At 40.0% G+C, this 67,010-nt stretch overlaps 1 long non-coding RNA gene across 1 annotated transcript; it reads left to right on the top strand.

Annotated features, from left to right (window-relative positions):
• The first annotated feature begins 8,573 nt into the window (after window positions 1-8,573).
• Window positions 8,574-39,528, top strand: LOC123464663. Its single transcript, XR_006639678.1, has 2 exons — window positions 8,574-9,619; window positions 39,396-39,528. It is a non-coding gene; the product is annotated as an uncharacterized LOC123464663 (long non-coding RNA).
• Window positions 39,529-67,010: the final 27,482 nt, after the last annotated feature.

Raw genomic sequence — 67,010 nt, 5'->3', positions numbered from 1 at the left:
CCTCCTGGCATACTGAAAATTTTCAGAAAAACACTAAATCCGAAGACAAATTTAAGTGAGTGCTTACATTTTAGCTTGTTTCTAGATTTTCAGATTACAAAATTCTGTAACATTCATTACAGCTGGACCCTTTGTCATTACTCAGGTGTCCTTGATATGCTGGTTCCTTAAGCACATGCTTACTTTGCCAACTGAATAATCCATAATACTCTACATTTTTTATCATGATCTAGAAACATGGGTTAACTAAATACCTGTACTATAACCATATTTTGGCTACCAATTTTTAAAGAGTTATAATCAAAAACAAATATGACTAACCCTGTTCCTTCAGATTTCATTGGTGGAATGGTTATATTATTGACTATCAGGGAAATAGATAATGAGGCTTAATAATATTAAACTATGATAAGTTCCTGTTTTTATTCCTGTTAAGATAATTTACATAAAGTAGTCAACTTGGCCAGACGTTGGGGTAAGCAAAGGAAGTATAGATTTAATAAAATGTTAAACTTGCCAGAGAAATTTCCAGATGATGGGTAATATAGTAGAGTTATCAAGATCTAAGTGGCATTTGCTCAGATACTTTGGTTAATGTCCATGAACAGAAGTACTTTTTCATTGTCTCCATGAGGAGGTATTGACTATACCATCTCTTTCCAGTGTGTTTAACTTTGGCCGTGGGCTTTGAAATCAGAAAAGCTTAGTTCATAAATTTTGGCTGTGAATCCCGGGTCTGTCCTTTATCAGTTGTCAAACCTTGAGTAAAGTGTGCAGCGACTTTAACTTCATCCATATGATATCGCCTTCCTCTTAGTGTTGTTCTATAATTAAATGAGCTCACGTGCATAAAAGTGCCTGGTTATAAGCACAGTGACTGGCCCATAGCCCTAAAATAGCAATGGCTAAATTGTCTTATTCAGTTCAGTTGCTCAGTCGTGTCTGACTCTTTGTGACCCCATGAATCGCAGCACGCCAGGCCTCCCTGTCCATTACCAACTCCCGGAGTTCACTCAGACTCACGTCCATCAAGTCAGTGATGCAATCCAGCTATCTCATCCTCTGTCGTCCCCTTCTCCTCCTGCTCCCAATCCCTCCCAGCATCAGAGTCTTTTCCAATGAGTCAACTCTTCCCATGAGGTGGCCAAAGTACTGGAGTTTCAACTTTAGCATCAGTCCTTGCAAAGAAATCTCAGGGCTGATCCCCTTCAGAATGGACTGGTTGGATCTCCTTGCAGTCCAAGGGACTCTCAAGAGTCTTCTCCAACACCACAGTTCAAAAGCATCAATTCTTCAGCACTCAGCCTTCTTCACAGTCCAACTCTCACATCCATACATGACCACTGGAAAAACCATAGCCTTGACTAGACGGACCTTTGTTGGCAAAGTAATGTCTCTGCTTTTGAATATGCTGTCTAGGTTGGTCATAACTTTTCTTCCAAGGAGTAAGCGTCTTTTAATTTCATGGCTGCAGTCACCATCTGCAGTGATTTTGGAGCCCCCCCAAATAAAGTCTGACACTGTTTCCACTGTTTCCCCATCTATTTCCCATGAAGTGATGGGACCAGATGCCATGATCTTAGTTTTCTGAATGTTGAGCTTTAGGCCAACTTTTTCACTCTCCACTTTCACTTTCATCAAAAGGCTCTTTAGTTCCTCTTCACTTTCTGCCATAAGGAAGGTGTTATCTGCATATCTGAGGTTATTGATATTTCTCCCGGAAATCTTGATTCCAGCTTGTGCTTCTTCCAGCCCAGCTTTTCTCATGATGTACACTGCATAGAAATTAAATAAGCAGGGTGACAATATACAGCCTTGATGTACCCCTTTTCCTATTTGGAGCCAGTCTGTTGTTCCATGTCCAGTTCTAATTGTTGCTTCCTGACCTGCATACAAATTTCTCAAGAGGCAGATCAGGTGTTCTGGTATTTCCATCTCTTTCAGAATTTTCCACAGTTTATTGTGATCTACACAGTCAAAGGCTTTGGCATAGTCAATAAAGCAGAAATAGATGTTTTTCTGGAACTCTCTTGCTTTTTCCATGATCCAGTGGATGTTGGCAATTTGATCTCTGTTCCTCTGACTTTTCTAAAACCAGCTTGAACATCTGGAAGTTCACGGTTCATGTATTGCGGAAGCCTGGCTTGCAGAATTTTGAGCATTACTTTACTAGCGTGTGAGATGAGTGCAATTGTGCAGTAGTTTGAGCATTTTTTTGCATTGCCTTTCTTTGGGATTGGAATGAAAACTGACCTTTTCGAGTCCTGTGGCCACTGCTGAGTTTTCCAGATTTGCTGACATATTGAGTGCAGCACTTTCACAGCATCATTTCAGTATTTGAAATAGCTCAACTGGAATTCCATCACCTCCACTAGCTTTGTTCATAGTGATGCTTCCTAAGGCCTATTTGACTTCACATTCCAGGATGTCTGGCTCTAGGTCAGTGATCACACCATCGTGATTATATGGGTCATGAAGCTCTTTTTTGTACAGTTCTTCTGTGTATTCTTGCCATCTCTTCTTAATATCTTCTGCTTCTGTTAGGTCCATACCATTTCTGTCCTTTATCGAGCCCATCTTTGCATGAAATGTTCCCTTGGTATCTCTAATTTTCTTGAAGAGATTTCTAGTCTTTCCCATTCTGTTGTTTTCCTCTATTTCTTTGCATTGATCGCTGAGGAAGGCTTTCTTATCTATCCTTGCTATTCTTTGGAACTCTGCATGCAGATGCTTATATCTTTCCTTTTCTCCTTTGCTTTTCACTTCTCTTCTTTTCACAGCTGTTTGTAAGGCCTCCCCAGACAGCCATTTTGCTTTTTTGCATTTCTTTTCCATCGGATGGTCTTGATCCCTGTCTCCTGTACAATGTCACAAACCTCCATCCATAGTTCATCAGGCACTCGATCAGATCTAGTGCCTTAAATCTATTTCTCACTTCCACCGTATAATCATAAGGGATTTGATTTAGGTCATACCTGAATGGTCTAGTGGTTTTCCCCACTTTCTTCAATTTAAGTCTGAATTTGGCAATAAGGAGTTTATGACCTGAGCCACATTCAGCTACCAGTCTTGTTTTTGCTGACTGTATAGAGCTTCTCCATCTTTGGCTGCAAAGAATATAATCAATCTGATTTCAGTGTTGACCATCTGGTGATGTCCATGTGTAGAGTCTTCTCTTGTGTTGCTGGAAGAGAGTGTTTGCTATGACCAGTGTGTTCTCTTGGCAAAACTCTTTGCCCTGCTTCATTCCATATTCCAAGGCCAAATGTGCCTGTTACTCCAGGTGTTTCTTGACTTCCTACTTTTGCATTCCAATCACCTATAGTGAAAAGGACATCTTTTTTGGGTGTTAGTTCTAAAAGGTCTTGTAGGTCTTCATAGAACCGTTCAAGTTCAGCTTCTTCAGCATTACTGGTTGGGGCATAGACTTGGATTACTGTGATATTGAATGGTTTGCCTTGGAAACCAACAAAGATCATTCTGTCGTTTTTTAGATTGCATCCAAGTGCTGCATTTTGGACTCTTTTGTTGACCATGATGGCTACTCCATTTCTTCTAAGGGATTCCTGCCCACAGTAGTAGATATAATGGTCATCTGAGTTAAATTCACCCATTCCAGTCCATTTTAGTTTGCTGATTCCTAGAATGTTGACATTCACTTTTGCTATCTCCTGTTTGACCACTTCCAATTTGCCTTGACTCATGGACCTGACATTCCAGGTTCCTATGCAATATTGCTCTTTACAGCATGGGACCTTGCTTCTATCACCAGTCACATACACAACTGGGTATTGTTTTTGCCTTGGCTCCATCCCTTCATTCTCTTTGGAGTTATTTCTCCACTGATCTCCAGTAGCATATTGGTCATTTACTGACCTGGGGAGTTCCCCTTTCAGTATCCTATCATTTTGCATTTTCATACTGTTCATAGGGTTCTCAAGGCAAGAATATTGAAGTGGTTTGCCATTCCCTTCTCCAATGGACCACATTCTGTCAGACCTCTGCACCATGACCCTCCCATCTTGCGTGGCCCCAGAGGGCTTGGCTTAGTTTCATTGAGTTAGACAAGGCTGTGGTCCATGTGATCAGATTGGCTAGTTTTCTGTGATTATGGTTTCAGTGTGTCTGCCCTCTGATGCCCTCTCACAACACCTACCATCTTACTTGGGTTTCTCTTACCTTGGACATGTGGTATCTCTTGATGGCTGCTCCAGCAAAGCGCAGCCACTGCTCCTTACCTTGGACGAGGGGTATCTCCTCCTGCCGCCCCTCCTGACCTTGAACATGGAGTAGCTCCTCTCGGCCCTCCTGCGCCCGCGCAGCCACCACTCTTTGGACATGGGGTTGTTCTTCTCAGCTGCCGCCCCTGACCTCGGGCATGTGGTAGCTCCTCTCGGCCGCTGCCCCTGACCTCTGGTGTGGGTTAGCTCGTCTCAGCCACTGCCCCTGACCTCAGATGCGGAGTAGCTTGTCTCGGCCACCACCCCTGACCTCGGATGTGGGGTAGCTCATCTCAGCTTAATGTATTCATTAGGCATTATTAAATGATTACTATGTCTTAAATTGAGAGCATTAAGAAGTTTATAATTTACTAAGGGTTGCTCAACAAGCTGTCAAACAAAATAGTGCAAACCAAGTTCTTTGAGAGTTCAGAAGAAATTACTTAAGGTTTAATAGAGGAGCTGATGTATTAGGTAAACCCTTGAAAAAATTGATAGGCAAAGGTCAGAGCTAAATGCCATTCAAAAAAAAAAAAAAAAAAAAGTATTGAACTAGGAGCCAGTAGGGTCAAAACAATAATTTGGATGGGTCACAGATTGTATAAATTATACTATTGGAAGACATGGCTCTGAAGGTTTGTGGAATTTGTCAATGAGGGGAAGAGAGAGATGGGAGAATGTCTTGAGTACTTCTCAAGGTCAAGGGCTAGTGATTTTAAGAGGACACAGGAAGAGAAAGGCAATGCTGATACTCTCTCAAAGAAGATATAAGATTTTTGGAGTGATCAAGTTTCCAGATAGAAGTGCTGCTGTGAACAGAGAGGGGGTGAATTGTTCTTCTGATATATCAATAAAGGAGGAAATGGAATCAGGGACATATTGCCGTGAACTGACAGAAGTTGTGACAGGTATAGTCAAAGCCTCAGTAATTCTGGGTAAACTGAAGGCAAAGTTCTGTGCCTAATAATGAGGCTGTGAGCACAAGGCAGAAGTCTGTTGGCAGTCTGTTCAGAAGGCAGCCAATGAAAAGTGTTAGGAAGAGGTTGGCTGACTTCATCTGGCATCAATAGTAATACTTTATATTTTTGCAACATTTCTTTTTATTTCATGGCTTAAAACCCAGTCTTGCAGTTCCAAATTTAGAGCTCTTTCACTTACATAATGGTAGCTCTAAAGAAATAATTCAATGTCAACTTTTTTTTTTTTTTTTCCCAGAGCATTTGGAGCTTAGGAAGAGGTAATAAGATGTTGTATTGTCTACTTAGAGTGCCATAACAAAATGTCATAGGCTAGGTGGCTTAACAACAGAAGTTTATTTCCCACAGTTCTACAGACTGAAGTCCCAGATCAAAATCCAGTAGGGTTTGTTTTCTGGTGAGGGCTGTCTTCCTGACTTACAGATGGCCACCTCCTCATTCTGTCCCCGTATGACTATTCTTCTGAGCATGTGCAAGAAAGAGAGAAGAGATCTCTTCTTTTTTATCATGCCCCTCCTACCATCTGGTTGTGGCTTCTCCTTTGGACGTGGAGTATCTTTTTTGTGTGTGGGTTTCCAGTGTCCTGTCAATGATTGTTAAATAGCTAGCTGCAATTTTGGTGCTCTCACAGGAGGAGATGAGTTCATGTCCTTCTACTCTGCCAACCTGAACCAATCTCTCTTCCTCTTTGTATAAGGCCACAGTCTTATCAGATCATGTTCCCACCTTTAGAACCTCATTTCAATTTAGTTCCTAAAGATCTTGCCTTTGTATATGGTAACACTAGGTGTTAGGGCTTCAACGTATTAATTTGAGGGGTGGCAGACACAATTAAGTCCACCATAGATACGCATGGTGTTGGGAATTGGTAAAGTGAACATTTTCAAGGCTCTAAGGAGTCCACGAATTCAAAATCAATTCTAGCCTTGTTGATGTGAATGCATGTGCTAGATAGAACAGGAAATAAATCCAAGAGAAAGTAAACCACAGAGCAGAATAGGATTGTAAGAGGAATGGGGATTAGGATTTGAAAGCAGGGTTAAGGTTGTATGAGAGGCCCTAAAAGACAGGAACAGCTAAAGGGAAGCCAGACCAAACTTTGGAGTTGTATTAAATGAATGGCGTGACTGTCAAGAGGCTATGAACTTTTCTAGTGGTTAGGTACCTGGGTTCTAGAGTCAGAATCCATGGTGTGTATTTTGGTGCTGTGATTTTGGATAATTACTTAGTGTACCTAAGGCTCAGCTTTCATTCCTATAAAAGGAAATTATAATATTACCTACTGTATAGGTTTGTCAGGAAAGATTAAATAAAATAACCCATGGAAAAATGCTTCGCCTATACCTGACACATCATAAACCTTAATAGAAGTTGATCATTATTATAATTTGGCCTTGTTACCTGACTCAGGCAGGATCAAAGTTAGTTGCTACTTGCATGGCCAACCAGTACCAGAAATTGCATAAATATTTAGGATGGCTAACCAGTACCAGAAATTGCATAAATATTTAGGACAGGCAATCACTCTATTTCCTGAATTCTTTCCTTTGCTAAGAAAATATAAAATTCAATTGCCTGGTCATCGGCAAAGCTTTCCCTTTACTACCACTAAAGTTCTCTGCTTAAAAGATCCAGCTTGGATTACACCCAGAGAGGCTCACATCCTAAGATTTTCACTCCTCTCCTGGGTTTCTGGTCCTTGGGTTTCCTGTGACAGCTGGTCAGTTAAACACAGCAAGAGGCCTTCAGAGAAACCTTCACCCCTTTAGTGATATGCATTATTTTGTATTTTTAATATTTTATTTTGGTAGGAACGCTTAACATGAGATTTACTCTCTTTAAATTATTAGTCGACAAGCATAAGATTTTGGTTAAGATGAATATGTTCTAGAGATCTGTTCTACAACATTGTACCTACAGTCAACAATACTGTGTGTCCACTTAAAAGCTCATGATCATTCTGAAATTCTAAATTTGTTCAGTTAATCACCTTGAACTGAATTTGAATCTTTCTATACATGCACATAAAGCATAAGATCAAAAATTAGAGTAAAATTAATTTTTTCGAATAAAGAAATTTGAACCTTTTTCCTAACTTTAAGCCAGTAGATCAATTTATTAATTGCATTCCAATGGATCAATGAATAGTGGTAAACGTAGTAACTAACTGGACCTGGTTCATCAGCAAAATGAAAACCTAGATCTTCATCTCCAATGCAGAGAGGACCACAGTCCCTCCTTTCATGCCATGGATCTCTGTGTATTTTGGTTTTGTTTTTAATTTGATTTTTTACTCTGAACGTTTCCAAATATTTTCAAAAATAAAGTGAATAGTATAACAGCCCCCATTTATTCATTATCTGATTTGAAGAATTACTAATATTTTGCTATTCTTGTTTTATCTATGCCCACATCTTCATGAAAGAATATCTTTTAATACCACACAATGTTAAGAAGCACAAAAGAAGCTTTAAAAGAATATTTATTGCTGGATCTCTTGACCTGAGTCTTTTTCTTGTTCAATGTGTTTCAGAGTAACTAAACCTAACATTCTTTCCAATGGACAAATTAATGGCATGATTCCAGTTCTTTATTCAATGACAACATGAAAGACAAGATTAACTTAAGTAGACTCTTCACCATTTAATGAGATTGCTTGAAAACTGAAAGGATTTTTTCAGCTTGTATGTATTGTATTTCAATTCAACTGTGCTCAATCACTTTTTGAAATGAATAAAACAGTCTATAGATTATATACAGCTGCTTAATCTTTTGTAAAATGTGACATATTGGAATAGAATCCATGTTCTCTTTCAAGGGAATGAGTAAAGGAGAATACTACTCATTTGCACCTGTGGAAGCTAAGAAATTCTGTTTTACCTCTAGAAATGTGATCACAAAGCTACTAGCATTTTTCCCTAGGGTTATACTCGTGTATTTGCAATAGCTATAGCTACACTGATTTTGCATGAGTCTACATAGAAGAGATAGTTCATTAAGTATATTCTCAAGTTATAATGTTCTCACTGTTCCACTGTTGAAAATTGTGATTTTTCTCTTCTCTGCTCTCACTCACCTGCAAGTTTTGGCCTAGAATTTTCATCATAAAACTATTACGAGAGAAAGAGAAAGTTATTCATAGACCATTTAATAGTATCTTCTTTTCCATCACCAATTCAAAATAAGTGTTAGGAAACATGGCTAGAACCACCATAAACTGTTGCTTCTTGGTTTCATGGAGTACAGTAGGTTTCAACCGTAAATAGTAGGTTTCAACAAGTAAACCATTTTCCTGTTTTTACTCTGTACTTAGCAGTTTGCCCATTTTATTTGTTTATTTATTTTTAATTTTAATTTTTTGTGAGGGTCAGGGGAATCTAGCAGACAATACATAAGTGTTCTTTTTAAAACAAACAAAAAAGGTGGTTTAGGTTTGCAAGGAAAGACAATTAGGCAGGGTGAGGAGTGGAGTACAAGGTAGCTTCAATTAAGGGTGTCATTAAAACTTAAAAAACTAACAATTATTTAGTATTGTGGTGTACTTTTTGATGTTAATGCATCACCTAGGATAATGTGCTTATGTGCATGCATCGGGGTTGTTTGGAGTTTTTTTGTTTGTTTGTTTTTTTCTCTTTTTTTAATGCAAAAAGCTTTATTGTTTCCATTTGGCCCAAGGCTGAGGAGAAGGCTCTAGAGTGATTAAAAAGCTGCCAAGGACTGCAGAGAGGAGCTTCGGGGAGAAGCTCTGACACCACAGGGGCTCCTCAAAGGCCACTGGGCTTCTGCCTCTACTTGTGCTTGTTGTTTAGTCACTAAGCCGTGTCTGACTCTTTTGCAAGCCCATAGATCATAGCCTGCCTGGGCCATCTGACCATGGCATTCTCCAGGCAAGAAGACTAGAGTGGTTGTCATTTCCTTCTCCAGGGGATCTTCTCCACCCAGAAATCGAACCCTTATCTCTTGCACTGCAGGCTGATTCTTGACCACTGAGCCACCTGGGAAGCCCAGTTGTGTTTGAGGTTGAGCCTTTCGAAGAGGTACCCGCCCAACCCCACCTGGTCAGGTTTTCAGGTGGTCACCATCTCCTTGATGAATTTCAGCTGCTCCTCCTGGGGGCGGCTCTCCCGGAAGCCACGGAAGTGCATCTCCGCACACAGAACCCCGGCCGGCAATGCAGGCCCACATGGCCCTGGTTCAGGTTTTTCTCCGTGAAAATGAAGGCTTTCCCAGCATCCTGGGTTTTATCCTGCTCATGTTGAGACAACCTTCTGCTTGTCCTGGAAGAGAGTGAGGTCACCTCGCTGGTTTTGCACTTTTCAAGAAATGCTCTTGGAGCCCTCGTGCTTCTCCTCGGCCAGTTAGCTGAAAAAATGGCCTACATGCTCGTGAACCATCGAAGTGGAAATAGAAGCGTGGAGAGAGGTAGGTGTGAGATGCTGCCGATGCGTGTTGACTAGGGGATGGGCAGCACGCTGTGCAGCTCTGTTGTGATGTCCAATTTGAAATGGGAAAACTAGAATAGTCATTTAGTAGAAACCAAACAAGGAGGGAAATGTGGGCAAGAGGAGAGCAGAAGCAGAAGAGATGCTTCTAAATCCCTGCAGTTTGTAATTGCTCAGAAGATAGGTCCAAATTTGAGCCTCTCAAATAATTTTCTCCATCCTCTCTTTCCCTGTCCCCCAACCACCCCACCTTTCCATTCCAGAAATAGTGTCGGATGTTAATAAACACACACACACACTTTTCCATAGTGGCTGCACCAATTTCCATTCCTACCAACACAAAGGTTCCCATTTTTTCACATTCTCACCAGCACATTCTCCACATTCTCTTATCTTTCTGATAATTGCCATTCTAACAGGTATAAAGTGATATCTCCTGGTGCTTTTGATTTGCATTTCCCTAATAATTAATGATATTGAGTGCCTTTTCAGGTACTTATTTGTATGTCTTCTTTGGGAAAATGTCTATTCATGTTCTTTGCTCATTTTTAATCATATTTGTTTTCTTGTATTGACTTGTAAGAATTAAGAATTGCTTATGTATTTTGGATATTAGCTCCTTAAAAGACATATAGTTTGCAAATATTTTCTCCCATTCAGTAGGCTGGCTTTTCATTTTGTTGATTTTTTCTTTTGCTGGGAAGAAGTTTTTTAGCTTGAGTAGTTCTTCTTCATTACTTTTGTTTTTGTTGCTTATGCTTGAAGTGTTATAGCCGAAAAACATCCCCGGAACCATTGTCAAAAAAAGAGCTTGGTATTGGGGAGGTTTTTGGCTATGAAATCCATTTGAAGTTAATTTTTTTTGTGGTATAAATTAGGGGTCCAAATCCATTGTCTTGCATTCGAATATCCATTTTTCCTCAAACCATTTGTTGAAGAGACTGTCCTTTCTCCACTGTGTATTCTTAACTCCTTTGTCAAATACTAGTTGAAGGTATACATATGGGTTTATTTCTGAGCTCTCAATTCTGTCCTATTGGTATATGGGTCTGTTTTTATGCCAGTGCCATACTGTATTGATTATTATAATTTTGTATTCCATAACCTTATATTGCAATGTAATATAGTTTGAAGTATGATGCCTCCAGTTTTTTTCATTTTTGTTTTTGTTTTACAAGATTGCTTTATTCAAGGTCTTTGTAGTTCCATATGAATTTTAGGATCGTTTTCTCTATTTTCATGAAAAATAACATAGGAATGTTGATAGGGATTATATTGAATCTATACATGGCTTTTGGTAGTAAAGACATTTTAACAAAATTAAACTGTCCGATTCATGAACATGGGATAACTTTCCATTTATCTGTGTCTTTTTAAATTTATTTCATCAATATCTTCTGATTTTCAGTGTAAAGGTCTTTCCCTATCTTGGTTAAATGTATTTTTAAGTATATTATTGTTTTGGATGCTATTAAAAATGGGATTATTTTATGTATTTCTTTTACAGATAGTTTATTTGTAATGTGTAGAAAGAGAACTGACTTTTGCATGTTGATTTTATATCCTGAAACATTAAGAATTGGAAGGTTCTTAGCCATCATTTCTTTAATTAAGTTGCCTGCCCCTTTCTCTGCCTCTCTATTCTCTTTCTGAGACTCTAGTAGTGTGTAGATTTTTCTTTCAATGGTAATAATATCTTATAATTCACACAAGATTTCATTCTTTTTTTTTTCCTGTTATCAATAAATAGCTTCACCTAATCTGTCTTCAGGCTCAGACATTCTTTCTTCTGCTTGGCCAAGTTTAATTCTTCAGTCACTGTACCTAGGATTTCATTTTCTTTTAATTTTTATGCTTCCTGTTTCTCTGTTGAACTCTCATTTTGTTCATGCAGTGCTTTCCTAATTTTATCTCATTGTCTGTCTGTGTTTTAATTTACTGAATTACTTTAGGAGGATTATTCTAAATTATTTGTCAGACAGGTCATAGATCTCCATTACTTTAGGGTCTGTTAAGTGCAAGTCATTCAGTCATGTCTGACTCTTTGCAACCCAATGGACTATATAGTCCATGGAATTTTCCAGGCCAGAATACTGGAGTGGGTAGCCTTTCCCTTCTCCAGGGTATCTTCCCAACCCAGGAATCGAATGGGGGTCTCCTGCATTGCAGGCAGATTCTCTACCAACTGAGCTATCAGGGAAGCCCTTAGGGTCTATTATTAGAGCTCTATTAGTTTCCTTGGTGATATCATGTGTACCTGATTCTTCATGATCATCTTTACTTGCATTACTATTTGCATATTTAAAGAAGTACTCCCTTCTTCCTTCCAACCTGATTCAGCCAGTGGTGGAATTGCTGACTTGTTCCCTACCCTGGTGGGACACAGGATATACTTTAGAGCTGCTTGATTTCCCTGGCCAGGCTTCCTGGTTGGAAAGGGCTGGAGCATATCTTTAGCAGTTTGGCAGGGCCAAAGACTTGCTTCCTGTCTAAGTTCAGCCTGTAGAGGTGCTGTGATGTTGCCTGGAATCTCTGGCCAGACTTCCCAGTTTGCCAGGGCTAAAGGCTATGCTTAATAGTTGGCCTGGGCCATTGTCTTGCTTTCTTGTCCATGTGGGTCTCTAGACTGTGCTTTCTGAATAAAACAAGCTGTCAACTGTGGATCCAAACAAGGCTGATCTGGCCTTTCTGGCCAGATGGGGCCACCAGTTTAGTTCTGCAGAAGAGCAGACACACCGGTTGGAATTTGCAGTTGGGCACTACAGCAGCGGGAATGTGGTCTTCCAAGATCCATAAGCACATTACTGTGAGACCCATCCCGTTTCTTCTCTACCTGATTTCCCACTGATAAATGTAAGGCAGTATATAAGTGTGTCTCCCTGAAAGCACCCCAGAATGCTGGAGAAACTGCATGTCTACCTTGAGCTCTTCTCTTCCCAGTGGATGAACTGTATATCCAGAGGGATCCCCTTCAGGGTGGTGCTGCACCAACCTGGGGGAAGGGTCTTGCAATCAGAGTGAAACCACTTCTTTTACCTTCTAACATGTTTTTTCTTTTCCTCTCTCTCTCTTTTTTTTTTTTTTTTTGTGTGGTCCAATGGAGTGTTTTAACCTCACCCCTGGGTTTTGAGATCTTCACAAAGGTGTTTTATTTATGAATAGTTGCTAGCTGCTCTTTCTGTGAGGGTGGATTAAGTTGAGAATCACCTCTTTTGCCTCTTACTAACATCACTCTGGGCACTAGCTTTTATAATTAGACAGGTTGATGTTATGTTGCAATAGCTGGCAAGTGTGTGTTATGAGGAATACTGGGTATAGAGAAGTTGGTGGGCTATTGAGGGAAAAAAGGAGAAACAAGAAGTTGAATCACTCTTTAGTCATAGTTAACATTGAAAAATAATTCTTGTCTTTTTAAATTCAAGGATTTTATAGGTCAGCATTGACTTGTGACTTTGATATTTCCATCACATAAGTCTACTGAGATGAGACTGTTGACTTACTGAAGTCAACTTTGTTAACCTCTGAAAATGAGATTCCAGAAAGTCCTACCCTTACCAAAAAGCCCTCTGCATGTACACAAACAAGGGAAATTTTCCACAGCTCAAGTCAGTCAAACATGCTCAGATGAAAGAGTGGATTTAAGGGCCTCAGTTAACAAGGCCTCCAGTTCCCCGGCCAGTGGGCATTCGGGTGTTGGCTTTGGCAGGCGGGTGCTGGGTGACACATAGAAGGAGCCTTAAGAGGCTGTTTCCCCTTACACCACTTCAAAGAAGTTTGGATTTTCAATTTATTTTTTAAAAGCAGATACACAGTAAACATTGGAATGTGAGTTTTATGCTAAATACATTTTGGTTTCAAAACAGTTATCTCTTGCTGCCAGAATAGCCCTAAGGATTAAGATGGTTTACTGGGATCAAATGCCTAGGAGATTTATTATAGTGCAGGCTGTTTACTTATTCCCATTAAAATGCCAATTATGCTTATTTCTTTGCCTCTCTCTCTTCCACCTCCTGTCTTCCCTCCTCTATAGCCCATATTCTATTATTTTACTCTCCTGCTTTAAAATGAATCTACTTGGATTTTAATCCTTTATTAAAATTGAGGCCTTGAAAACTTTTATCCGGGCCAGGGAGTGGCAATGGTGTATTAGGTGGCTCTCTAAAGTCTTGAGAACACTGAGTCCCTGGTTAGCTACCCAGAGCAATAAAAAAAAAACAAACAAACTGTATTTTCAGGGACTCTCTCTGATGACTGGAGATAAGGGTGTACATTTGGAATAATATGTTGTGAAGGATAACAAACACCCCAGCTATAATCATCTACAGTTTAAAAACATGTAAGGGCAAAAATAATTTGCTGTTAGGTATTTGCTTTGCTTGGATAAAAAGGAAAATTACTTATTTTATAACCAAATTCTGTGTAGAACATTCAATAAGACAAGTGAGTTTATATACAATATATCAGCTCTCAAGAATAGACATGAGACATCAGAAACCATTATGATTTAAATAAGAAAGCTACAGCCCAGGAAATAATTCTAGAGGGCCTGATAATGCATCCACATTTACAAGAAAGCAATTAGTGAGTCCAATAGGCTCTGTTTGATGTATCTTGGCAAATGTTTGCTATACCCTGATAAAACATCTTGAATACTCAGTGACTGTTACAGTGCCTGGCATGAAGGAGATCTGCAGTGAGCTTTCGTGGAAGGAACAGATGAATATAGCTGACCTGCTACTCATGACATGTGCAAATGCATTGCTATCATTTTGTATTTTTTTTTTTTTTCTGGTATTATGCTTGGAAAGATCTAGACCAGCTGGTGTCAAATTCAGTATGTATGAGAATCACCTGGAGGGCTCTTTACAACACAGATTGCAGAGCCCCAGAAGAATCAGACTTTCTGATTCAAGAGGTCTAGGATACGCCTGAGAAGTTGTATTTCTGACATGCAAACGTGATGGTGTGCTGTTGGTGCGTTTGAGAGCCACGTAGCCCATTAAGTAATGAAAGAGCATGTATACACTTAAGGGCAAAGAAGCACTCAACTCTGCTAATTTAAAAAAGTGTGACTTGCATCTAATGGGCAGACAGAACAGCTACTGTCTACTGCTAAGATTTCCATTATAGATGCAGAGAAAAAGGTGCATGCTTATTTTCTGTCTGTCTGATTGACGCAGCCAAGATGCAACAGGAGGACATAAAAGAAAAACATGATGCAATAGTGAAAAATATGAAGAGAATTTTTACATCACAGAAATAACCTCATAAGCAGTAAAGACCCATTTTATTCCAAAGAATCTAAAATTTGGCTTTTCCTGAGAAGGGTTGGAATGTCATTTCTCTACACTCTCTCTTCTCTCTTCCTTTTTGAGCCTAGTTTTTTAAGCTTAAAGTTAAAAACTAAGTAAATTAAAAGACCCAAAAAAAGCATGACTTGAAGTCTTTAGTTGCCTGATAGCTCAGGTACCTTTTAACTTGAAAATTCTTAGAGTTTCTGGTAAATTATTTGAATCCCTAGTGATACGACAGAGAAGGAAACTGATCTATGATAAGCAAAAGATAACATAAAAAATAAAATGAATACTGCACATTGAGGCTTTGTCAGACTATCTACTGAATTTTGCATGTATTATCTCATTCATTCCTGATAACAATCCTTTGAGATCAGCACCGTTTCTCTCCCTGTGTCCCATACGAGAAAAATGAGGTTAAGAGAATTTAAGTGAATTTACCCAAGGTCACACTTCCAGTAGGTTTGGGGATCAAAACTTAATTCTTTCCTAATACCTAAGAATTTAAAATATGTAAGTCAAGTTCCAAACAGGCATGATAGAAGAACCAGCACTAACAGCAATATGAAAAGTGCCAACTGTTATCATAGCAAGTAGAGTATTGATACTAAAAAGCACTATGATATAGGTATTACTATCCTAGTTTTGTGTTTGAGAAAACTCAAGAAGGTAAACAATCTTCCTGAGGTTGTATAGCTTGGCAAGATATGAACTAAAGACAAATAATTCTAAGGCATACCCTGTTTATATACCACCACCAAACCCTAATGTCAAGCAGTACCCTTCCTAGACTCTTTAATGGCAATCCACATATTAAATGCAGACTATTGCATTAATGTGGCTAGAAGGTTCCACACACAAAAAATTCACGGATTCTGCATTGGCAGCAGAAGAATGCTGTGATAAACCATGCATGTGTTCTCAGTCACTCAGTCATGTCCAACTGTTTGCAGCCCCATAGACTGTAGCCCATCAGACTCCTCTGTCCATGGAATTTTCCAGACAAGAATATTGGAGTGGGTTGACATTTCCTACTCCAGGGAATCTTCCCGACCCAGGGATTGAACACATGTCTTTTGTGTCTCTTGCATTGGCAAGCGGATTCTTTACCACTGTGCCACCACCTTATACATATTGTCAAATTTTATGTCCATATCCAAAAGTTTACTGGGTGCAAGGGTATATTAATTTAGATTCTTATTTGTATCAGAGCGGTACAGAATCCTATTATCTGTATTATCAGAGCTAATAGGATAGTAGCTTTATAACAAATATCATCCCCTGCTCCCATTTTCCTCCCCTCTACCCTCATCCTGCTTGCCAAAGGCAGCCAGTTCTATGCTTTGCTATTCCATCTGGTATTTACCTCCATATTTCTATAGCATGTAGCTAGCTATCTTTCGATTCACTAATTTAAAACATCATTCACTGACTTCCTAATGTAGAACATTAGAATTTTTCTAATATACACCCGCTTACTCTACTTCATTCTTTCAAGCTAGTTATACATTTTTATTGTTATTTGTTCCTTTCTTGATTACAATTATATAAAAACAGTTCTCTGTTGAGTAGTGTATTACAATTACTTTTGTTTTCCTATATAAACTTTTCATACAATGTCTGTCTTCTTCCAGAATTGATCTTCTGGTTTTTTTTTTTTTTTTCCCATTTACTTGGATTCATTTGGACAAACCTTCATATGGCCAAACCTTCTTAGTTCCATTAATGGCTTTGGAAAATGATTACCAGGATAAGACTTTACATCACCAAATCTGTCCAATCATCTAGCCATTGCGTTTTGTCACTCATGGAGCTATCCCTCCTAGAGTTCTCCGTGTTGTTACTCCAACATGAACTGGTAGTTCTTTCAGTCACCTCCGTCATGGTTATTATCCTTTGTCATCAACTTGCTATTTTCTCACTCTCTCCTATGGTAGATTTCCTGTTTCCTGGATTCTATCTCTTTCTTCTCCTAATTGTATTCCCTTGTTAAATAAGGCACATTCTCTAGGAAATTCCTGCGAAAAGATGCATGGTGTATAAATTTTGAGATTTTGCATCTTTGGAAATTTCTTTATTCAAAGTATTAATAGTTCTGTTTCAGTACCAGAACTATAGGGGGAACTCTTTTTCCCTAAGAATTTTATTCCCCCGTGGTTTTCTGTGTGATTATGTTGCTATTGAGTAGACCAGTGCCATTTTGGTTCTGTGTCCTCTGTGCGTGACCTTGTTTTTTCAGAATCTTCTCTTTATTCTTGGTATTTGAAATGCCATGATGACATGCTTTCGTGTCTGCTACAGGGTCATCTATTTATGAACCTGACAATTTTGTCAGAGAAAGGAATAAAGATTGTATTCTCTAGAATTTATCAAAAGAAATCCTTTCTCCCTGTTTTGACCTGCATTCCTATAATGCACATGCTCGTGGGAGAGAGAAAGAGATGCTACCTGTCCAAATAGTCTGAAAGGGAAAGTGATAATTTATTTGATGTGTCCAGCTCTTTGAGACCCCATGGCCTGTAGCTGGCCAGGCTCCTCTGTCCATGGAATTCTCCAGGCAAGAAAGCTGGTAGCCATTCCTTTCTCCAGAGGATCTTCCCCACCCAGGGATCAAACCTGGGTCTCCTGCAAATGGTTTACCTGTATTTAAGAAGAAGCTAGTGCACAAAGACAACTTGAGTAAATATGATGTGATTTTTCTTTGTAAGGCTTAATTTCTCCTACTCAGAGTCCTTATAATTTACTATGGAATATGTAAGCTGAAACTCCAATACTTTGGCCACCTCATGTGAAGAGTTGACTCATTGGAAAAGACTCTGATGCTGGGAGGGATCGGGGGCAGGAGGAGAAGGGGACAACAGAGGATGAGATGGCTGGATGGCAACACCGATTCGATGGACATGAGTTTGAGTAAACTCCGGGAATTGGTGATGGACAGGAAGGCCTGGCATGCTGTGATTCATGGGGTCGCAAAGTGTTGGACACGACTGAGCAACTGAACTGAACTGATGTGATTAGATCCTAAACTGTAATAGAAGAGAGAATTCATTTTGACCTAATAGGAAAAGTCTGACAGTACTTCATGGGAAGATGAGGTAGTTTCATATAGGGAGGTGGGAAATATGCTAAGAATGAGGAGGTGTTTGGTGAGTCAAGCTGGATTCAAGATTGCCCAGAGAAATATCAATAACCTCAGATATGCAGATGACACCACCCTTATGGCAGAAAGTGAAGAGGAACTAAAAAGCCTCTTGATGAAAGTGACAGAGGAGAGTGAAAAAGTTGGCTTAAAGCTCAACATTCAGAAAATGAAGATCATGGCATCCGGTCCCATCACTTCATGGAAAATAGATGGGGAAACAGTGTCAGACTTTATTTTTTGGGGCTCCAAAATCACTGCAGATGGTGCCTGCAGCCATGAAATTAAAAGACGCTTACTCCTTGGAAGGAAAGTTATGTCCAACCTAGATAGCATATTCAAAAGCAGAGACATTACTTTGCCAACAAAGGTCCGTCTAGTCAAAGCTATGGTTTTTCCTGTGGTCATGTATGGAGGTGAGAGTTGGACTGTGAAGAAGGCTGAGCACCGAAGAATTGATGCTTTTGAACTGTGGTGTTGGAGAAGACTCGTGAGAGTCCCTTGGACTGCAAGCAGATCCAACCAGTCCATTGTGAAGGAGATCAGCCCTGGGATTTCTTTGGAAGGAATGATGCTAAAGCTGAAACTCCAGTACTTTGGCCACCTCATGTGAAGAGTTGACTCATTGGAAAAGACTCGGATGCTTGGAGGGATTGGGGGCAGAAGGAGAAGGGGACGACAGAGGATGAGATGGCTGGATGGCATCACTGACTCGATGGACATGAGTCTGAGTGAACTCTGGGAGTTGGTGATGGACAGGGAGGCCTGGTGTGCTGCGATTCATGGGGTCGCAAAGAGTTGGACACGACTGCGCGACTGAACTGAACTGAACTTGGTGAGTCAGAAATGTGAGGAGTGTAATAAAAGTAGTGAAGGAGATCAGCATTTAAGGGGCTTTGACCCCGTGTCCAAGGTCAGGGGCAGCGGCCGGGAGGAGCTACCCCACACCCCCACGCCAGAGGCCAGGGACAGTGGTCGGAAAGAGAAACCCCAGGCCCGAGGCCAGGGGCCGCAGCCGGGAGGACCAACCCCACGTCCAAGGAGCCATGGCTGCATGGGCGCAGAAGGGCCTAGAGGAGCTATCCCACGTTGAAGGTCAGGAAGGGTGGAGGTGAGAAGATACCCCTCATCCAAGGTAAGGAGCAGTGGCTGTGCTTTGCTGGAGCAGCCGTGAAGAGATACCCCATGCCCAAGGTAAGAGAAACCCAAGTAAGATGGTAGGAGTTGCAAGAGGGCATCAGAGGGCAGACACACTGAAACCATACTCACAGAAAACTAGTCAATCTAATCACACTAGGATCACAGCATTGTCTAACTCAATGAAACTAAGCCATGCCCATGGGGCAACCCAAGATGGGTGGGTCATGGTGGAGAGATCTGACAGAATGTGGTCCACTGGAGAAGGGAATGGCAAACCACTTCAGTATTCTTGCCCTGAGAACCCCATGAACAGTATGAAAAGGCAAAATGATAGGATACTGAAAGAGGAACTCCCCAGGTCAGTAGATGCCCAATATGCTTCTGGAGATCAGTGGAGAAATAACTCCAGAAAGAATGAAGGGATGGAGCCAAGGCAAAAACAATACCCAGTTGTGGATGTGACTGGTGATAGAAGCAGGGTCCAATGCGGTAAAGAGCAATACTGCATAGGAACCTGGAATGTCAGGTCCATGAATCAAGGCAAATTGGAAGTGGTCAAACAGGAGACAGCAAGAGTGAATGTCGACATTCTAGGAATCAGCAAACTAAAATGGACTGGAATGGGTGAATTTAACTCAGATGACCATTATATCTACTACTGTGGGCAGGAATCCCTCAGAAGAAATGGAGTAGCCATCATGGTCAACAAAGGAGTCCGAAATGCAGTACTTGGATGCAATCTAAAAAACGACAGAATGATCTCTGTTGGTTTCCAAGGCAAACCATTCAATATCACAGTAATCCAAGTCTATGCCCCAACCAGTAATGCTGAAGAAGCTGAAGTTGAATGGTTCTATGAAGATCTATAAGACCTTTTAGAACTAACACCCAAAAAAAGATGTCCTTTTCATTATAGGGGGCTGGAATGAAAAAGTAGGAAGTCAAGAAACACCTGGAGTAACAGGCAAATTTGGCCTTGGAATACAAAATGAAGCAGGGCAAAGACTAATAGAGTTTTGCCAAAAAAGTGCACTGGTCATAACAAACACCCTCTTCCAACAACACAAGAGAAGACTCTACACTTGGACATCACCAGATGGTCAACACCAAAATCAGATTGATTATATTCTTTGCAGCCAAAGATGGAGAAGTTCTATACAGTCAACAAAAACAAGACCAGGAGCTGACTGTGGCTCAGATCATGAGCTCCTTACTGCCAAATTCAGACTTAAATTGAAAAAAGTAGGGAAAACCACTAGACCATTCAGGTATGACCTAAATCAAATCCCTTATGATTATATGGTGGAAGTGAGAAATAGATTTAAGGGCCTAGATCTGATAGATAGAGTGCCTGATGAACTATGGAATGAGGTCATGACATTGTAAAGGAGACAGGGATCAAGACCATCCCCAGGGAAAAGAAATGCAAAAAAGCAAAATGGCTGTCTGGGGAGGCCTTACAAATAGCTGTGAAAAGAAAAGAAGCGAAAAGCAAAGGAGAAAAGGAAAGATATAAGCATCTGAATGCAGAGTTCCAAAGAATAGCAAGAAGAGATAAGAAAGCATTCCTCTGCAATCAATGCAAAGAAATAGAGGAAAACAACAGAATGGGAAAGACTAGAAATCTCTTCAAGAAAATTAGAGATACCAAGGGAACATTTCATGCAAAGATGGGCTCGATAAAGGACAGAAATGGTATGGACCTAACAGAAGCAGAAGATATTAGGAAGAGGTGGCAAGAATACACAGAAGAACTGTACAAAAAAGATCTTCACGAACCAGATAATCATGATGGTGTGATCACTGACCTAGAGCCAGACATCCTGGAATGTAAAGTTAAGTGGGCCTTAGAAAGCATCATTATGAACAAAGCTAGTGGAGGTGATGGAATTCCAGTTGAGCTATTTCAAGTCCTGAAAGATGATGCTGTGAAAGTGCTGCACTCAGTATGCCAGCAAATCTGGAAAACTCAGCGGTGGCCACAGGACTGGAAAAGTTCAGTTTTCATTCCAATCCCAAAGAAAGGCAATGCCAAAGAATGCTCAAACTACCACACAGTTGCACTCATCTCACACTCTAGTAAAGTAATGCTCAAAATTCTCCAAGCCAGGCTTCCGCGATACGTGAACTGTGAACTTCCAGATGTTCAAGCTGGTTTTAGAAAAGGCAGAGGAACCAGAGATCAAATTGCCAACATCTGCTGAATCATGGAAAAAGCAAGAGAGTTCCAGAAAAATATCTATTTTTGCTTTATTGACTATGCCAAAGCCTTTGACTGTGTGGATCACAATAAACCGTGGAAAATTCTGAAAGAGATGGGAATACCAGACCACCTGACCTGCCTCTTGAGAAATCTGTATGCAGGTCAGGAAGCAACAGTTAGAACTGGACATGGAACAGCAGACTGGTTCCAAATAGGAAAAGGAGTACGTCAAGGCTGTATATTGTCACCCTGCTTATTTAATTTCTATGCAGAGTACATCATGAGAAACGCTGGACTGGAAGAAACACAAGCTGGAATCAAGATTGCTGGGAGAAATATCAATAACCTCAGATATGCAGATAACACCTCCTTTATGGCAGAAAGTGAAGAGGAACTAAAAAGCCTTTTGATGAAAGTGAAAGTGGAGAGTGAAAAAGTTGGCTTAAAGCTCAACATTCAGAAAACGAAGATCATGGCATCCGGTCCCATCACTTCATGGAAAATAGATGGGGAAACAGTGTAAGACTTTATTTTTGGGGGGCTCCAAAAATCACTGCAGATGGTGACTGCAGCCATGAAATTAAAAGACGCTTACTCCTTGGAAGGAAAGTTATGTCCAACCTAGATAGCATATTCAAAAGCAGAGACGTTACTTTGCCAACAAAGGTCCGTCTAGTCAAGGCTATGGTTTTTCCTGTGGTCATGTATGGAGGTGAGAGTTGGACTGTGAAGAAGGCTGAGCACCGAAGAATTGATGCTTTTGAACTGTGGTGTTGGAGAAGACTCGTGAGAGTCCCTTGGACTGCAAGCAGATCCAACCAGTCCATTGTGAAGGAGATCAGCCCTGGGATTTCTTTGGAAGGAATGATGCTAAAGCTGAAACTCCAGTACTTTGGCCACCTCATGTGAAGAGTTGACTCATTGGAAAAGACTCTGATGCTGGGAGGGATTGGGGGCAGGAGGAGAAGGGGACGACAGAGGATGAGATGGCTGGATGGCATCACTGACTCGATGGATGTGAGTCTGAGTGAACTCTGGGAGTTGATGATGGACAGGGAGGCCTGGTGTGCTGCAATTCATGGGGTCACAAAGAGTTGGACACAACTGAGCGACTGAACTGGACTGAACTGAACTGAGGCGTAAATGGTTAGTAGCAATAGGAGAAGTATAAGATGCATTCACTTATAGGCAACAATATGTAAAAGGCATAAAGATGGGGAAATTGAAAGACACATCTGAGACCAACACATTGGCTGGATCCTAGTTGATACATGGAGAAATGGGACATACATAAGTGAAAATTTGGGATCAAAGCATGTCAAGCCTTGGATGCAAAATCATTTGGTGAGCTGTGCTTATTTGCTCAGTTGTGTCCAACTTTGTGATCTCATGGACCACAGCCTGTCAGGCTCCTCTGTCCATGGAATTTATTTCATTCACTTCTTCCCATTTACTAATTCATATTCACTGATGAACTACTGTGAACCAGCCCTTGTGCTGGGCTCTAGAGAGAGATCTGAAAGAGACATGGTTCCGGCTCATAGGCAATTAACGACCACATGTGAAGGCAACTAACCTTATCCTGGTGTTTGTACTTAAGGTGTGCAAACGAAGTGTGAATGAAATGTATCAGGATGACAGAGAATGGAGCATCTAGATTGCCTGGCGTGTACTGAAAAGGCCAAAAAGAGACAGTGGCATCAAGAAGGAATCAAATGAACTGTACGAATTACTGAAGGTATGGACAGAGCTTTCCAGACAAGAAAAGTATACAGTCAAAGGCACAGAGATGAGAGAGAACATGGCACATGTATTCATTTATTCACTCATAGTACAGCTTTTTATTGAGCACTTACTGTGTACCAGCCACAGTATTAGCTGCTCTGGGGGAACTACTGATCTTTCAATACAGAGCATGATGTCCCTTCAGATTTAGCTTCATGAGAACAAGAATTATGTCTGTCTTATTTGTTGTTGTGTGCAATATTTAATATTTGTTAAATACATGTAGAAGCATGGTAATGGATATCCATAGAAAAGAGGATAAATACAAGATGATCAACAAGTTCATGGGAGAGCTGTATCAAGAATTATTGATATATTATATTTAATCAAAACTGGGGATGTGGACAAAATTGTTCAAACTTCACTGGAGGTATATATAAAAGAGTAGAGGGTAGGGACTTCCCTGGTGGCTCAATGGTTAAGACTCCACACTTCCAATGCAGGGGGTGGAGGTTCAATCCCTGGCCAGGAACTAAGATCCTGCAGGTCACACAGTGTGGCCAAAACACAGAATAAAATAAAAGTGAAAATGATTTTAAAATTTTAATAAAAGTGTAGCGAGTAAATAATGGAATACATGGAAATTCTAACCTTTCTGCAGAGAAGAAGCAGCACTCATTAAAAAAGAACACTCATTTAAATTTAAATTTCAGAAATTCAAAACATTTTTAAAGAGTAGGTGTTTACCATACCAGAGACAAGTTTTATTTATTTGTGATAAATTATAAATTCATGTATAGATGTACCCCATCTATGCTCTGACCGATAACACTGAACCACTTGGATTTGGAGAATTTTAAAAGTTTCTCCTTCTGAAAACCACCATGGTCCTTTCCCGTAGTCCATGCACATCTGATTCTATAAAGTCAACATCAAACCCACCTCTGATATTGGTATTTCCACTTTGCCTTTCTTGAGTCAAAAAATCTTAGCTTTATCCAGATTTGAACTCGGTTCATTCCTTCTCCTAGAAACTGATTTTAATGCTCCTTCTTGGTCGAAAATACACTTAGTCTCAACCGCTTGAGGAGCACTGCAAAGACAGCCTTACTCATTAGGGCGTTATGACACTAGGAAGGCATGGCTACGTAAAAAACAAGTAAACCACATTAGAACATAACTACCAAGGCTTCCCTGGTGGCTCCGACGGTAAAGCGTCTTCCCGCAAAGCGGGAAACCTGGGTTCAATTCCTGGGTCGGGAAGATCTGGAGAAGGAAATGGCAACCCACTCCAACAGAGAAACCTGGTAGGCTACAGTCCATGGGGTCTCAAAGAGTAGAACATGACTGAGCAACTTCACTTTCACTCCACTTTTCACCCATGCTTTAGGGAAGGGAGGAGCTTCAAAGAGGGAGAAATTTCTTCCATCAAATACAGCACAGCAGTTCAGATAAGATCTGAAAAGTATTGTGAAATTCTAGGCAAAAAGCAAAAGCAAAGTTCTTACCCTCAAGAGACTTGCAGCCTTGTAAGGAAAACCACTCTCAACAGAGACTTACTCAGAGTTCCCTCAACATGCCTGGCTCGTGGTGCATGGTGGATACCCAGTATGCATTTGTAAAATAAATAAGGATAAATGCACACGCCATGCATTCTCTCATTTCTGTTTCTTTGACTTGGGTTTGAAGGTCACTGATAGCCTAGGTAAGGAGAGTTCCCTGTGGTAATTGAGGCAGAACTCCAATATCAGGAATTGAGGACTTACCAAAAGGTGAGGAAGTAAAGACAATAAGCCAAGACAATTTACACTGTTGTGGAAAGATCATATTTTTTAGAGAGAGATGATGGATTTTCCTGATGGAAGCTTCTTGAAAATTAAAATCAGATGGCCCAGTGATTTTGCAATGAGGGAAAATTCTCCATATTTCTTCTACCCGAAAGAATATAAAAGATAAGTAGTCTGTTTGCTGGAACTCAGTAGTCTGAAATTCCTCAAGGATCAGGTTTTAATTATCATTGTATTCCCTGCAGTTCTTAGCTCAGAGCTTAGTGAATACTAGGTGCTCAGTTAAAGTTCATTGGATAAATTAACATATAAAAACACATAAATAATGTGATGGCTAATTCTTCTTATCCAGAGGATAACCAAAGGGAGAGGAGTAAGGAGGAAAATAACAGTAAAAGATGGAAATTAGAGAAAATATATCGATTTGCTACATTTCATACTTAACCCTTTATGAAGATACATAAATTGTTGGTGATAAGTGACTGAATCAATGAGCAAATGAATTAAGCATTAGGCAGAAAAGAAAATATTCAGCATGCCTACAACCATCTGAATTACCGGGCTATTTTAATGATCAAGGGGTCTTTCTGGTGGCGGTATGCTTGTTTAGCAGAAGTGTTAGTCGTTCAGTTGTGTCCCACTCTTTGTGACTCCATGGACTGTGGCCCACCAGGCTCCTCTATCCACGGAATTCTCCAGGCAAGAATACTGGAGTGGGTTGCCCTTCTTTAGGAGATCTTCCTGACCCAGGGATCAAATCCAAGTCTCCTGCATTGCAGGCAGATTCTTTACCGTCTGAGCTACAGTCTACGTATATTTATCAGCATGTGGCTGATACCCATTTGCGAAGCATTTCAGAGGAAATTTAGCAGAACTGACTCTAAGCCATCTTTGAAGATAAAACCCACAAATACACCCAGAAGGAGAAGAAACAGGTCACTTTTCCTACCTTCCCTTCCCCTCCCCAAAGGAAATTGACTGCCAAAGAGTGTCATCTCTCTAATTTTCATTATTCAGAAAAGAGTGGGGAATCTGGTATCTTCCCCTTGTCACCACTCGACAGATATGATCAGTAACTGCAGCAATTGCTCTGTGGAGGCAGGAACAGATTGCCATGATTCCTTAACTTGGGTGGAAAGCAGGGCATGCATCGTGTCATTTGCCTTGCAGGTTGTTAAAGTGATTGACATTGTGGGTCACATCATTTTATTTTCCCTTTTTGTGGGTAAGAGTGCATAATTCTAGATCTTTTTGTTTGCAGCTTCCAAGAGTGGGGTACTATTACTCACCTAGAATTCTTCTCTGAGCTCCTCCTCCTTAAAAAAATGACACCACCAGTCTCCCATGCTACATCACCATTTTTGCTTTGCAGAAGAGAATGTACTGAAATAAGTAGCAAAAGAAGGGGATTCACCTTTTTTTTTCTTTAAGGCAAAATCTGTCATATAGACTATAGCAAGTGATAGAAACTTCTTCTTTACTGTATCTTTTATTCACCATAGCAGCCAACACTCTACCCTGGGACCAGAACACAAGCAGCAAGCATCTAACTCTGTAAAGAATCCAAATCATCTGTGGAGTAGCAAGTATCTTTTTTCCTATACAAAGACCCATTTTATGGTCTAAAGTGCCTCTAAAGTTTTAGGTTGGTGTACGTGGCACTAATGGTAAAGAACCTGCCTACCAATGCAGGAGACGTAAGAGATGCAGGTTCAGTCCCTGGGTTGGGAAGATCCCCTGGAGGAGGGCATGGCAACCCACTCCGGTGTTTTGCCTGGAGAACCCCATGGACAGAGGAGACTGGAGAGCTACAGTGCATAGGGGCGCAAAGAGTAGGACACAGCTGAAGCAACTTAGCACATTCAGAAGGTCAGGCTATCCATTCTTAATTGAAATTAACTGTTAATTGGTAACTGGCCCACCTTTGCTTAGCTGAAGCATAGATCTACATTCAGTGGTAATAATATCTAAGTTTGTGGCCCCCTCTTATTGATGTTCACTCTGCACCTTGTGCAGCCTGGGTGGAAAATGGATAAATCTAGACATTTGTATCCGTAACAGGCTACTTTCCCAAAGAGGCGGGATAGCTATTAATCCTACCTGAAATGTTTCCTGTCAGATTAAAATATCCAATTCTAGCTATCCCTGTCGATAGAGAAAGTCTAGGAAATAACTCTTTGCAAAACAGGTTTAGTTATTCTATCCATAGCTTGGCAAGGGCAGAGTAACTGATTATTAAGAGAGAGTCGTCTGGAGTAATGACCAGAGAATCCAAGTTGGGACACCAGATCACTTTATTTTAGGGTGCCAGAGAAAGGGAAATGTAGAACAAAAATAAATGTCTGTAAGGATACTTTAGTAACTGGAAACAGAAAGGACAGCTCTTTGTATCCAGAGTAGTTTCCATCGAACTCTTGGACATTTCCAGGGGATTTTAAAAACAAAACCTACTTGAAGAAAATTATAGCACATAATTTTATTCTCCCTGTATTTGTATACAAATCTATTTTATGTTTTGTTTTTTATTATTCAGTATATACTTTCAGGAAAATGGGATATTATTTTCCCATAAATATTTACCCGTTTCTATTTTCACACGTAATTATTTCCTCCAATATCTAAATCTGGTCACCATGCGGATGAGGGCAAGGGAGGAGGACAGAAGTATTAACAGGAAATTTTGATTTTCTGAGAGTCGAGCGTCATGCATTCTGGCTGTCTTTCAAGTTGAGCAGACGATATCTTACCTGAGATGAGGCAGAAGGCCAAGTACATGCTTACATTCTTTCTCTCATATTGTAGGAATATTGCTTATTTTTAAGGTAGCTTGGGTGTAGAATGCTCCCATAGGAATTTTAGTGCTTTTTACAATTTAAGTTCAACCTACTTTGTGGATTAAAAGTGGATTCCCTAAATGTTCCCGAAGGACAAGGACCACTACTGTTTCTTTGATTTTCACTGTTTCCAGTCTTCCTCCTCTGAAATAGTCTTAATGAGTTCTCATGCTTTCTCCGGGTGAACTTTTCCTCTTACCTCCTGTTTGCCTTCTCCAATCCAACTTCTTTAAAAAATAAATGTGCTGTCAGAAACTATAGCTTTGCATCACTGGGGCCTCATTGCATTCCAGAGGCAATGACTGATTGCTACACTCTAATCCCAATTTGGGGCAACTCATTCTACAGTTTTATGACTTGGCGACAGTATCTCATGAATAACAATGAAAGAATAACCTATCACTGCAGACTCCCTCACAAAGTGGTGATATGTAAATGCAAAGATAATTGCCATTTAAAAATAAAAGCTTTTTTTTTTTAAACCCCAATCAGTTGACAATAAAAACTAGTCAAAACATATGCATTCTTCTGCTGGCATTTTAAAAAGTTGGCTTCAGTTTTATTCATGCAAATAGGATTTGACCCTAGCATACTATTACTTAGAGAGTTTCATTGATCCATAGAGGAAAATAAAAGTTACAGGATTCCTACTTAAACATGGACCATATGCATTAAATGTAAAAAGATATCTAATAAAGGAGATGGGTACATACACAGTTAGAGATTCAAGGATCAATTGTGCTTTTAATTACTCAGCAAATCAGGAACCTGATCTCAATTATCCAAACCGTGTAGGCAGGTCTTAATTCTTATGGCGAAAATGTTCTGGGTAGTTGGAATAATTAGGAATCACAGATAATCCCTAGCCCTTATGGCAACAATTCATTAGCATCTCCTTCCTTAGAGAAATGGTTTTATAAGAGCCACAAATCATTACTAAACTGTCTGGCTTATGTTTCCTCTCCTTTGATTATGCCGCCACAGTCTCCGGGGAGGATCACGCAAAGCAGGGAAAAAAGCCCACAGCGAGGAAAGGAGAAAGGGACCGAACCTCAAGGAGAGGTCACAGGTATCTCAGCAGACGCCATTTACAGCACAGGGCTAGCAGTGCTGAACCCGTCTGGCAGAAGAGCTGAACATAGGACTTTTATCATTCTGTTTCAAAGAGCATTGAGCAGTTAACCTACAGAAAAAGGTGTGTGCAGAGCCAGGTGACAAGGGCCCAGACTACGAACATGAATAATTTCTAGTTTAGTAACCGTAAAGAGGCAGTATGTTTCAGGAGTTCTTTTTTCCTTATTTTCTGCCTTCCATCAATTAGCCTCAGTAATACCAGCATGTAAGATTCTCAGTTATACTCAAGCTGGGGAAAATTGCAGCACTCGTTCACTTTACCTTTCTCCTCATTGTTCTTTTTTTTTTTTTTTACCAGTATTTTGTGCTAAGTTGCCTCAGTCATGTCCAACTCTTTGAGACCCCATGGACGGTAGCCTGCCAGGCTCCTCTGTCCATGGTGTTCTCCAGGCAAGAATACTGGAGTGGGTTGCCACTGCATGTCTCCAGGGGATCTTCCCAACTCAGGGATCGAACCTGCATCTCTTAAGTCTCCTACATTGGCGGGCAGCTTCCTTCTCACTAGTGCCAGCTGGGAAGCCTGATGCCTTATCAGTCACAACCTGAGCTGAGCTATAATCTGTCACAGACCAGGTTCCCAACTTGAGTCACTTCTGACTTCAGATTCACTGGGTTTCTTGAATCATCCTTCCTTTTATCTTCAAAATTTCATTTGTACAACATCAAGATAAATGTCTTCCAGTTCCTGTCTTCATGTTCTCCATTTCAGTAAGAATCTGGAAGACTCAAAGCCGTCTTCATCATTCTCTCTGTGTCTCTCTTTCCCTGTCCCTCTCCCTTTCTCTCTCTTTCTCAGCAGTGTGTCAAAATCTATGCTGTTTCTGTAGTCCGCAGTCACTTTCATCAGGATATTACAACTACATTTCCCATTATGGAGAAATGAAACCCTGTTTAGTGATGCCAAGGAGGACATGGATCCACAGACAGTTATGAGGAGGGGCTTTCCCCTCTCAGAGGCATTCTCTTTGGCCAAGCACGCAGCTTGTAGAGAGCACGTGTGGAAAAGTGAGGGGGGAAGGGGTGTAGATTCAACTACTGGGACACCTACCTTGTCAATCTAGGCAGTCAGTATGTAACAAACACCACAAGCTCATGGTTGATGTATTCTGAAATCTCACCAAAAAATAATGCCTGCCTGCCTTCCTTCTTCCTTCCTACCTCCTTTCATTCCTTCTTTCTCTGTTTTCTTCCACAAGTACTTCTTGAGTACTATTTGAAACACTCTGAGCAGTGCTAATAAAATAGTAGAAAAAAATAAACTCAGACCTTGACCTGGAGCTTTCTGTCCAATAGGAAAATTACACAATTACAAAAGTGAAAACAAGAAAAAATAAAACTGGCACATCCTGATGTCAGCTGTAACTACTGTAGTCTAGGGTCTGGGTGGTCTAAAGTCTTCTTTAGTCAAGGAAGACTTCCCTATGGAAGTGGCTTTCAAAGTGAGACCTATGGGATGAATGAGTTAATGGACAAATGCACAACAAGAAGGTGATGAGGAAATGGGAAATAGCCTTTCAGGTAAAGAAAAATGGATACAGAGAAGAATCAGAGAGCATGACTCCTTTGAGAAACAGAAATGAGCTTTGTCAAACTGTGGCAGAAGGTGCAAAGGAATAAAAAGAAGAGTGATGAGGCTTTAGATGTAGGCAGGAACCAGGTCATGATTATTCTTGTCATCTGTGTTGATGATATAAAACCCCAGGCCATAAAATTCAGACATGAAAGATATCTGACTCTCTTTTACTTTAACTCAGCCTATGTTAACATTTCGAGCACTACAGTAAAAATTGCCTAGCTGTTTACCAAATCTGTTTCCCCTTCCTCCTAGAAATGTAACTAAGCCATGTTTTTCAGTCTTCTTTGCAATTAGTTGTGGCCATGTGTCTGAGTTTTGGCCCATAGAAAAAGAGAAGTTTCTTCCAGTCTCAGCCAATCAAAACCTCCCATATAATCTTCCTCCTCCTTCCACTGTCAGACAGCTAGTAATGATGCCCAAGGTGACCTTGGAAGTTATGTAGAAACAGCATCACTCCCCTGCCACACACACATACACTCTCACATTGAGAGGATGTTATAAACAATTATGTTTCTACTGCACTAAGCCTTTGCAATGTGGATGCTTCTCTGTTACAGCACTGAGTCTCAAAATGTGTTCTGAGAGCAGCAGCAGTAGTACCTACCACCTTGAAACTTATAAGAAATGCAATTATTGAGCCCCATTTGAGACTTACCGACACACTGAATTAGACACTCTAGAGGTAGGGCCAGCAATCTGTGGTTTATATATAAGCCCACCAGGTGATTCTGATATGGGTTAAAATTTGAGAACACTCTTTATATGTTTTCCATTATCTTAACCCACCCCACCTGGTGACAGAAATGAAGCTCAATTAATTCAAGGAGGTCACAACCAATTCAGCATGTCCTTAATCAGTTCAACCTGCCTACATTGCCAACGCATAAGATTTCTGGACCTTAATTATGATCTATTAACCTGTGGTATTCTTTGCAACTTCTTTCTTTTCTTCCTTCCTTCCTTGATTTCCTCCTTCCTTCCTTCCATTCCTTCTTTCTTTTCTTCCTTCCTTCCTCTCTTTCTCTCTTTCTTATCCTTGATTGGCTCTGGTTGTTTTTCCATGATGACTGGTACTTTTTTTCCCTTACATCAACCTGTTCATATCAGGTCTCTAGCTACTGTTGAAATCATCCTTTACACACCTTTATGTTAGCATCAGGGAAATTCACATTCCCACATCGCTGTTTCTCCTCCACGTTTCCCTCCCTATGTCACACAGGCAATCCCTTTAAGGTTTCCACCTTCCTCGGGTTCTTCCTGGGGTGACATACGGGTGTTCTGGACTCTTAAGTTTTAGTCTCCTTCTCCAGCCAGATTTATCTAATGGAGGGACAGTTCTAAACATATGGTTTCTTTTTTAAGTATTTCAGCAAATTTTCCTTCTGTGGCCTGTTATGGGGCTAGGAAAACTGGCTTTTAAATATGGTGATGGTTTCATGCATTTTGCAAAATCTATTCTTCATAGTATAAAATTTGTCTTATTTTTGTGTTTGTTTTTATGTTTGTAGTTGTTATATATATATATATATATGCTCTTATTTTTGCTTGATGCAGCCATGATTCTCTTAACTTTCTCCTAAGAAAATTATTCTCATGAATTTTCAATCAGATTTCATAGTTCAAAAAGCTTAGCTACACTTCTGAATATGCCTTATTTTAGCAATCCTTTAAATTTCTTCATTATTTCTACTGAGTTTTCCACAATAATTTTTCTCCCTGCATATACATGTATTAATGGATGCTTATCTGGGGTCTTTTCTATTTTTCTGTTGTCATTTTCTTGTGGTAAGAACACTTGAAATGAGATCAGCATCTTTAATGAATTTTTAAAGGTACAATACATTACTCGTGACAGTAGGTACAACACTGTATAGCAAATCATCCAGAACTTATTCATCTTTCTTAACTGAAACTTGATCTAATGATTTAGTAATTTCCTATTTCCCCCTTAGCCCTGACTTTGAGTCTATGAATGTGACTATTTTTGATACCTCTTTTAAGTAGAATTATACTGTGTCCATTCTGTCATTATTCATTTAGCATAAAGTCTTCAAGTTCCATCCATGTTGTTGGTATTTCAGTGTTTCCTTCTTTTCTAAGGCTGAATAATATTTTCTTATGTATACACTAACTTTTTGCCCACTTCACTCACCAATGGACATTTAAGTAGTTTCTTGGCTATTCTGAGTAGTGTTGCAGAGAACCTGGGGATACAGACATCTGTCTGAGATAATTATTTCATTTCATTTGAGAAAATACCCACAGGGGAATTGGTATCTTATGGCAGTTCTATTTTTAATTTTAAAGGAAACTCCATATAGTTTTTATAAAGAGTATATCAATTTATAACCCCATCAACAGTGTGCAAGATTTTAGATCTTTCCACATCCTCACCAACAGTTCTCTTTTTAATAATGGCCATTTAACAGATGTGAGGTGATATCTGTTGTTTTGACTTGTATTTTCTTGATGATTAATGGTGTTGAACACCTTATCATATACCTGTTGACCATGTGGGTGTCTTCTTCTGAGAAATGGTTCCTCCCAAGACCTGTGGCAGGTGAAGCTGGTTGCATGAGTCTGACCAAGTTGCTGGAGCTGAGTCCATAGACATGGGGACGCTTAGGTCTATAGCTGGGACTGTGTGCAGCAAACCTGCCACAGGATGTGTGTTTGCCTTCTCAAAGCACCTTTTCTCAGTCTTGGCCTTATTTGGAGTTCAAAACCTCCTACCTGGATCCCAAAGCTTCCACAGTCAGTTCAGTTCAGTCGCTCAGTCATGTCCAAGTCTTTGTGACCCCGTGGACTGCAGCACGCCAGGCCTCCCTGTCCATCACCAACTCCCGGAGTTTACTCAGACTCAGGTCCGTTTAGTCAGTGATGCCATCCAACCACCTCATTCTCTGTCATCACCTTCTACTCCCGCCTTCAATCTTTCCCAGCATCAGGTCTTTTCCAATAAAAGCCTCTTGATGAAAGTTCCCACAGAGGCACTTTTATTCATGATGGCTGCTAGACGGTTGTTTGCAGGGGGAGTGTAAACTGAGAATTTCCTATTTCATCATCTTTGCTGACATTATCCTTTCCAAATGGCATGTTTTACAGAAATAGAAAAAAAAATCTGTAATTCATATGGAAACAAAGATGACTGCATATTGCAAAATCAATCCTGTGTCTTAGTCTTAATAAGCAATAAACTAGGAGAACATATATGCAATATATATAATCCCAAAGATTATTATATATACATATGTATACATATATGTGTATATATATATTTTTTTATTAACCAGTAGAAAAAATTTAAATATATTTTTATGTATGTATATCAGTATATTAATATATCCAACTAATCATTAGAAAAAACAAACTTACCAACAGAAAAGTGAAGAGAAAGCAAAAACCATGTACAGAGAAGAAAACATATATCTCACTAATCAGTATGCTCAACCACGATCAAGTCGATCAGGATCAACAAATCACATACACAAGATGAGCTTTGATTGTATTTAACTGGTAAAGATGTCAGGCAATTCCAGAACAGAAATCAACAGGATTGCTTATGCAGAGCTCATTGAAGGGTAAATTGGTACAATCATGCTTCAAATTCTTTAGCATTATCTATTGTGATTGGATACCTGACAGAGTTGCTACAGCCCAGCAATTCCGCTCCTGCTTACCAAAGAGCAACTCTTGCTCATGTGTTCACGAGCCAAATTACAAGGGAATGATAAGACAAAATCTGAGAAAGGGTCACCTCTGGGAAGAAGGGTAGAGGAGGAGCATATAAGCAGGTGCAGGTTATTGATAAGGTTCTTGTTCTTGGAGAGTATGGGCACTCTTTACATTATTAAAAGTAAAACAAAATAAATGATGGTCTTGTGTGAAACAGTGACTGTGTGTTTCAGAAACCAAGGTTCATATAAGGTCCTTAGAAAGAAAGAAAAATAATATTTATGGTTTTGCAATTAAAAGCTTTGGTTTCTGAAATAGTTAAGATATGTTGTTGTTATTATTAGCTTCTCTTAGCAGTTTTACTCCTCTGAGGCATTGGATAAATTCCATGGAGTACAAGAGAGCATTACTGAGAGCAAGACTTTAGCTAATATATGAAAATATTATTAAAGACAAGATGTTTAGATTTATACTGTCAAGGGCTTTTCATTTAAGCAGAATTATAGGGTTTTGTAAACCATCTTTCTATGTTAATAAGTTAACATACACCATACTTTTCAAAAAGTCTGAGATAGAAGGATGAATTTGCATGATTAGTTACTTTCTAGTCATTTACCTTGAGACAAAGCAATTATTTCCATTTATTTGTGAAACATAAATATGTATCACCTACTTAACTTCTTCATGGACATTCAAGGAAGAAAGGAATTTTCATTCTTTCAAAGAAAGCGGAGGTACTACTGAAAAATATCAGTGAAAGAAGATCCTGATACCTAAGCAATTTAGTCAGGAATAAAGATCCTTTATAACACAGTACCAGAGTTAAAGTTTCACCAATCCAAATCATCGTTGGTAGTAGCTCTTATCCAACAGGTGACTCAGCTGTAAAGAATCTGCCTGCCAATGCAGAAGACACAGGAGATGTGGGTTCAATTCCTTGATCGGGAAGATCCCCTAGAGAAGGAAATGGCAACCCACTCCAGTATTCTAGCCTGGGAAATCCTATGGACAGAGGAGCCTGGCAGGCTATAGTCCATGGGGTTGCAAAGAGTCAGACATAACTTAGCAACTGAGCACATATGCACACATGCTTACCCAACAACGTGGATAACATCCAACATCTTTAGACTGTAAGCTATTACATTTAATAAAGAATATTTTCCTTTTATGTGTTTTTGAAGCATTAAAACAGTATTATTCTTCAATTTGGAAGATAGAGGAAATATTATAGAAATATAACTAGAGGAAAAAATATGACTTCATAATCTCCTGATAATCATTAGGTGATGAACATGATTTTGAGAAATACTAATTGTATATCCTCACTGGTAAATGCCTGACTATATTAATTCAAATCATTAAAGCTGAGTAGAGATAATCTTCCCTTGCTGCTGCTACTGCTGCTAAGTCGCTTCAGTCGTGTCTGACTCTGTGCAACCCCATAGACGGCAGCCCGCCAGACTCTGCTGTCCCTGGGATTCTCCAGGCAAGAACATAGGAGTAGGTTGCCATTTCCTTCTCCAATGCATGAAAGTGAAAAGTGGAAGTGAAGTCGCTCAGTCATGTTCGACTCTTCAAGATCCCATGGACTGCAGCCCACCAGGCTCCTCCGTCCATGGGATTTTCCAAGCAAGAGTACTGGAGTGGGGTGCCATTGCCTTCTCCAATCTTCCCTTAAGCAAAGTTAATAGACAAAAGGAAATAATATGAAATCCTAAACAGAATTTTTTTAAAGGGAGTGGTTATTTATGTGATAAATGTTTATCACATTTATTATGTTTTGAATAAAACGTCCAATTTGTGCTTTGTGAGATTTGACTTTTTTTTTTAACATCTACATTTACAGGCTTAAAAACTACCTCTAGTTGTGAATAATTATAAGTAAATATTCAATTGTTTTGTCATTATTTTATATATTAAACAAAATAGAAAAATATTCAGCAATCACATCAGATCAGATCAGTCACTCAGTCGTGTCCGACTCTTTGCGACCCCGTGAATCACAGCACGCCAGGCCTCCCATTCCATCACCAACTTCCGGAGTTCACGCAGACTCACGTCCATCGAGTCAGTGATGCCATCCAGCCATCTCATCCTCTGTTGTCCCCTTCTCCTCCTGCCCCCAGTCCCTCCCAGCATCAGAGTCTTTTCCAATGAGTCAACTCTTCACATGAGGTGGCCAAAGTACTGGAGTTTCAGCTTTAGCATCATTCCTTCCAAAGAAATCCCAGGGCTGATCTCCTTCAGAATAGACTGGTTGGATCTTCTTGTAGTCCAAGGGACTCTCAAGAGTCTTCTCCAACACCATAGTTCAAAAGCATCAATTCTTTGGCTCTCAGCCTTCTTCACAGTCCAACTCTTACATCCATACCTGACCACTGGAAAAACCATAGCCTTGACTAGACGAATCTTTGTTGGCAAAGTAATGTCTCTGCTTTTGAATATGCTATCTAGGTTGGTCATAAATTTCCTTCCAAGGAGTAAGCGTCTTTTAATTTCATGGCTGCAGTCACCATCTGCAGTGATTTTGGAGCCCAAAAAAATAAAGTCTAACACTGTTTCCACTGTTTCCCCATCTATTTCCCATGAAGGGATGGGACTATTCAGCAATAGGGAATTATTTATTTATGCAACATCATTAAAATAATGCAATTAAAATAATGATTAGCCTTTGCAATACTGCTTTAAATCATTTTAAAGACATTAAAATTCATGTAAACAACAATTTATCAGTATGAGCAAAAGCTTATGACATGATATTAAGTTTAAAAAGATATAATAAATAATTAATGACAATTAGGTACAGCCATGATAAATAAAAAATGACTAGAAGGCAAGTGCATTATGTTTCATTATTGCCATTGTTTTTGTGTTGAGATAACAAGTAGTAGTTTTCTGTATTATCAATTTTTTTTTTTACAGAAATTGCAACTACCATGATAAACCTCCTTGTGGAAAAAATCTCTGTTCATATCATTCATTGTTATCTTATAATAAATTTGTATAACTGATGTATTAGATCAAGGAATGTTTTCAAAACCTACCTAAGCCAATTGCTCTACAGAAACATTTGTACAAATGTACAATTCAACAGGCTATAAATAAGGATGCACCCATTCTAATTTTTAAAAAGAAACTATGGTGACACAAACCATCAATATTTGAGCCTCTTTTCTCCCCTCCAAAGTGGCTCCAAGATACCATGGTATTTTATGACTACTGTGGAAAATATGTGAAAAAATTGAGAGCATGAAGTCACATGCTGCTACTTCTAAGTATCGTAATAACAAGTGCATTTGGAAATTGCCCCAAATTTTCTCTGATTAGGAAGCTTTGTCGAGATCCCTAGGAAATATAATCCCCACTAGTTTATGTAGTCAAGGTAAAGAAAGTCCTGACAGCTCTGAGACCACTCTGCAATTACCACCCTTTGAAGACCACTTCTGTTCTCTATGGGCTACGTAGTTATGTCTTATTTTTCTCACTGTTGAGAAGTGTTCTTATTTTTATTCAATTTTGTCTGGTTTTCTCATGCTAATGTTTAAATATTTCATAAAATTTTAGCTAGGATTTTAGTTACATCTTTTAATAAACTACAGGATTTTTTTAAAGGTAATCACAATACCACTACTGCTCCTCTGAGTTATTCTACTAGTTATTCCATGGAAACTGACAGAAAACTTTCTTATACAAAATGAGAGGTTCAGCTTTCTTTTTATTTAATTTTTGGGTTTCATTGTAAGTTGTAACACTTTGCCTTGGACATTGCTGCCTGAACTCTTCTATAATTGAAACACATATAATGTAGATGTTCAGGAGGCATGATGAAGTCTGGAACCAGAATACCTAGATTTGATTCTTTCTCTTTATGCAGCTGTCGTTCCCTCATCTAATGTGAGCATAATAGTAACTGCCTCACAGGGTTTTTAGGAGTTTAAATAGGATAACTATGCATAAAAATTTTAATAATTTATATATATATCACTAAGAAGGTGCCAAGAACCATTCCATTTATCATCATTATCACTATCACTATCTTATGGTAGGAAACCTTCATAATAGTAGACCTCAAACCATGGAGAATGGTTATATTTTTTTTAATTGGATAATTGCGCTTTACAATGTTGTGTTGGTTTCTGCCATCTAATAATGAGAATCAGACATAAGTGTGTGTGTGTGTGTATATATATATATATATTTATATCACCTCCCTCTTGAGCCTCCCTCTCCCCCCAACCCACCATCCCACCCCTCTAGATTGTCACAGAGCACCAGGCTGAGCTCCCTGTGTTATACAGCAACTTCCCATCTATTTTACACATAGAAAGAAAAAAAGTGAAGTCACTCAGTCATGTCCGACTCTTTGCAACCCCATGGACTGTAGCCTATCAGGCTCCTCCATCCATGGGACTTTTCCAGGCAAGAGTGCTGGAGTGGATTGCCATTTCCTTCTCCAGGGGATCTTCCCGACCCAGGAATCAAACCCTGGTCTCCCACATTGCAGGCAGACGTTTTATATATATTTTAATGTTACTCGAGAGTGGTTTTAAATGAAGATTCTTGGGTCCCACTCTCCAAGCTTGTGAGTTAGTATGTGGGGGTAGGGGGGGTGGGACTCAGGTGTTTCTAACCTAAGTGGTCAACAGACAGCATTTTGAGACATTCTGAACTTGTGACTTGTTTGAGGGGAAAAAATTCATCTCTCCTATTTTTTTTTTTTTTAACCATTCAATCACACAAAAGTGGAAACAGCCAGAAAAACTGTTTCAATAAGGCAACTTATTTCCAAATTTTTCATCCCAGGTTAAAGGTAAACAACTGTCGATTCCCTTCCAAATAGTACATGTACTGGACAGTGTTTTGCTTTCTCTCCTGATGGTTTCCTTCATGGAATTTCATGGTTCTGTGATGCCATGAGTTGGTGGTAGATTGGAACAGAAAGAGTGAACCCAAGGCAGTGAACCCAACAGAAAGCACCAGAACAGAGCTCAGGACTGGAATACTGATGCTGCATGGCCTAGGCACATATGCTGGGTTCATCACTTGAGTTCGCTGTGCTGATTTTACTAAGTCTGTAAAATAGGAAACTAATAATATCTAACTTATAGTTTTGTTGTAAAAATTAATAATGGGACTTTGAAATAGTATGACTCAAAGTGCATTTTAATTAATCTTCGTCCAGCTGCCTTCCTCCCAAAAGGTTGGCCGTCATTGATCAAATAATGTGTCCTATCTCTTCTTCTCCCCAGGCAATGATGCTGCATGTGATACAGAATGCAAATTATGAAAGGAAACATGGAACACTGGTCAAGCAAAATGTATTGCTCTGCCTGCAATTTCCCCTTCTCTACTTCAGATATTAAAAACTAATTCTCTCAGTTATTCATTGCTGGCAGAGATGATTAATTTAATCTTTATAGATAAAGTAAAATGTTTGGACGAAAGGAGCAAATACTCTGCTGAGGCTAATTGTAAGGCACATTCGGGTGAATAATTCATTGTGTGCAGTATAATGATATCATAGATGGTTAGCCAAGAACAAACATCAATTCTATAAAGAGAATTAAACTAAAACCAAGTCCATTTGGCAGCAGAGGATGAATATAGTCCTTATGGCCAATATGGATCTTGTTTTCATAAATCCTACCAGGACTCAGGAAGATTCCATTATTACCAATTTATGATAACCTATCATGTATGCCTTTATTTCTCAATATAAATTCTCCACATTAATTAAAACATTTAAAGTCATCCCCTGGTGTTTAGAAATGTATTAGAGTAAGACAGGCAATGGAAAAAAAATATCCCACGCTGCTACTAAGTTTGGTGGCTACAGGCATGGGACAATCTCCTTGAGCTTTCAGTTTCTTAGCACAGAAACAGGAAAGCAAACATCAGGTTGTTGCAAGAAAAACATGCTTTATTTAAAGCATCATTTCATGTAATGCTGGTCTCACAGCATATATTTGATCAGAGAAAAATCTGGAGACAGATCAGCATATATGAGCATATGTATATATAAGTACATGTACATATTACAAATAACATTTCTATCTATTTATTCTCCTATCATCCAGCCAGCTTCACATTTACCATTCAGCCCTGTTCATTCCTTTCTTCAAGGTTTTTTCCTATTCCTCTACATGTTTTATAATCCTCATCAACAAAAAGAAAACAGATGGAAAGGTTCTATTTCTCATTAGTAGTTAAAAATGCAAATTATAGCACCTTGAAAACTAGGATTTAAAAAAAAATAACATGAGCTGATGTGGCGAAGATAAATCAGTTCCTTCGTAACCAATACAGTACAATCTTTTTGTAAAATAATATCTCAAAAGTAAGAGCCATAAATGTGCTAATAACCCAGCCTCTCTTCTCTAAAAGTATATCCAAAGAAACAATCTACTGGAAACAAAAATTTAGTGGCACAGTTAATATCTTCATGTGTATTACACTGTATTTACATACATAAATGTAAAATGGCAAAATTAAAATGAACAAACGGCCCAGAGAAGGTTTGTGTTGTTTTTGACACAAACAATGGAATGTTACAAGCCATTAAAATGATAATAACATAACATAAAAATATGCAAAACATGAATATTTATGACAATGTAAATACAAATGATAAGTGAATGTGTTAGTCATTCAGTCGTGTCCGACTCTCTGCGACTCCATGGACTGTAGCCCACCAGGCTCCTCTGTCTATGGGATTTCCCAGGCAAGATTATTGGAATGGGTAGCTGTTTCCTTTTCCAGGGAATCTTCCGGACCCAGGGATTGAACCCAGGTCTCCTGCATTGCAGGCAAATTCTTTACCATCTAAGCCACCAGGGAAGCCCTTTATGACTGTTTAAACTGTGTATATGTGAAAGGTAAAACAAAAAAATTTGAGCTTTCAATAGGTAGAATTATAAGCAATTTTTGCAATCACAACTTTTCAAAAATTTTAAATCTTGGTTTTTTCTTTATGGAAAAGCGAATTTTTATAAAAGTGTGATCTACTCTGCAAAGTCTTCACAATGTACAGACACAATATTCATTTTCTTCTCTTTCGAAAAATAAAATAGTACCATTTAGTTTTAATGCTTATTCTGGATCTTAATCTCTTCCTCAGAAAGCCTCTAAGCCCTTTGAGGACAAAGGGTCGGTAATTTCCACTTTAAAAATATCTTACAACATCGAGCTCAGGCTAAGAATTCAGTAAAGGAAAGTTGAAGAGAATTGTGAACAAAGCCCTGGGTTGGAAATGGCTACCTACTCCAGTATTCTTGCCTGGAGAATTCCATGGACAGAGGAGCCTGGCGGGCTACAGTCCATAGGGTCACAAAGAATCAGACACGACTGAAGCAACTTGGCACACACACACACACACACACACACACACACACACAGATGAGTTACAAAAGTATTGCCAATACAATTAGATAAAAAATCGATATATTAATTGGGAACTGGTTAACCAAACCAAAGCGACCAGTTCCTGAGATAGAATATGGGATGGAAATGCCTCTTGGGCTTGGTTCTCTAGACCCCTCCAGGTTCACCTTCCTGTTTCTGTTGAAGTCTGGTTTCACTAGCGCCTCATGTCCTGCAGCTGTTCTTCCTGTACTACACTCTTCCAGATGTACTCATGTTGTCGATTTTTCCCCAAACACCATTCATACAAGCCATCTGTGTATCGGATTTATGAAAGATCTGGCAAAATTGATAAACACACACACAATGGAAACTTTTGAGTATCGAATATTAGACACTGTTCGTGTCAGCCAGGATCAAGGTTAGGAAAACAGAAAACGCGCTAGATATTCTAACAGAGAAAAATGGAATATAGGGAATAAAGAGGAATTGGAGGCAAGCAACTGAATGTACAAATGAACAATGGCCTATTTATATATGACAATATAACTCTCACCATCAACCTCTGATAGCAATCAGCCGAGAATGATCAGGACTTAACCAATGACTGCCAGCTTCCCCATCTTTTTTTTTTTTTTATACCATCCCTTTTGGGGAGCATAACCTAGCCTAAGCCAAATGTCCTTCCACAAAACATTCACCTCAGACACCTTGCCTCCAGCTTGCCTGCCTCCAGCTTCTGTATTCCAACAACCTCCAATCAGAGCATGCCCCACAGCTCCCTTTTTTCCTTCCACTCTAAAGATTTCCCACACTCCACACTGCCTTTGAGTCTCTGCCGAGTGCAAATGATGATGACTGACTCTTGCTATGTAGAAAGCGCTGAATAATCAGTCTGTTTGCTCTTTGTTTGGGGTGTTCTTTATTTCCACAGTGAAATAAAAAGAGGTTACACTGAGGTGATACAAACATTACAAACACTGCAAGCAGTCACTACCCCTTAAGGCTGGAGGGGAAAAAAAAAAATGGAAATCAGGACCTAGTAGCTCAGACCCAACAAGGTTGGGAGAGACCATATGACTGATGCTAGCACATTAGTATCTGGGAGATGGTAGGGCTTACCTCAGAGCTGAGCCTGTTACCGAATCCAAGCTAGCTTTCCTCGCCCCAGAACAGGCTGCTGAATCCAAAAGATGAGGTGCTGAGGCAAGGAAGAGACTTGAGTCAGGGAGCCAGCAACTAGCCCCTCAAAATAACTATCTTATCCGGGCCTGGATGCCAGGTTCTTTTATAGATCAAAGAGAAAGAAACAATGAGGAGCTGAAGTCAAAAGGCAGAATTGAGAGGGAGAGGAAGTGGGGAAGTAAAGTGAAAGGGTCTCAGTCTTGCAAACATCGCCACGGGAATGGCCAACCTCTGGAATGGGTGTGTGGCTCTCTTCTCTTCCCAGGTGGGCAGGGACAGTCTCTCCCTTGGGCTAACCTAAGGCACGTTTAGGTTACAGTCCAGCAGAGGGGCAGAGTCCTCCATGCAAGCCACTGAATATGGTTATAATCACGAAAGCAACGAAAAGCAAGTCAAAGAAAGTTTCCAGCATAGGTCGGAATTGGCTTCCTCCCTGCAGCAAGCCTTCTGGGGAAAGGATGCTGAGGCTCCAGTGCTCACACCCCTGAGAAGGTGCAGTGAGGCTGGTTCTGGAAGTGCCAAAGGATACAGACTGAAGCCAGTGCCTGTACTGTCTCTCCATGAGCTGAACAAAGGCACTTTAGTTTAGTCAAGCAGTTTAGTTTAGTTTACAGCCTAACAGAGTCTGACAAAGGACAGAGACTGAAGCCAGTGCCTTTACTGGAGTGAAGGTCTTAGGGGGATGCTTACAGAAACAGCAAATGGGCTCCAAGGACAAGAATAGCAAGCAAAGAGGAAGGAGCGTGTCCCGGGCTCATTCTGGCAATACCTAACTGACAAGGGAAAATGTACTTTGCGGCATCCAGGCATCAGCTTAGCAAAGCAGGGTATAGAAGGGCAACAAAGGAGACAATCACTTAGTAATTAACATAGCGTATGTGAGTCACTCAGTCATGTCTGACTCTTTGTGACCCCAAGGACTATAGTCCACCAGGCTCCTCTGTCCATGGAATTTTCCAGGCAAGAATACTGGAGTGGGTTGCCATTTCCTTCTCCAGAGCATCTTCCTGACCCAGGGATCAAACCTGGGTCTCCTGCATTGCAGACAAACTTTTTACTATCTGAGCCACCAGGGAAGTAATTAACATACTTCCATCTAAAAGAATTTTAACCACCCAAAACCCACCGTTTTGCTTTTTCCCCCCATTGTTTTTTTTTTTTTTTCCCTCATAGCTTCCTGGGTCATCTTTATTTTCTCCAACCTCACAATAAACCTTTTCTTACTCTATATGCTTCTAAACCATGTCCTGGGAGACTCACCGTTTGCATCCTAAATCAGCCAGTGGTGGTATTTCACTGCACGAAAAGCCTTTGGCTCTATGGGAAAGTTAAACACTCCCTTGGGAGACAGAAACAGCTGCTACCACTAGGGATTTCTAAAAGGCTGTTTGTCCTGGTTGACCTTGTTATGCATGTTTCCATGATATCTGTGCATATGTGCTGGCAGATGCTAGGGTGACTGCAAAGGTGATGTTTCTAGAAGGAGGTGGGCATCTTGCTGCATCTCACCATGGGAAAAGGCATGTTGACAAAAGTAAGTGCCAGAAGATTCGGTGGCTAGGGAGGCTGAAGGGAGGCAGATACAGAGAATGAAGTCAAGGTCCTGGAAATTTGGAGATTCCTTACCTACGGAAGAAAGTTTTCTTCTATTTACTTTTTTAACTAATACAATTTCCAGAAGTAACATATGTTCATTGTAAACAACAAAACACTAAGTTACTGAGTGAAGAAATAAAAAATCCTTCCTCATCCTCCACTATGTCCATCTCCCTGGTATGCCCACTCTTCACTGCTTACTGTGCAATCTCTTTGACTTTATGTGTGGTCCCCTCCCATACTGACTATGAGTTTGGCCACGTGACTTGCTTGCCACTGAGATAATAGCAAATCTGACACAAGTAGGAAATTGACAAAGACTTCTGCAGTTACATTTGCTTCTCTTCCTGGACACCCTAATTATCCTTGCCATTCCAAAAGGTACCCTGACATGGGTGTAAGCTCATTCTAGATGATTCGTCTTCAGCTGAGTGAGAACAACTTCCAAACTTAACTCACCAAATCATGAGAACTATCAAATGTTTTGAGTAACTGAGCTTTGAAACGGTTGGTTGCAAAGTAAAAGTTAGCTCATAGAGTTCAGTCAGTTCAGTCATGTTTGACTCTTTGCAACCCCATGGACCACAGCATGCCAGGCTTCCCTGTCCATCACCATCTCCTGGAGCTTGCTCAAACTCATGTCCATCAAGTTGGTGATACCATCCAAGCATCTCATCCTCTGTCATCCCCTTCTCCTCCTGCCTTCACTCTTTCCCAGCATCAGACTCTTTTCCAATGAGTTAGTTCTTCACATCAGGTGGCCAAAGTATTGGAGCTTCAGCTTCAGCATCAGTCCTTCCAATGAATATTCAGGACTGATTTCCTTTAGGATGGACTGGTTGGATCTCCTTGCAGTCCAAGTGACTGTCAAGAGTCTTCCCTGACACCAGTTTAAAACAGTTTAAAAGCATCAATTCTTTGGCACTCAGCTTTCTTTATAATCCAACTCTCACATTCATACATGACTACTAGAAAAATCATAGCTTTGACTAGACAGATCTTTGTTGGCAAAGTAATGTCTCTGCTTTTTAATATACTGTCTAGTTTGGTCATAGCTTTTCTTCTAAGGATCAAGTGTCTTTTAATTTAATGGCTGCAGTCACTATCTGCAGTGATTTTGGAGCCCAAGAATATAAAGTCTGTCACTGTTTCCACTGTTTCCCTATCTATTTGCCATGAAGTGATGGGACCTGATGCCATGATCTTAGTTGGCATTCACAAAGCCAACTTTTTCACTCTCCTCTTCCACTTTCATCAAGAGGCCCTTCAGTTCCTCTTCATTTTCTGCCACAAGGGTGGTGTCTTCTCCATATCTGAGGATAATGATATTTCTCCCAGCAATCTTGATTCCAGCTTGTGCTTCATCCAGCCTAGCATTTTGCATGATATGCTCTGCACATAAGTTAAATAAGCAGCCTGACAGTATGCAGCCTTGACATACTCCTTTCCTAATTTTGAACCGGTCTGTTGTTCCATGTCTGGTTCTAACTGTTGCTTCTTGACCTGCATACACATTTCACAGGAGGCAATTAAAGTGGTCTGGTATTCCCATCTCTTTAAGAATTCTAATATTAAACTACTCTTGCATTTCTGAGATAAATGCTACTTAATCATTCTATATTATTTTCCAATACATTGCTGTGATCTATTAGTGGTATTTTATTTGAGATATTGCACCTATGTTCACAAATTAAATCATTAAATAGTATTATTTTCTTATTCTCTCCTTATATACATTTGATAAAAATAAAGATTGGTACTAACTCCTTTATCCTTAATAGTCTAAAATTTGAAAATGATACCTAGGTAGAAGGTATTATGTTTCTGTGTGTCTGTTTACATGGATGTGTTTTGTTCTGCCAATGGCATAGCTATACCAAACTCAGCCAAATCTTCTCATTTATCATCTATATCTATCAATAATATTTATCTATATAGCTACCATTGCCTCCTCTGAGTAAGTTCTATTCTTACAAACGGAAGCAGTTGCTGAAATTCCTAGTTCTGTCTTCAATGCCTCTCAATTTCTTCTTACATCTCTCTCAGCTTTTTGAAGTAAAATTTGATAATGATAGTGAATACTTACAAGGCTCTTTATGTGTAAGCACTGTTCTTGGTACTTTACGTGTATTAACTCGATTTATTCTTTATAGCCACCCACTTCTGGCTAGAAAACTTACACAGGGAATTGGTCTAGCTAGGACTGGAATACTAAGAAAGCAAAATGAGAACACTGAGGTACCTAGAGGTACATGGAGGTAAGAGCTGCAGCACGTGGCTACCATCCCTATGTCTGGGGAATGTAGGAAGACTGTCAGAACTGAGAAACTCCATAGAACTGAGGTACAGAACTCTGAGCAAGGGGCGCCATTTAAGTCACAAAGGGAGTGGAGGGGCCTTGGAAATGAGATGGTGCTCACTGGCCAGTACAGGGAGGAGATGGGAGGAGCCTGTTCTGGGGGAGCCAAGAGAAGATAGAGACAGGACCAATCCTACTTCCAGAATCACCTCCGCTGTTAGAATCTGGCGTCAGGAATGACAGGCAGGCAGAGCATTCCTACCACTGCTTCCCGCCTCTAAGTTGCGCTTTTGTGACCTCTATCAACATGACTTTACAGGAAACAAATGGAAGAAGGAAAATAAAGTTTGTGATGCCCTAGCCCCTAGCTTCACAAAGAAGAGCTAATATTATAGGATATATTTGGGGTTTAAAGAAGAAAAAAAGAGCTTAATGAGCACACATTTTTAAAAATATGTTTTTCCAATATCACAACAGCTTGTAGTACACACCTGGTATTCAGACCTAATCAGTCTGTTTCCAGAGTCTGTGTTCTCAACCATCGTACAATGCTGCCTCTCTGACTATAAAATTCTAGAATATACTTTGATTCTGTATGCCAGGTTGCTAGCTTCTCTTGAACTGTGTCTGTCTTCCTATTCATCCCAGCTACGGAGTTTTATTTTAAACAGTTGATGACAGTTTTATTTGAAATTTTGAAAAAGTTTATTAAAGTAAGAACACTTAACATGCAGCTTACCCTCTTAAAATTTTAAGTGTACAACCCAGTGATGTTAACTATAGGCACAGTGCTGTACAGTAAGTCTCTAGAAATTATCTCGTATAACTGAAACTTTATACCCATTAAATGGCAACTCCCTATTTCCTCCTTCCCCAGCCCCTGGCAATCACTACTCTATATTCCCCTTCTCTGAGTATGACTACTTTAGATGACTGATATAAGTAAAGTCATGAAATGTTTGTGCTTCTATGGTTTATTTTGCTTAGTTTAATGTCCTCAAGTTTCATTCATGTCATTGGATATGGCAGAATTTCTTCTTTTTAAAGGTGCTATAATATTCCATTCTGTATATAAACAACCTTTTCTCTTCCATCATCCATCAATGAGAATTTAAGGTGTTTCCACATCTTAGCTATTTGTAAAAGTGTCACAATGAACACAAGAGTACTAACACATCTTTGAGATCCTGCTTTCAAGTCTTTTGGATAAATACTCAGAAGTGAGATCACTGGATCCTATGGTAATTCTATTTTTAATTTTTTCAGGCTCTTTTATACTCTTTTCCGATGCACCTGGACCAATTTTCAGTCTCATCAATAGTGTGTGCTGTGATGGACACAGTGGGGGAGGGGGAGAGTGGGACAGATGGAGAAAGTAGCGTCAACATAGATGTATTATCAGTTGTAAGATGGACAGCTGGTGAGAATGCAGCACAGGGAGCCCAGTCTGGGGCTCTGTGGTGACCTGGAGGAATGGGATGAGTAGAGGAGATGGAGGCTGGGAAGGGATGGGATGTATGTATAATTATGGCTGATTTGCATTGTTGTATGGCAGAAACCATAAAGATTAAAGATGAAAAAATTAAACATGTTTAAAATTAATATAAAGATTAAAAATATATTTAAATTTGAAAAAATGGAAAAAATAGTGTGCAGGGTTCTGAACTTTTCACATCCTGATGACGTGTTTCAATTTCCATCACATAGTAGGCTAAGTTTAAATGCGCCAAATATTTCCTTATATGTCTGCAGATATAAATTCCTCTAAACTTTCTATGATGCTTACTGTCCTAAGTTTCTATTCTCAAGATGGAGTTAATCATTTTTTCTTGAGAAACAACAAAGCATTGCATTCCTCAGATGACTGGCAACTGCTGGTGAGCTGTCATCTTTGTAGCTGAAATGACTGACATCCCCACTTACGGGGAGAAATGAGATGAACCGCTGTGACCTGCGCCCTGGCAGCTTTCATTCAGAGCAGACGGGCTTGGGCTACGCCCCTTGTGCAGCGTGGTAGCCTTCAATGCTCCCCCGCTTCTTTGGCCCCAAGTGTTCATTGCAAAGCCCTGCATTGTACCCGGGGCTGACATTCCTATGCTGCTCTCTGGACTCAGAAGGTGGAATATGCAGCTCATGACCTGCTTAGTTCTCCTTTCTGATTGGCCCATTTGGTTACTCCTAGGAAATGTCTAGATCCTATTGGGTTTCCCAAAAGTTTATTTGGGTTTTCTGTAATATCTTATGGAAAAATCCAAATGAATTTTTTGGCCAATGCAATAATATCCACTAGACTTGGATATGAAGCTCCCTTGTTACTGCTTCTAACTTCTCTAAAAGAAAAACACTCTGCATGTTTTGGGAACTTTTTTTATTATGATTTCATTTCTCTCACTTTCCATCTTTCAAGAATTTCTCATACATTTGGGTCCATTGAAAGTTCTGCATATTGATCTACATGCAGGTTGTGAATTTTGAAAATATCCTATCATTTCTAGAGATTTTGTGCAGTATGGGAAAGCTAAGTCTTCTATTTAGGATATAAATGTTCTTTTTAAAAGCAAAAATAAGATTGTGCTACTCATTATGTTTTACAATTTTTTTTTTTTGGTTCAATAAAACACAGACACATTTCCATGAAAGCAGGTATATGTTATTTGAAGGCTGAGGTAGTGTTCTTGACAAATATAAACGTTCCCCTACTGGTGTCCATTTTAGTTTGTTTCAGTTGTTACTATTACAAGCAATCCTACAATAAGCGTCCTCATGCACTTTTGAAATTATTTCTATAGAATCGATTGCTGAATGTTGATTTGTAATATCAAAAGAGATCTTCATGGGATGTGGCTTTCAAAGAAGTAGATTTCTTCTCTACGTTTTTGTTAATACTCAACTGCATTAGCTCAGAATTCGCTTGTGCTGCCTACTTCATTCCAGGAAGTAAAGTGGCCAGGCCCATCATCTGTAAGTATCCTCAATGAGTCAGGGAAATAGCATCAGGACAGAGGAGATTATTCAAAAGCATCACTCATTTATTCCCAGAACGTTAGAAATGGGGTAACTATATCTGTTGATAAATAAATGAAGATTTTTTTTCTTCATTAAAATGTTTACTTGGCAGTATGCAGAAAATACCATGCCCTGAAGTCAAATAAGCGATTTCTAAAAATCCTCAGAAAACTTTACGTGCTCCAAGAAACATTTAATCCTTTTCAACAAAGCGTTCTTTCCTTCACATCCTAAATCTCTCTTCTCAATAGAGGCAAATCTCAACATCTGTCTTCATTCCACTTTTAAACATCTTTTGCGTTCTGGACTTCTTTCCAACAATTAGCACTTCCAAGTTCCTTTACTTTCTTTTATCCTCAAGTTTAAACTCCAAAATGCCTATGTCAGAACAAACAGCTGGTAGGCCTACCAGAATAATCCTAGGTAAAAACGTCATTAATATACAATAAGCTGATTCACAGCAAATGACCAAAATATCACTAGAATTTACCAGAAGTGTGGTTTCTGTGTGAGATTTGCTATTTTCCTTAGACACTATAAGAAAGCAAAGATGAAACATAAAGAAATGAAAAGAGAAGGGAAAAAAAAAATCACCGTGGCCAACTTTATTTTCCAAAAATGTCCACAGCCAGGTTTCTAGTCCCAGAATTTCAGAACCTTGACATTTCTCTTCCTTCAAAACAGAGAGTCTAATTTTCACCTCCTGATGTAGGTCAGCCTCTGTGACCACCCAGCACACAGAGTGCAAAAGAAGAGATGCTGTCTGACATGTGAGGCCAGGACGAAAAAGGTGATACAACTATCATCTAGCACTTCCTTTCTAGAGACCCTCGTGTTTGGATCCCAGCCACCATATTTTGAGGAATATCAGCCCACACAGGGAGGCCACATTTAGTCATCTGGCTGACCAGCCTAGCTCAAGCACCAGCTGATAGCCATTAGTATCAGGCATGCAAGTGAACAGCCTTCAGATAATGTTAGTCTCAGCCTTCCTAGTATCTTCAGATGATGCTTCCGACAACATGGGTCAGAAACAATCCATTCTTTCTGTGCACTGTTGAAATTCCTGACACGTAAAATTGCTGAATTAAGTCTTATGAACCCTGCTGTGTCCCTAGCCCAGCTGAGGCTCTCTGCCTTGATGCCTTGATGGTGTGTCGGCAGGGGAGGGGGTGTCTGTTTTTGTTTGAATTCTAGTAGGCAAATATTGAAACCAAAGCTGAGATTGACGCAGTACAAGCTTTATTCGGTGGCCAAAGAATAGAGAAGTGGAAACTGAGTTCACAGATCAGCTTCTTGCCCACCTGGTGGTGATGATTTAGTTGTTCAGTGGTGTCTGACTCTTTGCCACCCCATGCACTGTAGCCCACCAGGCTCCTCTGTCCATGGGATTTCCCAGGCAAGAATACTGGAATGGGTTGCCATTTCCTCCTCCAGGGGATTTTTCCAACCCAGGGATGGAACCTGGCTCTCCTGCATTGCAGGAGGATTCTTTACTGACTGAGCCACCAGGGAAACACACCTGGTGAGGGTGATTTAAGTTTTGAGAGTAAAGACAAAGGGAGGAGGAGTGAGGCTAATGACGGGGAGGCTATGTATTAGTCTATGGGGAAAGGGCAGAGCTTTTTCTGACAGAGTAGGAGGACACCCCCTTTAATCCTGTTTTGGTCCTTCTGTCTGGGTGTTTCATTTAATATGCTAATATAGTCAAATCAATATATATTAAAACTTAGGGTCTGTTGGAGGTCAGAGTCATGCCTTATAATTCCTAGCTGTTTCCATCTGTGTTTTGTTTGTAGCTTCCTTTTTTAGCTCTGGAAGCTTTAACTTAAAGATTTATGTTAATTCCTGCTGAAGGTAGGAAGTTGGCTAGTTTTGAGCAAGGATAGAATCCCATGGAGGGAGGAGCCTGGTAGGCTACAGTCCATGGGGTCACAAAGAGTCAGACACTACTGAGCGACTTAACTTTCTAACTTTTCACTTCTGCTAAAGGTGGAGGTTATATGTAAAGTAGACAGCCAGTGGGAATATGCTGTATGGTGCAGGGAGCACAGCTCAGGGCTGTGTGACAAGTTAGAGGGGTCAGATGGGGTGTGAGATGGGAGGGAGGTTCAGAAGGCAGACATAAGTATACCTATAGCTGATTCATGTTGATGTATAGCATAAACAAATGCAATATTGTAAACCAATTATCCTCCAAATAAAAACAAATAAATTAAAAACAAATAAACAGAAGTGGGGGTTGATGGTTTTTGAGCAGAGACCCAAAGCAACTGGCTACAATAGGGAATCTTTAATAAATGGTTGCTTGTCACTAAATTATTTTTATCCATCAGAGGGCAGAGAGAGTGAAAACCACAATCACCGAAAACTAATCAAACTGATCACATGGACCACAGCCTTGTCTAACTCAATGAAACTGTGAGCCATGACATGTAGGGCCACCCAAGATGGACATGTCTTAATGAAGTTCTAGAAAAAAAATGTGGCCCACTGGAAAAGGATATGGCAAACCACTCCAGTATTCTTGCCTTGAGAACTCCATAAACAGTATGAAAAGACAAAAAGATATGACACTGAAAGACGAACGCCCCATGTCGGTAGGTGCCCAATATGCTACTGAGAAGAGTGGAGAAATAACTCCACAAAGAATGAAGGGATGTAGCCAAAGCAAAAACAACGCCCAGTTGTGGATGTGACTGGTGATGGAAGTAAAGTCCGATGCTGGAAAGAACATTTCGTGGGAACCTGGAAGGTTAGGTCCATGAATCAAGGCAAATTGGAAGTGGTCAAACAGGAGATGGCAAGAGTGAACATCGACATTTTAGGAATCAGTGAACTAAAATTGACTGGAATGGGCGAATTTAACTCAGATGACCGTTATATCTACTACTGTGGGCGGGAATCCCTTAGAAGAAATGGAGTAGCCCTCATAGTCAACAAGAATCTGAAATGCAGTACTTGGATGCAATCTCAAAAATGACAGAATGATCTCTGTTCATTTCCAAGGCAAGCCATTCAATATCACAGTAATCCAAGTCTATGCCCCAACCAGTAATGCTGAAGAAGTTGACGTTGAACGGTTCTATGAACACCTACCAGACCTTCTAGAACTAACACCCCAAAAAGATGTTCTTTTCATTATAGGGGACTGGAATGCAAAAGTAGGAAGTCAAGAAACACCTGGAGTAATAGGCAAATTTGGCCTTGGAGTTCAAAATAAAGCAGGGCAAAGGCTAAGAGTTTTGCCAAAAGAATGCACTGGGCATAGCAAACACTCTCTTCCAGCAACACAAGAGAAGACTCTACACATGGACATCACCAGATGGTCAACACTGAAATCAGATTGATTATATTCTTTGCAGCCAAAGATGGAGAAGCTCTATACAGTCAGCAAAAACAAGACCGGGAGCTGACTGAGGCTCAGATCATGAGCTCCTTATTGCCAAATTCAGACTTAAATTGAAGAAAGTAGGGAAAACTACTAGACTATTCAGGTATGACCTAAATCAAATCCCTTATGATTATAAGGGAAGTGACAGATAGATTTAAGGGATTAGATCTGATAGAGAGAGTACCTGAAGGACTATCAGTGGAGGTTCATGACATTGTACAGCAGGCAGTGATCAAGACCATCCCCAAGAAAAAGAAATGCAAAAAGGCAAAATGGTTGTCTGAGGAGGCCTTACAAATAGCTGAAAAAAGACAAGATAAAGGCAAAGGAGAAGAGGAAATATATACCCATTTGAATGCAGACTTCCAAAGAATACCAAGGAGAGATAAAAAAAAAAAAAGCTTTCGTCAGTGATCAGTGCAAAGAAATAGAGGAAAACAATAGAATGGGATAGACTAGAGATCTCTTTGGGAGAAGGCAATGGCACCCCACTCCAGTACTGTTGCCCGGAAAATCCCATGGATGGAGGAGCCTGGTAGGCTGCAGTCCATGGGGTCGCTAAGAGTCAGACATGACTGAGCGACTTCACTTTCACTTTCCACTTTCATGCATTGGAGAAGGAAATGGCAACCCACTCCAGTGTTCTTGCCTGGAGAATCCCATGGACAGAGAAGCCTGGTAGGCTGCAGTCCATGGGGTCGCACAGAGTCGGACACGACTGAAGTGACTTAGCAGCAGTAGCAGCAGCAGAGATCTCTTTAAGAAAATTAGAGATACCAAGGGAATATTTCATGCAACGATGGATGCAATAAAGGACAGAAATGGTATGGACCTAACAGATGCAGAAGATATTAAGAAAAGGTGGCAAGAATACACAGAAGAACTGTACAAAAAAGATCTTCACGACCAAGATAATCACGATGGTGTGATCACTCACCTAGAGCCAGACATCCTGGAATGTGAAGTCAAATGGGCCGTAGGAAGCATCATGGAAGCATCATGAACAAAGCTAGTGGAGGTGATGGAATTCCAGTTGAGCTCTTTCAAATCCTAAAAGATGATGCTGTGAAAGTTCTGCACTCAATATGCCAGCAAATGTTGACAACTCACCAGTGGCCACAGGACTGGAAAAGGTCAGTTTTCATTCCAGTGCCAAAGAATGTTTAAACCACTGCACAATTGCACTCATCTCACATGCTAGTAAAGTAATGCTTAAAATCCTCCAAGGCAGGCTTCAGCAATACGTGAACCATGAAATTGCAGATGTTCAAGCTGGTTTTAGAAAAGGGAGAGGAATCAGAGATCAAATTGTCAACATCCATTGGATCATGGAAAAAGCAAGAGAGTTCCAGAAAAACATCTGCTTTATTGACTACGCCAAAGCCTTTGACTGTGTGGATCACAATAAACTGTGGAAAATTCTTAAAGAGATGGGAATACCAGACCACCTGACCTGCCTCCTGAGAAATCTGCATGCAGGTCAAGAAGCAATAGTTAGAAGTGGACATGGAACAACAGACTGGTTCCAAATGAGGAAAGAAGTATGTCAAGGCTGTATATTGTCACCCTCCTTATTTAACTTATATGCAGAGTGCATCATGCGAAATGCCAGGCTGGATGAAGCACAAGCTGGAATCAAGATTGCCAGGAGAAATACCAATAACCTCAGATACGCAGATGACACCACCCTTATGGCAGGAAGCAAAGAAGAACTAAAGAGCCTCTTGATGAAAGTGAAAGAGGAGAGTGCAAAAGTTGACTTAAAACTCAACATTCAGAAAACTAAGATTATGGCATCAGGTCCCATCACTTCATGGTGAATAGATGGGGAAAGAATGGAAACCATGAGAGACTTTATTTTCTTGGGCTCCAAAATCACTGCAGATGGTAATTGCAGCCATGAAATTAAAAGACGGTTACTCCTTGCAAGAAAAGCTATGACCAACCTAGACAGCATTTTAAAAAGCAGAGAGATTACTTTGCCAACAAAAGTCTGTTTAGTCAAAGCTATGGTTTTTCCAGTAGTCATGTATGGATGTGAGAGTTGTAATATAAAGAAGGCTGAGTGCAAGAAGAATTGAACTGTCATGTTGGAGAGGACTCTTGAGAGTCCCTTGGACAGCAAGGAGATCCAAACAGTCCATCCTAAAGGAAATCATACCTGAATATTCACTGGAAGGAGTGATGCTCAAGCTGAAACTCCAATACTTTTGCCACCTGATGGGAAGAACTGACTCATTGAAAAAGACCCTGATGCTGGGAAAGATTGAAGGTGGGAGGAGAAGGAGACGACAAAGGATGAGATGGTTGGATGGCATCATTGACTCGATGGACATGAGTCTGATTAAGCTCCAGGACTTAGTGATGGACAGGGAAGCCTGGCGTGCTGCAGTCCGTGGGGTCGCAAAGAGTCAGACACGACTGAGCAACTGAACTGAACTGTCACGATATTTGGTTGCAGTCTTCTATGCAGTAATAATAAGAAAACCACCCTCACCTTTAGAAAAATGGGAAACTTGCCTTGTGCTAATGAAATAAATAACTACTAGAGAATTTATGTATAAAATGTTAGATGTGAAAAGGGCTGGACACACACTTTTGCATCACCAATGCTAGTTCTAGTGTACAATCAAGTTTCTTACTAGATGTAAGGATCAGTATTGATGAATCTTAAAAAGTTAAGGTAGGCATCTCTTTATGTCCTTGAACATTTTCTCTGGTCTGTAGTTGGAAACACTTAAAATTGCAATACATTTTCCTGATGTTTAGTTGAACATTGCCCTTCCTATGTTTTAAGGCATTATCTCTAAGTTTCCTATCTAATAACTTAATAACTTGTCTGTCTTGACTCTCCTATTATAGGAGATACACTCTTTGTTGAGATTCATTTCTCTTCTTGGCACCTACATTTCCTAATGGTTAGGCTTGGTAGAGTTGGATGAGAATTAATAATTTATTCATTTAGAAGAAATTGATACGTTTATTATTTGGCAAGTATATTTCAGAATGCCTTAGGCTCATCTCTTAATGATTCTTTCTCCTTTAGCTTATGAAAAAAGTGGTAAGGGCTCTACCCAAGTCACTTATTAGAGGTCAGGCCTGCAAAGAGAAATCAATTTGGCTAAGATCTGGCTTTGTTTTCAGTTTTACTGGGCAAGGCTCTTTCCTTAAACTGAAAGCTTGATGTAGCAGCTAATGAGAAATTCCCTCTTTCTGATGTGCAAAATAGTTACACAGTTGAGGATGCGGTTTATATTCACTCAAAGATTAAAGCCCGCATTCATTTATGGTGTCTCCAAGTGTGTTTTGGTAATGAAATTTAGTACTTAAAAATTTTACACTGCAGCTAGTCCTAACACAATTACTATCTGACTATGTTTATAACCCTGCCATACCATTTATGAATAAAATAATGAAATTTCACAGAGGATTAATTTAATGTCCTCAGGAATTTTCTACATCTGTTTTTTCCTTTAATTACCCAAAGTGAGTATGTGAAGGAGGAGGGGAAAAGACACAGGGAAACTAGAGTCTGTCCCATTACCGAGATTAGATCTAAAGCAGTTAAGAGACGCTCCTTTTCCAGGTTTCTCTGATGAAAACTCTCCCGATGCTGGTCCTTTATTTCCACAGGTGAGGCCTAGTTAATGGGATGCTGCTGCTGATTTTGAAGGTGAATATGTTAGACAGGTGCTATTAGGATCAAATAATAATTTAAATTTAGGTGGATTAAATAGCCTAGTGTTACATTTAAGTCACTACACGATAGACAAAAACGGCCCAAATGAGAAATATGGACCATTGGTATTCTACTCATCCTGTCTTAAAAACCAGACATGTTTACTACTCCCAGCTACTCTATTTACGATCTGGTGGTATATGTGTTTATACATATGCAGTTGATAAAGTGAAACAAGGGCCAGAGAAGTAGGTTCTCTGAAAGAAATTGAATAAAAATAGGAAAATCGTTTCACCTGGGGTTATTGATAACCTTTCCTGTCCACTTCAGGATGTTTCCTTTAGACAACTGTAGAGCTGAATACGGGGGACAGAGCCCACCCACAGCAAGTTGTCACACTGCTTCTTCTGCCCCGGTAGAAGCAAACCATTATACCCTTCTCATCTTTACCAATCCTCCTTTTTGGCAGTTTTTAATGTTTCTCCTGCAGCCATGACACAATCATGTACATGAGAGAATCTCTGAACATTGCTAGAACATCTTCATTTACTATGAGCTAAAATACAAGCAGCCGAAGCGTATACAAGTGCTCATCTGAAATGCATTTTTGGTTTTAAATAGGTTTCTCTGATACTGGGTTGAGTTTCATATTCTAGCCATGGAAGGAATTTTCCAGGTATATTTATTAGGCAGTTAATCTTTTGCTTTCTACTCATTGCTTAGAATTTTTGAAGTGGCTGTAATTTTTTTTTCTTTCTCTTTATGCACCACTACAAAATATCCTCCATCCAGTCGACGCTTAACTGTGATCTATGATGTGTGACCGAATCTCAGGATAAAATTGTCTATTCTTGCAAGAAATACGTGCATGCAGATTTTGGAGATAAGTTATATTTCCAAAGTAACAGATCTTTTTCTTTTAAAGAACTCAGGGTATTATTATTAGACCATTCATGGGGGCAAGTCTTTCTGTGACTTTTTCCTTTAATAGCAATAACCATGATTGCTATAATCACATTTTTGTGGATACCTATTGGTTGTCAAACACTACTCTAGATGGTGAACATATGGTATCATTTTAATCTCTGTGAAGCAGAGATTAGAGTACTTTTAAACTTGCAAAAATCAGAGTCACATGCACAGTGGAAACAGAAAAATTATGGGTGTCAGATTTGAACTCATTCTCTGCCACTTCAGAGCTATATTATGATTGTGTACATTACAAAGGTCCATCTAGTTAAGGTTATGGTTTTTCCAGAAGTCATGTATGGATGTGAGAGTTGGATTATAAAGAAAGCTGAGTGCCAAAGAATTGATGCTTTTGAACTGTGGTGTTGGAGGAGACTCTTGAGAGTCCCTTGGACTGCAAGGAAATCCAACCAGTCCATCCTAAATGAAATCAGTCCTGAATGTTCATTGGAAGAACTGATGCTGAAGCTGAAACTCCAATCCTTTGGCTACCTGATGAGAAGAGCTGACTCATTTGAAAAGACCCTGATGCTGGGAAAGATTGAAGGCAGGAGGAGAAGGGGACAACAGAGGATGAGATGGTTGGATGGCATCACTGACTCAATGGACATGAGTTTGAGTAAACTCTGGGAGTTGGTGATGGACAGGGAGGCCTGGTGTGCTGCAGTCCATGGGGTCAGACACAACTGAAGGACTGAACTAAACTAAACTGCCATTACCCCTACCATCTTTTTGCCTCCAGCCACAGGGAGGGAACACAGCCCCATCCATCAGCAGAAAATTGGATTAAATGTTTACTGAGTATGAAAGAGATGGGAATACCAGACCACCTGATCTGCCTCTTGAGAAACCTATATGCAGTCAGGAAGCAACAGTTAGAACTGGACATGGAACAATGGACTAGTTCCAAATAGGAAAAGGAGTACGTCAAGGCTGTATATTGTCACCCTGCTTATTTAACTTATATGCAGAGTACATCATGAGAAATGCTGGGCTGGAGGAAGCACAAGCTGGAATCAAGATTGCTGGGAGAAATATCAATAACCTCAGATATGCAGATGATACCACCCTTATGGCAGAAAGTGAAGAGGAACTAAGAAACCTCTTGATGAAAGTAAAAGAGGAGAGTGAAAAAGTTGGCTTAAAGCTCAACATTCAGAAAACGAAGATCATGGCATCAAGTCCCATCACTTCATGGCAGATAGATGGGGAAACAGTGGAAACAGTGTCAGACTTTATTTTTGGGGGCTCCAAAATCACTGCAAATGGTGATTGCGGCCATGAAATTAAAAGACGCTTACTCCTTGGAAGAAAAGTTATGACCAACCTAGATAGCATATTCAAAAGCAGAGATATTACTTTGCCAACAAAGGTCCGTCTAGTCAAGGCTATGGTTTTTGCTGTGGTCATGTATGGATGTGAGAGTTGGACTTTGAAGAAAGCTGAGCACAGAAGAATTGATGCTTTTGAACTGTGGTGTTGGAGAAGACTCTTGAGAGTTCCTTGGACTGCAAGGAGATCCAACCAGTCCATCCTAAAGGAGATCAGTCCTGGATGTTCATTGGAAGGACTGATGAAGCTGAAACTCCAATACTTTGGCCACCTCATGTGAAGAGTTGACTCATTGGAAAAGACCCTGATGCTGGGAGGGATTAGGGACAGGAGGAGAAGGGGACGACAGAGGATGAGATGGCTGGATGGCATCACCGACTCGATGGACATGAGTTTGAGTAAACTCCATGAGTTGGTGATGGACAGGGAGCCCTGGCATGCTGTGATTCATGGGGTCACAAAGAGTCAGACACAACTGAGCAACTGAACTGAACTGAACTGAGTATGACCATGCCCACCAGAGCAAGACCAGTTTCCCCTACAGCCAGTCCCTCCCACCAGGAAGCTTGCACTTTATCCTCTTCCATCAGATGGCAGACAGAATGAAAATCACAGTCACAGAAAACTAATGAAAACCACAGTCACAGAAAACTAACCATACTGATCACGTGGATCACAACCTTGTCTAACTCAATGAAACTATGAGCCATGCCACGTAGGGTCACCCAAGACTGACGGGGTCATGATGGAGAGTTCTGACAAAACATGGTCCACTGGAGAAGGGGCTGGGGCAAACCACTTCAGCATTATTGCCTTTAGAACCCCATGAACAGTATGAAAAGGCAAAAAAAAAAAAAAAAAAAAAAAAAGATCAGCAATTAAGTCAACCAGGTGAACTTTAACTAATTTTTTTTTCCCATTGAATTTTAATAGAAGGGTCATTTGCACTGATATGCTGTGTCTTCTGATTAACCAAGAAATGAATTTTATGTGTGTTTTTATATTTGATTTATATTCTAAACTGTCTAAAAATGTGATTTTTTCATCCTTACTTTAAGCTCTCTAGAAATTATGACTAAATCTGTAGTTAATGGAGAATTTTGCTTCTTTCACTTGAAATCATTCTCTGATTGAAGAAAACCTAAGCATTAACTGGATGGAGGTTGACATTAAGTCCCTGTGTCTCCTGGCATCTTTCCTTTTCAAATGAAGTGCTGTTAGCTTTTTCACTGACACTTTGAAACCACAACATTTAACTGACATTAATCCAAGAGAGGGAGAGGCAGGGTTATGCACTTGGAACTTTTCAGTCTTCCCAATGAAAAGACAATATGTGTATCCAGTCTTCCAAAATAAATGCCTGCATTGGAAGATAGCAGTCTAGATCTGTAATGTTTATTGGTTAGATTTTATAACTCTCATGTAGCCCAGGATATGAGGAATCTTTGAAACTTCCTCCAGGCAGAAGCTTATGCAATGCATGTCACTTCTGTTTGCCCACAAGAACTTCCTAACCTTCAAATTTGGCAGGTCTCTGTGACATCCTGGGTCCAGAAAGCATGGGCTGTGCATTGATATGTCATAAAAAGCTTGCACTACCAAGGACTTCTCCCTTTTCCTCTTCTGTTCTTGGACGATCATAGTAATCCGCGGAGACCATTATTTTGTGTTCAGGGTGTCTTTTATTCTGAACTCTTCAAAGTGAAACTATCATTAAACCCGAGTGACAATCATTGTTTGCCTCCACAACTCGAGTGAGCAGAGGGGTAGTGGCTGTCTAAATGGCAAAGGGCTTGACCACTGACAGAATGCTGAACCTGGCTTCCGAACACGTCCGTTGTCATGAGGACAATGACACGGGGTGAGATTTTGTACTAGAGAGATTCAGTAGGAGAGAGGTGTTCTCTAACTGTGTGGTCAGGGTCTGTTCATTCAAGAACTTTCAGCAGGCTCCATGGCCCTGAGCCTGTCATTCTCTGGGAATTCTCCTTCCAGGGACACAATAGCCCACAGTCACGAGCACATTTTTAACAGCTATGACTTTAAAGGAGAGATGTGCGGTTTCACACTAAAGTTTTCCAATTGGAGTTAAATTCTGGAAAGGTTTGGAAGTCAAGGACATAGCTAATTCCACATCCTACAGACAGATACAGAAGACTTAATTAGAAAAGACTTTGCTAGAAGCATGATTCACCCTAGTATGAAGTGTCTCAAAGGGAAATGTTTACAATTCCTCATGGAGGCCCAAACACACCGTCAGTTGGAAGTTGCTATCCTCCTGTTTCCTTGAAATTTAAACAAAATATTTTTCCTTCCCTTTTTGAACTTTTCTCCTCCTGTTACTTCCTCCTAATTTAATGCTTATGCTCTTCCATTATCATTTCCATGTAGCTGCGGCTTGGAAGTAGATATCTAAATAATTTCTGAGGAGTTAGCCCAGTACCTCCCCTTTCTTGTAAGAGGCCCTGATGATTATCTCAGATCCTCTGGAATGTCAGCCATTTATATCATGTACAAATTAAGTACACATTTTTGAGGTAAAAATATAAGGCTGATAAAGCCATATTTAAAGAACTCTTCCTGACCCTCTTTCTTTTGTAATCAATTCTCTATACCCCGATTAAAATTTGAGATACTGGAAGCACCAAGGTCTTCTGCCATTCACATCATTAATTATCCGCTTTCCTTTGCCATATAATAAAAGGCAGGGTCTTGCCTTGGTGTTCTTTCATTTGCCTCTTTAAGGAACGCTTTGCCTCCATGACGTTGACACAGTGCATTTTCCATTCTGTTCAGCCTTTCCAGCTCAAGAGAGCTTGGGTTTTCTTCCTTAGAAGGCCCATTTTGTTATAGACAAATTACATGAAATCATCAGCAAAGTGGGCTTGGGTGATGAACCCATGCCTGTGGTGTTCATGCGAATGCCAGTCAATCCAATAAATTAATTTTAAACCATGAATTAAATCATTAGCTGTCTAGAGCAGACCGCACACCTCTTCTCTCCCCCAGATCTCTCTCTTTCTCCCTCTTCCACGGTGCCTAGTGCAGTGCTATATACTTTGTGATTCCACTGAGAAAAGGGCACTGGCATACTTTGAAGACATAGTAATATCATAATAATAAAACTTCTCATTCTCTCGCCTAGTTTCCTAATCTAAGCTCTATCTTTCTATCAGTCACTCTTACAGTTCCCTTTAGCTTCCTTCATTTCAATTATATTCTTCCTGTAAGAAAATGAACAAACCAATGTCAATTTTCAGGCGGCAATCTCATGCATTTCCATGGTTTTATTTACTATATGTGCAGGTGACAGTCGGCTCATTCCATCAATCACAGAGGTAAATTCCCATGAGTCCCCAAGATGCCTCAATTTATTATCCCTGGACTATTTCCTTTGAGAGATTTATCACAGACAGGGTGTTTCAGAGAAACCTAACTATCCTTGCATTGAGGTTCACTCAATCATTCAGACAGTCTAAAGGAATCACATTTGTGAAGCCTCTTGATGCATAAAATAATGCAAAGAGAAGAATAGAGCTCACACTGAACTTGCATTAGTGGGAAAGCCATGAATTGTAGTGATTAAAAATACAGACTTTGGATTCAGTCAGTCTGGGTTCAAACCACAGCCCACCAATTACTGGCTGTGTGATAGGAACCAGTTCTTGAATCCCAGTTTCTTCATATGTGAAAAGAAGGAAGAATACTACCTCATAGGACTTCTGAGAAAATCCAATGGGATGATGGTTGTAAAATATGAAATCTAGCAAGGTGTCTGGAATATGTTGCATTTTTCCCAAGACTGTAACTAGAGTTGTTCTTAGAAGCTGCAGAATGCTTAATCTCATTGTAAGAAGGCTTGTCATTTCCATTCCAGAGATTCTTTTAGTTAAATCACATCTTCCAAACTATATCTGTCGAACACTGTAGAGGAGTACATATTATCAGACATGAGCTGTTTTGTACTTCCACCTGTATAGCAGGATCAAAGCACAGGCGGGCCATCTCCTCACATTATGAATTTGGCAGAAAGGTTTTTTCAAAATATAGCTTGAATTATAGGCTTTGTGTTAATTCATGTAAAAGAGTAGTACTTGCTTTTATGTTCAACTTGAAATTTCAATTTATTTCTCAGTTCTATGGAATAGTAATATGTTTATAATACTATTTGTAACGTTATTTTTATTATTTTATGATTATAAAAGCATTATTTTATAATTATTAATTATATAATATAAATTATAATATAACATAATATGAATTAATTGCCAATGTTAACAGAGTGATTACTCTGTGCCAGGCACTTGATTTCCTAGCACAAATATTCTTCAATTTAGACGACTAGTCTGTTATGTCCGTGTGACAATAATCTTTAGGTAGGCAATAATGATCATGCTTTCTCCTTAAATGAGCCAACACTCAAACTGAGTTTTCCTTTGACTTTGGATCGGTCAACTTCTGGCAGCTGCTTGGACATCCATGTCTCACCAGGTCATTTATAACTCCCTGATTTTTTTCTTTGCTCTGAAGGCCACTTTTTCAAAGATTGCTCACCAATGTATAAAGACTTTAAACTCAGTGGATTGTCATTGTTAGATGAAGATTTCCAGGGAGCAGTGGTGCTATCTTGAGGGTCATTTGCACCATAACTAGGACATTCTTTTTTTTTTTTCTTATTGGAGTATAATTGCATTACAGTGGTGTATTAGTTTCTGCTGTACAAGGAAGTGAATCAGCTTTTTGTACACACATATCCCCTCCCTCTGGGCCTCCCTCCCAGTCCCTATCCCACCCATCTGGGTCATCACAGAGCATTCTTTTCTTTAACTTATTTTTAATTGGAGGATAATTGCTTTACCATGTTGTGTTGGTTTCTGCCATCCCACAACATGAATCAGCTGTACGTACACATGAATCCCCTCTGTCCTGAACCTCCTTCCCACCTGCCTAGGTCAGCAGAGCAGCAGGCTGAGCTCTGAGTTACACAGCGGCTTCCCACTCGCTGTCTGCTTTACACACGGTACTGGAAGTGTTTCAATGCTACTCTCTCAATCCGTCCCACCTTCTCCTTCCTCTGCTGTGTCCACAAGTCACAGAGCATTATTGTCCATTCTTAATTTGTGTGATAAAAAAGCAGAGGGGCTATTAGGACAGTCAAAACTATTAACAATGAATTCTAGATCTGAAAAACTTATAAATAGGGTGCCTAAGAGGCTGATAGCAGTAATTTCATCCCAGAGAGAATGCCTAAAGGTCTTACTTCGAATTCTGATGATACAGCAGATCTGGATGCCAGTGTTTTAGAGGAATGCCTGAACTGCCAAACCTTAACCAGAAATCAGTGCCCACAATACAGGTGGCAATCTATCATGGTAAATGTCACCATAGAGAAGACCTGGAAAGCCAAAAAACCAAAAAGATTGGATATAAAGCTTATCCAACTGGACTTTCCTCTCAAGAGGAATTACAAATTCAGATATAGTTGAGTGACCTCTGCTCTTTACAAGTTCTCAGAAAGCTCTGTTGGTCTGAGTGGTATTGTTTATAGCTCTGCACGATTATGTATCAGATCCCCTTACAACAGAGGCAGTCTTTGCATGACAAAAATTTCCAGGTTCTAAGTGATGGTGATGTGTTTCTAGCTAACATTCAAACTGATGAAATTGTAAAGGAGTACCAGTGATGGAACTGGATCCACCCTTGTAGTCAGTATTAACAGAATTTAACTCTCAAGTTATTTTTTGCAAATAGAAATAATTTTAAAAACAAAAGATGAATCAAAAGATAAGCTGAATTTATCAACTTTCCCTTTTAGATTTAATATCTTCATTTCTTTCTATGATACCATGCTGCCACTAAGTCGCTTCAGTCGCGTCCGACTCTGTTCGACCCCATAGATGGCAGCCCACCAGGCTCCCCCTTCCCTGGGATTCTCCAAGCAAAATTACTGGAGCGGGTTGCCATTTCCTTCTCCAATGCATGAAAAGTGAAAGTGAAGTCGCTCAGTCGTGTCCAACTTTTAGTGACCCCATGGACTGCAGCATACCAGGCTCCTCTGTCCATGGGATTTTCCAGGCAAGAGTACTGGAATGGGGTGCCATTGCCTTCTCTGCTATGATACCATAGAAATCTCCTATTACTGAGTTTTTAAAACATAACACTTAAATAAAACACTCAGCTGCTTGGGAAGTTTCTAGGATCTTTGTTTCAGCAATAAAACTTAAACCACTGGGAGAATATGAACTCTTTCTGAGTGGCCCCAAATTAACATTCTAAATTTTTCTTTGCTCATTTCTGCTAACCTGCAAAATTTTTACCTAAGCCATAGTCACATGTACGTAGGACAGTTTTTCCAGTGTGTCATGAGCTTCATCTGTCTGTTTCTTCTGCTCAGAATGACTCACTTCCCCTTTTGGCATGAATAATGACAAATTAGTGTTCTTGCCTGGAGAATCCCAGGGACGGGGGAGCCTGGTGGGCTGCCGTCTATGGAGTCGCACAGAGTCGGACACGACTGAAGCGACTTAGCAGCAGCAGCAGCAGCAGTCTTCAAACTCCAGTCAGCTACAACGAACAGAGCCGGTTCCCTCCTCCACGGTCTGCACACAGCAACTCTGTTAGAGCAACTGTCTCATTGTCCTGGCCTCAGACCACATCACAGACAGTGGGCAACTCTGCTTTGTCTTTGTCGTTCCACAGCTCAGAATGTCACTTGGGAATCAGTGGACAGTAAATAATTTTTTTTCCCCCTGAATTAATCCTTCCCAAGGCTGCTGTGTATACCCATGCACGTTTCACGCACTGCATAGCTCCACAGACCATAATTCAGGTTGGCTGAATGGGATCCGTGCACCTTTTTTAAGTAGTAAGGAGAGCACGGATAGTCCGTGGCATGACGTGGCTATGTATGCAATCTATCACCATCAGATACTTTTAATCAAATACTACAAGAAGCAAGAATCTGAGTGACCAGATATATGATACTGTTGAACATTTTGTCAAACTCATCATATTCAAAGTGTAGTATTAGACAAGTCAGGAGATGGTCTAAACATTAGTGGACTTGCCAAAGGCAGCAAGTGTTTCTTGCTTTTCTGCTTCAGCAAGTGAGCTTCTCTGATAGCTCAGTTGATAAAAAATCCACCCACAATGCAGGAGACCCTCGTTCGATTCCTGGGTTGGAAAGATTCCCCGGAGAAGGGAAAGGCTATCCACTCCAGTATTCTGGCCTGGAGAATTCCATGGACTGTATAGTCAGTCTATGGGGTCGCAAAGAGTCAGACAAGACTGAGTGACTTTCACTTCACTTCTTCAAGGCAGCAAAACCTGAAGTGGAAGAGGTGTGTCTTAAACTCATACTTGCTGGGGCTGTATGATTTCCATTGATTTTGGTCCCAGCAATTCACATTTGAATTACAACTTGCAGTTCTCTGGAAACAGTTCAGTACTTTGGGGAAAGACCATAATGTAGTTGCTGACTCACGATTTGCTAACAATGGAGGTGGACATAATCCAATAGGATTAATTGGGTGCAGGCCATGTTGTCCCATAAGCAGTTTTCATAGATTGAATAGAATATAGTCATGAAAATAACTGGAGAGATCTCCAACTGACCTTCTTGACAAGAACTAACAAGCAGTCATGAATGGAAAAAAAGAAATCTGAAAACTGGATCATTTCCTCAGATCAATCCAGAATTGACTGTACAGATTCACTAGTAAGTAAGCTAAAAAGAGAGCTGTTTCTGTATGTCCTGGCTTTATATTTTTTAAAAATTGAAATGTTTCTCAAAGCCTTGGTAAATAAACTTTTACTGGCATGGAAAAGAAAAAGGCACTCTGTATTTTCTAGTCAAGGAGGATTAAAAGGCTGTGAAACTATATCCAATGTGCAAATGTTGTAATTACGATAAATATTTGTCCTTTCTGTTTTCACTACAAACTCAAAAATCCTAGAGTCTGTGTTTGGCACACGCAGGAGATTATAGCCATCTGCTGGGAGACAGAGCTGTCAATTATAAAACAATCTGGCTTCCCATTCCATTC

The sequence above is a fragment of the Bubalus bubalis genome, chromosome 11, assembly GCF_019923935.1.
Source record: "Bubalus bubalis isolate 160015118507 breed Murrah chromosome 11, NDDB_SH_1, whole genome shotgun sequence".
Classification (NCBI taxonomy): domain Eukaryota; kingdom Metazoa; phylum Chordata; class Mammalia; order Artiodactyla; family Bovidae; genus Bubalus; species Bubalus bubalis.
Note: the sequence above shows the minus strand (reverse complement) of the source record. Positions and strands in the feature narration are given on the sequence as shown.